Raw genomic sequence first — 71,675 nt, forward strand, 5'->3', positions numbered from 1 at the left:
CCATTGGAGTTGCTGCAAAGTCTCTGCTGTTTGACCCGTAGAAGTTATACATGGGTGTTCCATGGTCAGCCAACTGGAAACTTGGCAGAAACCTCCAGCCCCAGGTCTCAGAGTTCACAAAGGGCACAGAGCTGTGCCCAGGTCTGTACCAACAGCTGTTGAGATATTAGCTTTACAGTGACTTTCGGTGGCCCCAACCCATGAGTATGAATTTGAAGCAGAGGGGGCTCTTAGAAGTTGAGAGCTTCCCGCTTATCATACGTCCTTTTGAAAGCTTACAAATTGATGCCAGCACCATTGAACTGCAATTCTACTGGTGCGTTATTTAATCCTAGTGAGATTTCTGGTAACTGAGTTGTGTTGTCCTCATTCACAAATTGAAGGTGGAACAGCTATTGTATTGAAGATTCCCCTCTCCTCTCTAGACCGATTTACTCTACAGTCTTTTCCCAGTGAAGGAGGGAAAGAAAGAGTGGAGAGCTCTGCCTTAGTTAAAATCTCCTGATGGCTGACGGGGAGTGGAGACCCGGTTAAGGAACAGTGAGACCTCAACATAGGCAAACCTCACATCCTGGTTGAGAGGAGCTTGTGTCTCTGTGACATACTCTTAGCTTCCCACTGTCCACAGTGGGTCCTAAAATACTCAGCAGAGCATTGGCTAAGGCTCCTGTTTTCCTGAATACTTCTTACTCCACAATTAAAGTCACGCACCTAGAAAGGTGGCTGAGGAAGCCTTTTATAAGCTTTGAAGAAGGTGAGGGGATGGAGGAAGAGAGTGACTGAAAGGTCAATGGTGAATTGGAAAGGGAGACTTCTAGAAGAGATATATCTACATCTATATATACATATATATACCATATGAGAGAGAGAGAAAGAGGAGAACAGAGACACAAAGAGAAAGATATTTAGAATATGTGTATGTGGAAGTTCTTAAAAATAGAAGTTCTTGATCCCCACACATAATTAAGTTGGGATTTCTGAGATAGGAGTGGTGCTACCATATTTTATTTATTTTAAAGTTTATATTATTTTCCATGATACAGTTTTATAGTACAGGGATTCCTCCCTCCATCTCCCCTCCTCCTTTTCCTATTCTTCCCCCCCCCCATTGTTTTCCCTCACTACTAATAGTTTTAAATGTCCTCCAGGTTATTCTGATGTGTAGGAGAGTTGGAAGCATTGATCCAGAGAACTGAATCGTTTTGCTCGCTTATTCACCCAAATAAAAGAGACTTGCTGTTTATTTGAGACGGAGGGAAGGTAGAAGAGAGAGGGAGGCATTCAAAGGGGGAGAGAGAGAGAGAGAGAGAGAGAGAGAGAGAGAGAGAGAGAGAGAGAGAGAAAGAATCTTCATTTGCTGGTTCACTCCCCAGATGGCTGCAGGAGCTGAGACTGGGTCAGGCAGACCCAGAAGGTGGTGAATTCAACTGAGGGCTTTCATGTGGTGTCAGAGAGCCAACCATTTAGCTGTTACCTGCTGCCTGCCAGGGTGCACATTAATAGGAAGCTAGACTGCTTCATGTGCTCAAGTAGTCCTCCTATGCCACACTTATCAAATAACCCTTTTGTCCCAAATGGTCTAAAATCTTGATACAGTTACATTTCTTCTCATTTTAAGGTGCAAGATAAACTAGAGAACTTTTCTGGGAGGAATTCCCAACAAGGCAGGTGATTACAGAAGCCTCTGTCCACCATTTCCACTGTGACGGACACTGGGAGGAAACCATGATGGCTCCACATTGGCCGACCCCATCCTCTGCCCCAGTGTGTCCTTGCTTCTTGGCAGGTTCTTCAAGGAACAGGGGGAAATTCCACAGAGCTGCTCCTCCCCCTAGGTAATGCCAATTTTATAGCACTTTAACCCAAGCATGCAGAAGTCACCCCAAAGCAGGAATCATGGTTAAAACTTAGTAGAAGGAAGCAGCTTAATAAAAAGCATCACAACATTCCCAATGTTCCAATGTGTCTCCAAGCAGACTGTAGCCCAGAGAAATTATCACAAAACACCAAAATCATTCCTGATTCACTTTTGGTGCTTAGGCTATATTTGTCTTCATTGTCTTAGAAACTTTCTATGCATTTTTATGCCGCAACAAAGACTGAATTAAAGAAGGCACCACTCACTATTCCTTCCTGAAAGGTATAATTTGTTTCCCTAACTTGAGTCTCTTATGAGTTTAATCATTTTTGCATTGTCATCTGAAACTACAAGTTAGTAGCAATGAGCCTTGGTGGTTTCTTGATGGTTCTTTCAAACAAAAATTATAAGAAAGGATTATTTTTTCATTCTGAAACAAAGGCATATTCAGGATTTATAAAAGAATGCCTTTAAGTCTTGGGGAATGAAAAATTTCTCTCAGTATACTAAGGTAATATTACCAAAGGCTTATTGAGTGTTTCATGTTATTTGCTAGTTTGAATGGAAACGACAGCAATCAGTCTTACCTTCTGGAATCAGCAGGAGGAAAATCATGCTGGGGAGAACCGAAGTGCAGAGGGTCCAGGAGTTCCTCATTGTGGCTGGGTCCCCACATCAATCAGCAGGAAAACCTGTTTGTAGTTCTTGGTCGCCTCTGCCTATATATCAAGAAAGCAGAGGATGTGGTTGGATTTTCTTTCACATTTCAAAGTTGAAAACGAAACCCAAGCTAGAGAACACTGGTAAGTCTCTCATTGCCGGGGGTGTGGCATCCTACGCTGTCCCCGGCAAGGGGACCTTACTGCCGTCAGGTTGTAGCTCATGGGAGGGATTTGCCAAACCAAGTATGTTTCCTGGGTCCAGGGACTGTAGTTCTCCAAAGATTTACTTAGCGCTTTGAAGTGGTCCTAAAACTGGTGAAGACAGATACCTTTCTGGCTGTCTCGTTGGGATGTATACGGTCAATAAGCCTAGTGCAAGTGAACAGACCGGAGTTGTACATGCGCGGATGAACCCCTGTCTTAATTTGCCTTCCCTGCTTTGGGGAGTCTGTAGCAGATGTGTGGACACGGATAAGTAGAGTTGGGGGCTGGTGGTCCTCTCTAACCCTCTTTTCACAGTTTCACCAACTTAAAGCCCTCCTCCCTTTCTTTCTTCTGCATTTAGTTGAGCAGGAAAATGGGAATCAGGTGAAGTTAAATTATTCTCATCTTGAGGAATGTTTCAGGAAAGAATCAACCCCTGTTCTCAGAGCAGGATTATGCTGTATCCTTTCCACAGGTGACATCCTCAGCTCCTTTTCTGAATTGAGGAGTTGATCTATTAGAATATTTCTGGCCAAACGTTCTGTGCGGTTGTCTAATGTTACAAAAGCCATCCTCATGGTTAACACCCCGATGACTTCAGACCTGGTGGTAATTTTATGACCTTAGAACAGAGCCCTGCTAAGACTCTGATGTTTCCCTTTCCCAGATATTACCAGTGCACGAAAGAGTCATCATTTTCAGTAACAGTAGTAGGGTTCCCTGGCTTTGATGGCTAATTTTATCGAAAACATAAAAAAAACCCATCAAATTTTAGTTACCCACATCTACTGAAAATGTCTGAAAGGAAACATTAACAACGTTGCTTCTTTTTATGGACTCTGGTTGTGCTTCCTCTATTAATTCTAATTTTTGAAAATTTTATGAGATCTGATTGCCATATCATAAAGTTCACACATTTACACACAATATCGTAGACTTTCATGTATTTACACGGTCATGAAGTCATCATTGTAATAAAATTCTGGACAGTTTTCATCATCTCCAAAGAAGCCTTATTCCCATGATCAGTTTCTTCTTTTAGGCAACTAGAGTAGCTTTTTCTAGACATTTCTCAGCAAAGGATTTATACAATACGTGGTCTTTAGTGACTGACCTCCTTCTGTTTTTGAGGTTCATCCAAATTGCAACCTGTATCAATATTTCATTCCTTTTTATGGCCAAATAATATTCATCAGATGAACATGACACATTATATTTGCCCAGTCATCAGCTGTTGGACATTAGGATCATCTCTTTTTGAGCTACTGTGAATAAAGTTTGTACATTCCTGTATACATTTTTCCTTGGAAATATGTTCTCATTTCTCTTGAATCTCTGCCTAGGAATGGAATCACTGGGCCATACACCACCATGTTTTAACATTTTGAGAAATTTCAAGGCTTACGTAATTGCTTTGTGGCTAAATCCTCACCTTGCACGTGCCAGGGTTCCATATGGGCACCAGTTCATGTCCTGACTGCTGCACTTCTCATCCAGCTCCCTGCATGTGGCATGGGAAAAAGTAGACAACAGCCCAAAGCCTTGGGATCCCTCACGCACGTGGGAGACCTGGAAGAGGCTCCTGGCTCCTGGCTTCAGATTGGCTCAGCTTTGGCCATTGCAGTCACTTGGGGAGTGAAACAGTAGATGGAAGATCTTTCTGTAAATCTTCCTTTCCAATAAAAATAAAAGTTTTTTTTTAAATAAAATTTTCAGGAATTTCTAAGTTGTTTTCTAGTGTAGCTGCACTGTTTTATGTTCCCACTGACAACAGGAGGGTTTCTGATTTCTCTATTCCTTGTTGATTTTCTTTGTTTTTGGTGACTATCATACCAGTGAGGGTGAAATTGTAGCTCATTGTGTTGGGATCTGCATCTCTTTAATGGTCGTCCCTGCCGAGTGTCCCTGCATGCGTTTATTGGTCACTTACACTTGCTTGTCTTCTTCGGTGAGATTTTGTGCCAATTCTTAGGTTAGGCTATTTGTATTTTTTTTTTTTGAGTCAGGAGTGCTTTTCATGTATTCTGAATGAGTGCCTCACAAGACATGGGAATTGAAAATAGTTTTCTCTGGACTTGTCAATTGCTTTATCTTTTTCTTGATGTCTTTTGAAGCACAAAAATGTTACCTTTGATGAAATACTATCTGTCAATTTCTTATTGCTTTTGTGTCTTCAGTGTCACATCCTAGAGGTCATTGACTAACCCTGGATCATCAAAACGTCTACATTTTCTTTTAGAAGTATTATAGCACTAATTTTTCCTTACTTTCAGGACTATATTTTAGTTCATGTTATGTGTGGTTGGAGTTAATTTTTATTTATTATTGAGGTAAGATTACAACTTTATTCATCTGCATGTGGATATTCAATCGTTTGACCACTATTGTGAAAAGACCATTATTTCCTCCATGGATTTGTCTTGGACATTTCCTTGAAACTAATTGACCCCATAACCATTAGGGTTTACTTTAGACTGTCAGCTATAAAAGCATTGCTTTATGTATGTCTGTATTAAGGCATTACCCTACTGTCTTGGTTATTGTAATTTAATCTAAAGCTTTCAAATTCAAAAATTTAAATCTACTAGCTTTATTAGGTACTAGAAATCTTTTCAAGGTTTCTTCTCACTATGAAGAATGAATTCAAAAACATGTTTACATTATAACATGTTTTAGCTGGGCACAGCACATGGCGCATAGTGATGAATTAAATTGGACATATTACAATCATTAGAGAATGAGTTTATTGTAGTCAGCTCTTTAGGAGACACAAAGCACAACCAAAAGATGACACATATGTGACAGATGTTACAGTTTATTAAGAATAGCACAGAACTGAGATTGGTGCATGCATGGGTAAATTGGCTAGCTAAGGCAAAACGCTGCAGAACTGAGGCCTGAGGAGTATGCAACTTCAGTCTACTTGCAATTCTATGATGCAATTCTCCTGAACTATTCCTCGCCTATTTCTATTTCTGAAATATCTGCGACAGGCTCTGAACCTTTCTCACAGTGTTTGACTATTTTATAAAAAATTAAAAAATAGTCGGAAGTGAAAACCCCTTTTCTTCTCAGCCTCTCCTCTCACACTGAATAGAATGCTGGGCGCTCAATTAGAAGAGCAAAGAATTTCTGGCTTTTCCTACAACTGGTTATTTTTTGAAGATTTTAAAAAGACTTAATTATCTTTTTTCAGTGAGGGACAGGGAGAGATCTTCTGTCTTTCAACTTGCAGCTTAAATGGCTGCAACATCCAGGATCTTTGGCTGTCTCCCGCATGGGTGGCAGGGTTGCAAGTAACTGAGTTGCCAACTGTTGCCTGCCAGGAGTATTAGCAAGACACTGGGTCAGAGGCAGAGCACCTGGGACTTGAACCTTCACTCTAATAAGGAATGCCTGTGTCAAAAGCTACAGTTTAACATACTATGCCACAGTGAAGCACCTTGCCATGGACAGCAAACACGGAAGTGACAGTTCTCAAATTCCGAATAAAGCCAAAAGGCACTGAGCTGAGAAAGCTTTTCTTAAGGGCATTCTAGCTGTGGCTAGGGAGTAAGCATGCTGACAGAATCTAGGCTGATCTTGCATGAAAGCAGGAAGCCACCCTTTTTATTGGTGAATTAGTTCAGATTGGCTGTATTTTGCACACAAAGTTAGCATGGTTGTGGAGCTGCTTCTTGGGATAGGTCAAGTTAAAACGCCCTTTCTTGATCTCTCTAAGGTGCTGCCTTGGTTTTCTGCTTTGAAGAAGGACGATCAGATGGTTCCTGCAATAGTTTTCTTAATCCAGTTGAGGTATTTTTGGGTAAGGAGAGTGTAGACACCAGGCTTCTGGGAGCTACCACATTTCCCAAAGGAGGTAACACCCTTGAAAATTTTATTGCAGATCAGTGGGCTTCCAGAGTCCCCCTGTAACAGAAGGTCGTGTGTTTTCAGCGCGTGTTTTCCAAAGACATCTATTCATCATTCATTCACTTATTCGTTTACCCACATCTCATGCACATTCTCCCTTCTTCATTTCCTTATTTAAAGACTAATTTACAAATCTTTTAATCATCTTCCCTCAGCATCAGTTAACACAGAGCTACTAGAAGGCTTGGTATGGAGTCTTAACCATCAACTAAGCTATTTCAGACCTAAAATGTATTGCTTCAGACACATTTCGGGGTTTTCTGCCTCTGGATTCACTATCTCCTATGAAATTCTCTCTGGCTTTCTAAACCATTTAGGAATCCCGAGTTGTAAAGAGATTAAAACTCTGGCCAAGCCTTGGCATATAGATAGAATATGCAGGACAACAGTGAAGCTGGGAGACAGTGCTGTTGCAAATCTAATTGCACTCCATTGCTAGCAGCGTACTTAACTGGGGGAAGGAAAGCAGTTTCTTACACATCAATTTCCTCATCTGTAAAACGAAGGTGATACCAGTGTTTATCTCATCACATAATCTGAGTGTTAAGCAGTACAACAAGGTACAGTAGAATTTGGTACAGTCTTTGGCACCTGATAAACATCAGCTGTCATGTTCATTACTGAGAGTTGCCCAAATTGCCCATGCATCGAGATGCTGAAAATAATCATGAGGGAATACTCCCTGAGTGTTTCGTAGGGGCAACGGAGCACATCAGTGTCAGGCAGTGGTCCAACCTAGTACATAAATAATAGTACTAGTTGTTCTTCCTATCACTGTCTTTTAACCTTATTTTCTATAGCCCCCAACAAGTTAAAAAACTTCACTTACAGCGCATGAATCATCTTCTCCTTTTTTACCACCAGCACAGATCATGCTGTTTTCAACGATTGGCTTGAGATTATAGTGTTTTGCGTCATTGCATATTTTTCTGTCTATCACGGTGATGTTGACTTCTCTCAAGGTGTTGGAAATCTTGCACGAGTCTTTTTTGGTGCTGCCCCATCCTGCTACCTGACACTTGGTGTGAGGTTTCACGTCTTCCCCTGAGTTGGGCAGGTCAAGCACTCCCACAGCCTTGGTGATCGTTGCTTTCTTATTCAGCTAGAAAACAGGCAGCAAACAGAGTTTTAGGCAAAGTAGCATGAGCCAGAAAACAGTTTGTATTGGTTACATAGTTTAGCTTATTCACGTGGTCCTTTGCAAAGGACACGGCTCAAGACACATTCCAACCTGTCTTGAAAATTGGTAACTGATTTTTTAAAAAAAGTTATAATGTGTTTTGCTGGGTTAGCGCAGGTAAACTTCACTTCAGTTGACATGTTGATAGTGGTAGCTGACAGTTTTGCCCTGAAACTATACCGGGAACCCAGATCATTTTATTCAGATGGTGCTAGATTTGTGAACTGACTGATACTGAGACCAACAGAAGCAAACCAGGGCCTTCTGGCGCAGTGTGGGGAGGATGGGGAAGGAGTCAGCATCCTTTTTTTTCGCTTCACTGGGAAGGTGGCTTCCCTGCCTCTGAGCATGGGCAATCCAACTTGACGTCTCACCTGCCTTCAGGTGCTGACCCACGCTCCGCCCTTTTTATCTCTGCCCTCTTTTTGGCTCACCCTCCCTTGATCTGTCTGTTACCAAAAGGTCAAAGCAAGAAGAATGGACAGTGTGATCATAGGGTAGGGCGTGTTATTTCATTTCTTCTTGCCTCACCCAGGGAGCAGGGTGCTGGCACTGTGGAACTTGGTAAGCACAGGATCTCAATGTCAATGGCCACTGTCACATGCTTGTCACTGTACTGCGGTCAAGCTCCACTTCCTGGAACTAGATTCTCTCCCTTTCTGTATGTGTCCTTTGAGTTATTAGTGCTCCTATGCCCTCTGCTAACACTGATAAGATGAAGTCTCTGCATAGGACAGGTCTGCCAATGCCCGTGAATAGCTTATCTACTTCACTCCCTGGCATGCTTCCTTGTGGCCGGCACACTGTTATCTGGAGCCACAGAGTAGGAGGAAAAAAGGTCTAGAAGTTGTCATGAATGCATGAGAATTGGAGTCAGGGAAGCCTCTGGAAGGATCAGTCCATTCCAGCTCTCTTAAGGTCCACACACAGAGGATCACCATAATCACAACTCCAGTTGTAGCCCTGGAAAGCCAAAAGAATCCTCACTCCCTTTTCTTGGTTTTCCTGCAGCATCATATACTGTCCCAGTGCTAGAGGTGGAAGGGAGTTTCCTGATCCTACTGCAAGAGCAGAGACGGCTCACCTTCCTTATGCCCCCACCCTCTCTGTAAAAGTGAGTGTTTCAGGCCTTCAGGCACACCTGCCAACTGCTCTCCCGCTTGCTAGAAACCTGAGTCTGGACTGCTTCCCTTCTCTCCATTAACTTTGTCACTGTGTAGCTTAACTCCACCCCTTATTCAAATTTTACTAAAAAAATATCCTTGGAGAGCCACTTATATACCAGATACTATTCTGGGAATTGGAGGACATAGAAGTAAATAGACAAAAATGTTTACCCTGTGGAGCTCATGTTTTAAGGAAGGAGGAAGAGAATGAAACTCCATCAAAACTATTTATTTCAGTGTTAAATTCCAAAGGAAAAATGCAGTGGGGAGTGGGCTCTGGAGTGCCCTCAGAGAGTGGGGGAGAGGTTTGCTTTTTTTCCTGCCTAGGCTGCATGGTTAGAATAGAGTTGGGGGTGAGAGAGGGAGACCTGGCCCAGAAGCCTCAAGGCAGGGGTAATGTGGGAGGCAAAGCTCTAAGTACTGGAGTGCCAGGAATGTGGAGGTTTGGCTGGAGCAGCTAGTGCTCAGGGGGTCCTTTATTTCCACTAAGAGGCTGTGCTGGAGCTCTAGACTTCTGTTTAAGCTAGCAGCTCCTGTGGAATGAGTGGGAACTGCCAGTTCACCTCCTGCCTCCCTTCATTCCACTTTCTGCACAGAATGAGGACTCCCGCAGGCAGTCTGATTATGTTACCTCCCTGCTTAAAACCCTTTCCGTCTCCTTGTACATAGAGTTCAGCCATCCTGGTTTGCAAGGCTTGGTATTGAGGTTTACTGTCCCGCACACCTCTCTTTCTCAGGATCACGATTTTTCTCTACTTTTCCTCTGAATGCCTCCCTCTTTACCCCCGTGCTCTTCCTCTTGTCTGGAAGCCTACAGCCTGGGAGGATGCTGTCCCCATCACAGCTCTTCCCTGGATAGTGTGTCACTGGTGACCAGGGAGGAGGGATCATCTATGGTCATATAACGCTGTGTCCCAGCCATGCTGTCTCCCCCACGCCCCAAGCAGAAGACAATATTGTGAAGCTAACTGTATAGAAATGCTTAGTATTTAAGAAAAAAAAATTTTTTAAAAAATTACCTGAATGAGTTGAAGATCCCCTTCAAATGTCTCTGGGTCATAGCATGGATAGGAAATTGCTCTTTGAATGGAAAATACTTGCTCAAGCTTCTCTTTATCAGATGCAGAATGAGCCCCAAGAATAATCTGAGGTTTTCCTTTTCTGGGAAAAGAAATAATATAAAACCTAATATAAGACAATGGGGGCAGCTTTACTTAGTAAAGAATGATCCATGTTTCCACACGGGTTCCTGTCTATGAACAAGGAAGCAAGAATGGAGGGAACATACAGGGCAGTTTTCTTTTGGTGTTTTAGAAACTTCACCTAAAAATCTAGAGACCTGTGTGTTTATGGCATGTAGCCTTATCCTCACTGAGTCTTTTCAAGCAGGAAGCCACAGGAAGGGAATCCCAGATTTTTGGTGGAAAGCAAGAGCACTGGGGTTAAAGGCCTGGAGAGGTTGGCTGGGTGCATGCCTGGAGCTGGGGGGAATCCTCGGGGTAAGGGTGGAGGTGGGCTGCCAGGGTGGGCATCTCCTGGGACTGCCAGGGTGGAGGGAGCTGGGCATGACCTTGGGCTGCCAAAGGAGGAGCTGCCGCTCTGTGCAACTACTTTAGATTTGTAGAATAAATCATCTCTTCTAGTGGTCTTCCCTGACAATTGGATTAAGCGATTAAAACCAGGAACCAGAGCAGTTGTAGCAGGTTCATTTTTCCGAGTGTGTTTCTTTAAAGTTTTCAAGGGGAAGGGCAGTTGACAAGAGTCATGCTGTCACAAGTTGGAATGACTCTAGTTTTTGAGTGAAAATTTAAAGTTGAGTCTACATTAGTGCCAGTGCTTGTGTCAGTATGTACACACACACACACACACACACACACACACACACACACACACAAGCAGGCAAATGAGGATTAGTCCTCAGTCCAATTTGTGAACCAAATGATAGCTATTCCAGGCTTGATAGGCAAAAACATTTCCTGATTTGTTGGGCCAACTTTACATCAAGCAGTCATTGTATTGGTTAAATGGAGTGATTTATTTATGTTGAAGTTCTTACTTCACAAATTCTTACTTTATATAATAGCATGTATAGACCTATCTGAATCTTTTTTGGTGAGAATTCATTTTTGTTTGTGCAGTTTGTACTAAAGTGATCAAATAAATAATACATGCTGGTTACCAACAACGGGAATTGACTAAGAAAATAGTAAGAGTAATGATAGTCAATATTCTGTCTTTCAAAGCATGACTGTAAAAACCACGTCTGAATCTTAAGAAATGGCTATTTTGGACATATGTTGGGCATTTCTAGATAATGGAATGCTGGACTGTCTGACGTCGCCTGTACCAGCAATGTCAGGGCACACTTAAATAACAGACTGATGGACTTATGACAGCTTATGAAGGACTATACTGTTGTAATATCATGGGGAAAATCAGTCAAAAGGTGGATATTTGGGGGTGGGAAATCCCAGACCCTATGGGATTATACATAAAATAAAAAAAAGGATGCTTAAAAATAAAGAAATAAATCACCATATGAGAGAGAGGAAAAAAGGAAAGTAACCAGAAGTGGTGAAAATGTAACTGTTTGTTAATAGGTTCCTTTTTAGGCTAATAAAAATGGTCTTAAATGAAAAAAAAAAAGAAAAAAAAGAATGGGTATTTTAAGTTAAGCACTAAAATAGCAGTAATTTCTACTGAATCAAATTAATATGCATGGTCATGGGATGTCACTAATGATACAATAATAGGTAACCATCTGTAACCCTAGAGGACATTTAATTTGATCTACTTTGTAAATAACACTCATGAAAAAGTTCTCAATCAAAATATATCACAGGGCCTGGCATGGTAGCCTAGTGGCTAAAGTCCTCACACATGCCGGGATCCCATATGGGCACAGGTTCGAATCCCACCAGCCCCATTTCCATCCAGCTCCCTGCCTGTGGCCTGGGAAAGCAATCGAGGATAGTCCAAACCCTTAGGATCTGGCACCCACATGGGAGTCCCGGAAGAGGCTCTGGGCTCCTGGCTTCAGATCTGTGCAGCTCCAGTCGTTGCAGCCGCTTGCGGAGTGAATCAATGGATGGAAGATCTTCCTCTCTGTTTCTCCTCCTCTCTGTATATCTGACTTTGTAATAAAAACAAAAATAAATCTTTTAAAAAATAAAAAGTATGTATCAAAGTACTAACAGTTTCTATGTGAGTTTGATCAGATTGTTTTTGTTTTTTTAAACCTTTCCTCTTTGTGTTTAAAATGTTTAGCATGATTTATTTATACTTAAACATTAAACTAATGCAATGAAATAACCATACATTTTAATCTATGCTGCTGGACCTAGCTTTCGCTTGCTGAGGTGAATATTCTAATAGGACGTGATGTGCTTGTCTGCTTTCTTTGTCCACACTTAATTTTGGTTCTGGACTTGATAATCATTTTCCTCTCCCAGAATCCACGTTGAGAACAAGGAGATCTAGCATGTACTTACAGGTCACAGTGAGCAGCCGTCAACACCCAGTTGTCTTTGATCAAAGCCCCTGCGCAGGTCTCCAGCCCTTTTATCAGGACCATGTAGCGTCTTGCGTGAAGTGGCACTTCATTACCCCCTATAATTCCCTCACAGGAGTCTAGAAAAACTTAAAAGAGTAATTCAGAGTGGATTCCTGACCTGGGTAGATATACTTTGCTCCCAGGAAGTTTGACTACAGTGAATAGTATCAGCACAAGGGGGACAGGTGCTCTGGGAGAAGGAGAGAAGCCTCAGGGCTCTGGGGCTTTGGCTTGGGAGCTTTTTTGGGCAGCATCTGTGACTGCGGTGCTGTTCCCTGCAGTGCATGCTCGTGCAGAGTGTAGTTCCATGATGAGCTGAGTAAAGGCTTAGTGCCCTTAATCAAATACTGCTGTGGCACAGTGCATAAAGTCACTGCTTGCGGTGCTGACATTCCATGTAGGGCGCCAGCTAAATGTCTCCACTTCTCTGCTTCTGATACAGCTCCCTGCGAATGCACCTGGGAGGGCAGTGGAAGATGGCCCAATATTTGGGCCCCTTCTACCCATGTGAGAGCCTCCCTAACCTTGGCTGTTGTGGCCATTTGGGGGAGTGAGCTAGAGGATGGAAGATCTCCTTCTCTTTTTCCCTCCTTTTCTCTTGGTTGCTCTGCCTTTCAAGTAAAGAAATATATCTTTAAAATTCTGAAATCGCAAATGCTTCCAAATCTGAAACTCTTTGAGTGTACCACAAGTGGAAAATTCCATGCAACAAAAAGTGTGCTTCAGGCATGTAACAGTAAAAAGTATTGTAAAATTATCTTCAGGCAACTAATAAAAGGTGTATATGAAGCATAAATGAATTTCATATTTAGACTTGGGTTCTAACCCCAATGCATCTCAATAAATATATGTTAAATTCCAAAATCTTTGAAAACCTGAGATCTGAAACTTCCAATTCCAAGCATTTGGGTTAAATTTTATTATGAGTAAACAGTCCTGGTAAGACTTTTAAAAACTAAGTTTGGAAGATTTCTTTTTATTTGAAAGGCAGAGTTATCTCTGTAATGAGAGAGAGAGAGAGAGAGAGAGAGAGAGAGAGAGAGAAAGGAGAAGCAGAGAGAGAGAGAGCGAGAGAGAGCTTGAATTTGTTGGTTTATTTTCCATATGGCTGCAACAGTTGGAGCTGGGCTGGTCCAAAGTCAGGAGCCTCTTCCAGGTCTGTCACAATGGTACAGGGCCCAAGTACTTGGCCATCCTCTACTGCCTTCTCAGGTACTCCAGCAGGGAACTGGTTGGGAAGCGGAACGGCCAGAACTCAAACTGGCTCCTGTAGGAGATGCTAGTGCTGCAGGTAGAGATTTGACCTACTGTGACACAGAGCTAACCCCAACTTTCAAATTATTCTTTTGCCAGTGTCAAAATTGATGTCTCCTTTCTCTTCTTAAAAATTTTTAAAAATACAAAAATGCTTCTCTCTGGCAATCCGGATGCTCATGCTGTAATATCCTAATAAGTCAGCATGCTAGCTTAGAAAGCTGATTGTCTAGACCCACCTTTGGAGTGAGCCAGGGAATCTGCGTTTTGAAGAAGCACCCCAGAAAATTTTGTTACAACTGGCTCCTGGCTCAGTGGTGTGTTTTGTAGGCTGTGGCCCAGCCTAGAAAGCCATGGTTTATGCTGATTTTGTGCTTAGAGAGCTGGAGGAGACGGGGCAAGCACTGTCGTATTTGGAGCCAGACATATGTAGCTTGGCTCTGGTCCCCAAACTTGGCCTTGCTGTTCCTCAGTTGCATGGATGCTCACTGTCTACCTTCTGCTTCAGAGGCAGGTGGTTGGGAACCTTGCTGGACTGGCAGAGATGAAAAATTTCTGATTAATAAGACATGCATTCGTGCAAGGAAAGGCAGTGTTGTATTGTAACACCTGAAGAAAAAAGTCATCCTTGGAGGGCAGCCAGTGTCCATGGAAACTAAATGCATTGTTCTGGTTTTATGAGCCCCATGTTATTGTAGCTCCCTGAGATAACTGAATCAGAAAGGACTATAACCACCCACCTTGTAAATACCAAATTGTAGCTTTTAATGATTTTGGCTTATTTTTATTCATTTTTCCTCTTGTTTGTTGTTATTTGTGCAGAAAAATATGATGAAGCAGATGAGCTAAAAGGTGAGTGGATAGAGGTATAAAATATGTGTTTTGGCTAAAGAATAAATGTTGGTGAATGCCCCCACCAGGGAAAGACGAGAGCCAACTGCTCAACTACACTTCTAGTTAGACTTCCAATTCCAGGCTGAAATCATGACCAAAGCTCTTTCCTAAGGAATAAACACACTCATCCAATTTCTTTTTCACACAATTATTACAATTATGTTTGAATAACTATTGTTAAAATGGGTGCAAAGATGAAAGAAACACTGTTCTTGCCATCAAAGAAAGTTATAAAGGCAAAGACTGTAGATGACAGCATGAAGCAGTGCCAGGGTAGAGAGCATGCGAGATACCTCAGGGTATACACGAGGCACAGAGGATTCCAGAAATGAGAGAACGGAGTTGGCAGGGAGCCTGTGAAGCCTTTATGCAGAATGCATTTTTTTTCTCTGAAGAAAATTGAAAGGTGAGTAAGAGTTCAACAGTTGGTGCCAGAGGGGATTTCAAGCGTCTGGGTGCTGTAAGTAGAAGGCAGAATGGTTAGGGATGAAGGGAGAGAATAGATTGCCCACAGAGTGATAAAACTGATGTAAGGACTCCTCATGGTCAGACGCTTTGAAGTCCTGACAGGACGTGTATCTTAGAGCCTGTTCTTAACATTTTAACTGATAGCAAAGCGAATTTAAGACTCCATCTTGACCTGCTGTTATTTAGTTGTTCGGATTAAATTAATTCTATTGTCTATGACTTTCCATGATCTCCCTGAGTATAGTATCTTGAATATAAACAGTATTTTTTCTTCCCCAAGATTTTAAAGTAGCTTTAGAAGAGTATCCATGCCCTTCCTATATCCTTGAGGTAGCAAGTTTCAGGCAATTTCATGAAGTTTACCCATCAGTCCTTCTGCTTCCCTCCCCTTCCCAGACTGTTCACTTCCCCCTGTAGGTTGACTTGTTTCGGTGTCATTTCATCCTGGACACTCTTATGGCTTTTTTTTTTTAAAAAAAAATCTCACAATATTCCAGGGAAAGGGCAATTTTTGTTTTTTGTTTTTGTTTTTTTAATCTTTATTTTTTTTATTAATTACATTGCATTATGTGACACAGTTTTATAGGTACTGGGATTCCCCCATCCCCTCTCCAAACCGGAAAGGGTAATTTTTGAAATGAAGGCTTAGCAAGTTACATGGAAATCAAAGGGAAAAAAAATCAAAGGAAAAGATTCTAGTGACAATAATAAGGGAAACACCTGTGATTTAATATCCAATCATTAATGCCAGACACTCCCTCTGATGTTTAACACACTGAAAGGTGAGGATTAGTGTATCCATGTGGGATATGGAAAATAGATTCTGCAAAGGGCAATTCACTGATGCATTTCATACAGTAAAAATGGCAAAGCTATGTTCTAATCCTGTTCCATGTCATGCAAAACTCTCTTTTTCCCATCACGAAGAACTTTCTTCTAGAGTGGTGACTCTTTCCCTCTTTCTTTTGAAATACAGAGCCCTGGGAGAATGTGGTAAAGAAAGATGCACATATTCATGTAAATATTTGCATCCAGTTTTTGGAAACTTCTTCATATTCACTACCGACTCTGAAGGAGCTTGTGGGTTCCATGTTAAGTACTCAGTTCTGATGGTACCATTGAGCTGTGTCATAGTATGTTAAGAACATAAACTATGGATCTGGCATCATGGATCAATTGGCTAACCTTCCACAAGCTTCCTGCTTGTGACCTGGGAAAGCCATAGAGGATGGTCCAAAGCCTTGGGACCCTACACCTGCATGAGAGATCAGGAAGAAGCTCTTGGCTCCTGGCTTCGGTTCAGCTCAGCTCTGGCAATTGTGGTCATTTGGGGAGTAAACCCACAGATGGAAGATACTTCTGTCTCCCCTCTCTATAAAATCTGACTTTCCAATAAAAATAATAGATAAATCTTAAAAAGAATATAAACGATGGGTTCAAATCTCAATCTTAAAAAGAATATAAACTATGGGTTCAAATCTCAATCGTAGTTGATGTACCTTAGTCAATTTAGTTAATCTTTCTGTGTTTTTATTTCCTTATCTCTAACATGGGGCTTAAGAAGATTAAATGAATTAATATATGTAAAGCACTTAGAATATTGCTATTCTTCATTTCAAATTTCAAGAGTCAGTGAATACATACACGTATAAATAGGCATAGAAATCATTGGATTATTTTACATGTATGAATGTAAGAGAATACATTCTGAAATGAGAAGTTTTTGATTTATCTGAGATTCATGGCCATGCAGCTGTTCAGACTTGTAAGCCTGGGAGATCCAGTTAGTAAGTAATCCATACACCACATATTTCATGCTTTTCTTAGGCTTTCACTTAAGAGTTTGTCGTGGATCTGGATTGAACTTACAGCAGCCACCAGATCTAGTTAATGTTTTCAAGTTTTTTTGTTGTTGACACATGAGTACATTTTCTTCTTAAAAAGCTCACGTGCCTTTTAAATAGCAAAGAATGGAAATATTGAAAATATTGAAAATCTTTAGCCATTTACCTGTTCACGAACAAAACCGAAAAGCATTTGAAAAATATGGCTTACCTGCAGGAATGAAGAGAAAGATGGCAACAGGAAAAGGAAAAAGAAGTGAGTTTTTCATGGCTCCTGTTCTCCGCCGACGCAGCCTGTGTGCAGGGCTGACTAGTCTAGATAATGAAGCAATGAGGAAGAGAGTTCTTTTTTCCCTCTTTCTCTGCTGTGATGCTGAAGGTTTTGGTGTTTTGTTACTGGAAGGTAAAATCTTAATTTATCTGTGGTGTGGTTTCTTGTTTGTTTCACATGTGGGGTTATTTCCTTTGGGGTTAGATGACAAAGGTGAAGTCACAAGATGGTGTTGATTTCAGACTATCGAAGACATTGCTCTTTTTTTGGAAGATTTCTCACTTGGATGCGAGTGTCTGAGGGGTCTCAGACTAGTCTGTGCTGCAGGAATAGAATACCTGGACCTGGCTAATTCATAAAGAACAGAGATACATTGTCCAGAATTTTGGAGGCTAGAGCACCCAAGGTTAAGGGGTTCTGGTTGCTGGCGGGGGCCTGCCTACTGCACTGTACCATGGCAGAAGATATCACAGAAGAGAGAGAGAGACCGAGGCAGAGAGGGTGGCATTAGTGGGTAGGTGGGGAATGGGCAGATCAGATCCTTTTTTTTTTTTTTATCAAGAATCCACATCTAACATCAAACCTACTCTTGCAATAGCAGCATTAATCGATTCATGAGGGTGAGGTTTAAATGTCCACCCCTTGATATTTTTTCAAGGAGGATGGTTAGGTTTCCAACACAAAAACTTCATAGGGACACATTCAAACAATAGCAGACATCTGTATCAGAAATTTGTTTTGAAATATTTTAAAATCTATGCTACTAGGGAAAGTGACATGATACATTCATTAGTGGGACTAGTAATCAGGGAAAAACTGAAGTTAAATTCTTGACTCACACTATTCAACTATGAAAGTACCAAATGATTATGCAACAAGGTGGAGGAACCCACCATGGGGGGAGGGTGTGGGAAAGTGTGGGGTGTATCCCAGTTCCTATGAAATTACAACACAATGTAATTAATGAATAAATTTAATAAAAAAGAAAGTACCAAATGAGAGTACAGATGAATATTCCTATATAGGTGGAGTTGAAGAATGCCCTCTGCAATATGATACCCATATATGTAGAGAAGGCAAAACAGAGAGAAATATCTTCCATCCAATGATTCACTCCCCAAGCAGCCACAATGGCCGAAGCCAGGAGCCAGGAGCTTCCTCTGGGTCTCCTACACGGGTGCAGGGTCCCAAGGCTTTGGGCCGTCCTTCACTGCTTTCCTAGGCCACAGGAAAGGAGCTGGATGGGAAGCGGGGTTGCCAGGATTAGAACCAGTGCCCATATGGGATCCCGGCGTGTTCAAGGCGAGGAGTTTAACTGCTGCGCTATCACGCCGGGCCCTGCCTGCCATGTTAAATTAGTCCTTGTATGCAAGCATCAAGTAACAAGGAAAACGATCATTAACTGTTGTGGTGGCAGACAGCTCTTGTTGGTCACCATGAATCCCTTGGGCTTCACATAAGTTCATGGACCTTGGCCACTTGCATGCTTCTCCAGCTACCCTGGACAGCTGCTCTGGTAGCCCTGGACTGTCTTCACTGGGTACTCCGTGACAGCACCATGCCTCATATCTGCTTCACATACCTTCTGCCTCCCTGCCTCAGGTTCCAATGCTGCTGCCAAGGCCGTGGGACACAGCATGATGTATGAATGCTGGGGAGTTAATGCCTTTCTGGAACGTTCATTAATGAGCAGGAGCAGTTCTTACAGCTTTTGGAAGACAGTTTGAGCAGTCCTTTGTGCTTGATGTGAGAAGCTTCCTTCCGGGGCTCTTCTTCCACTCACCTTCTTTCCTATTCTGCAGCAATCCCTGAGAAAATAAGAGCACACTATCTCTGGTACTAGCAGTGACCTTTTAAATCAGAACCACAATATGAGACTTGGAGGGCTTGCTAGTCCGACTATATTGCGGACCCCTTTGCCTGTGCTAAGTGTAGTGTTGCTAGCTCTAGCATGAAGTAGCATCTACAGGCATCACAATAATAGAGGTGGGGTAAGGAGGGGAGCTTGCCTGTTGCTAATACAGAGTAAAGGTGAGAGGTGAAAGCAGGGCCGTGCAGCAGCTGTGGTAGGGACCGGTGTGGCAGTGTGATTATGGAGAGGGCTGGTTCCTGTTGATGGCATTAGATTCTTGAGAAAACACAGGCATAGGCAACTAACTGCAGCTTTGGGCACATGACTCAGGCCAAGAGGCCTTAATGAGACTATCATCTGTGGCTACAATTTATTTGCTATTTTTTAAAAAAAAGCTTTTAAAAATATTTAATTTATTTTTGAAATCAGAATCACAGATACACATAGAGGGAGAGAAAGACACACAGAAAGAATCTTCTATTTGCTGGTCTGCTCTCCAAACGGCTGCAACAGTCACTGTACTGGGATAAGTAAAGTCTACAGATATCACAGGACAGTGCGGTACCAGAGAAGGGTTTTTGTAATTTATTTATTTTGGCAGTAGGGGCATCTGTATCATTCAAAAGAGACCACTGTGGTACCAAGGCGAAAAACAGTGGTAGCTTCAATGTTTTTCAATTTGTTGGAAGCTGGGTGTTTAGAAATTATCTTGGAGCACCATTTTCATAGAAATACACAGTTTTAACTTACAAGTAATTCTGGTTGAGGATGGGAAGGCAGGAACTCGTGTGGGGAGGCAAGGCTGAAGGCTACCAGTGATGGAGGAGAAAATGAAACTGGAGGCGGGGTGATTCAGAGTGGACTTGGCGTGTGGGATGGGCCAGAGTCGTCTCCTGCTTTCTGTTAAAGAGCCAGTGTGAGAATTGCATTTCTCTAAAGTGAGCTGGGTGAGTGACCAGTAATTAGAATTGTTTGACTTTCTCAACTATGGACTCGCAACGAACTTCGTCATGAGAACAGACATTTGTGGGTTGCTCTGTCTGTCATTCTGGTTGCAGCTTGGTTACTTAGATGTGGTCCAGGGCCAGAGGTTTCTGCATGGTGGGTTTTCTAGGTAGTGAGACTACGGAACTGTTCTTGCCTCCCTTTGCTGCCCGCACACAGCTCTGTATCCTCCTTTGTCACCAGCTCGACCATTTACCATCTGCTACTGAGGCCACAACCACTGAAATCGTTTGGACAGTCTTTTCATCTCTCTCTTAAAAACCACTTTATTGAGATATACCATATAATTTACCAATTTAAATGTACAAATCAAAGATTTGGGGATTTATCATATCATTTAAAAATTATTGAAAATGTGGGCCCCATGTGGTAGCCTAGCGACCAAAGTCCCTGCCTTGCACATGCTGGGATTCCATATGGGTGCTGGTTTGTGTCCCGGCAGCCCTGCTTCCCATCCAGCTCCCTGCCTGTGGCCTGGGAAAGCAATCGAGGACAGCCTAAAGCCTTGGGACGCTGTACTCACATGGGAGACCTGGAAGAAGCTCCAGTTCCTGGCTTGGGGTCTGCTCAGCTCTGGCCATTGCAGCCAGTTGGGGAGTGAATCAAAGGAAGATCTCAACAGAGATCTTCCTCTCTGTTTCTTCTCCTCTCTGTATACCTGACTATCCAATAAAAATAAGTAAATCTTTAAAAAATTGTTGAAAATATGTGTAACACAAAACTTACCATTAAGACCATTTAAAATTTATGAGAGAGAGAGAGATACACTCACACCTTGTGAGTGTTGTGTGTCTATTCTACGGTGTCCGCAAGTTTTGGGGCTAGCCCAGAGCTAGAGACCGGAAATCGAAATGCAATGTAGGTCTCCCACAAGGGTGACATGAGCCCGATTATTTGAGACTTCATTGCTGTTTCTCAGGGTCCACAAAAATGGGAAGTGAGAGTCAGGGGTTGAGCTGGGTGTTAAACCCAGGTACTCCGATGTGGATTGTGGGCATTGTAAGGCTAAACATCGTTAGGCTAAACATCCATTCCACAACTTTTTTAATTGTACAATTCAGTGGCACTAATCATATTCACAATGTTGTATAGCCATCATTGCTATGCATTTCTAAAATTTTTACTTGTGTAAATCAGAACTGGGAAATTATGAAATCCTTTCTTTTGGGGGCTGGTGCGACGGTTCAACTAGTTAATCCTCTGCCTTCAAAGTGCTAGCATTCTGTATGGGCACCGATTCGTGTCCCAGATGCTCCAGTCGCCTTCCAGCTCCCTGTTTGTGGCCTGGGAAAGCAGTTGAGGATGGTCCAAAGCCTTGGGACCCTGAACCCATGTGGGAGACCTGGAAGAAGCTCCTGGCTCCTGACTTTGGATCGGCGCAGCTCTGGCCATTTTGGCCACTTGGGACCATCGGATGAAACGTTTTTTTTTCCTGTATCTCCTTCTCTCTGTACATCTGCTTTTCCAATGGGGGAAAAATGTAGAGTGGCTTTGAAGCTTGGAAGAGGCTAGAATCTGGAGTAACAGGTTAGAAAAAGCACAACTTGCTGTGAATTAAGGGAGATTCTGGGGGAGGACTCAGAAGATAAATGCTGGAGAAATTTTAAACTTAAGAGATCACTTACGTGCTTGCAATCAGAAGAATGATGGAATTATGAATAGGTAAGGCCTCAGCTGGAATTAGGGAGGCACTCGGACCTGGAAGAAAGACCACCCCTGTTAGGTGTGAAGAACTTGGAAAACTGTTTCCATATTCTAGGACATTGTGGAAGACAGAACTTTAAGAGTGAGGTCCATGCTGGAGGCACAGAAGGACTTGCAATAAAACTTCCACTCATTGCTTTCTCACTTTCTTGCAACTATAGGGCTCCTTGGATAAGATGGAAAGTTTGTGAATTGTGCCCAGGCTTCTTAGCTGGTGGTGCCTGAATTTCCACGTTTGAAATGATAGACATGGGAATCAGAGGGTGCAGAGAGGCTCCTGGGGCCGACGGCATGCTTGGTGTTTCATCTCCTTCAGGGGTAGACATAGAGATACGGCAAGGAGACCATGATCTCCATTGGAGCATGTTTCCTGCAGAGATTAAGGGTGGGGTTGGGGTGAGCAGGGCATGACCAGAGTAGGGATATTTGAATAATTAATGGTTGGTGGTATAGATTTTTTCCAGGCTGGCTGGGCTTTTCTTTCAGTATTTCATTAGTTTTTTCATTCAGGTAAGAGTTTTACTGAGTTCTTGGTGTAGGAAAGATGTTGGCTAACATTCGGTAAAGGGTGAGTTACTAAGGTAAAGTCTGGATCTGCCAAGACCTTATCTTACAGGAAGTTAGATAGGGTAGGGTTATTAATATTTTAAATACAAGGTAGAAAATGATAAATGCTAAAAGTGTGGATTGCTATGGGCCAATGTTATAGGCCAATTTTATGGGAAGTGGAGCAGCCAGGGCATGAATTGGTGCCCATATGGGATGCTGGCACTTGCAGATGGAGGATTATCTTATTGAGCCACCGTGCTGGCCCTGGAAAAGGGCATCTTGTTTTACTCTTGCTTCAGTTGATAGTAATGAGAAAGGAATCTGGGGACCAAAGCAATCTCTGTCCTGTAGCTGTGAGCTCCGCCAAGGGGACAAGTGTGCCAATAGGCCAACTTGAAAACTGTCGTCTTTGACAACTCGCTGAGCAGATTCTGACAACCATGCTGAAGGGGCAGGTAAATCTGCTCTCAGCACTGGTACTGCTGGCGCTTCTGTGCTGCCAGCTGTTTCTGTACATGAAAGGTTCTTGGTTCCTTAAGTTGGCTTCTCTTTACAAACACTGGAAAAACACAACTGTAAGTGAACTGAATCCTGCTCTAATATTGCCTTTATTCTGGAATGAGTAAGACCTTAAATGTGTAGGAAGTTAGAGCCAGAATGGGCAGAGCATCAAAGAACTCCAGAATGACCATTTCAGAAATATTTTTACAGGCTCTAGAAGCTATTTCCATAAACCAAGACTGCACAGTGTGGGAGATATCGCGGAAATTAATGCAAACCTTAAAAAAAATCAACTCTGTTATTTCAAGTCACAGTATTTAATTTTTTTAGTCATACATCTTTGCAGGACTTTTATTGTGGTAAAATATGCCTTGGCATGAAATTCACTACTTTCATCATTTTTCAGTGTATAGTTTCATGGCATTAAGTACATTCATATGGCTGTGTGACTATCATCACTGCCTAGCTCCAGAACTTTTTTCACTTTCCCAAACTGAAACTTTATATCCATTAGAGAATGAGTCCCCTGTTCCCATGGCAATCACCAGTTCTTTCTATGCATTTGATAACTGCAGGTACCTCATACAAGTGGTGTTACATAGTATTTATCCTTTTGTGATTGGTTCATTTAGCGTAATGCCTTCCAGGTTCATCAATATATAGTAGCATTATAAAAGACTCTCCTTTTTTAGGGGTGAATAATATTTCATTGCATTTATATACATACCACCTTTTTCTATCCACTTAGGTGTAAATGGACACCCAGGCTGCTTCTACCTTTTCATTTTTATCATGGTTGTGTGAATATCTGTTTGTGCCCCTGGGATTAATTATTTTGTGTGCAAAGCCAGAACTAGAGTGGCTGCATCACATGCTGAGCTCTGTTTTAAAGTTTTTTGCAGGTTTGCCACACTGTTTTCCACAGTAACTATCCCATTTTCTGTTCCCACCAGCAGTGTGAAAGGGTTCTAACTGTGCCACATTCTCCACGATACTTGCTATTTTATTTTTAAAAAAGATTTATTTATTCTTATTGGACAGACAGATTTGCAAAAGTGAAGGAGAGACAGAGAGAAAGATCTTTCATCCGCTGGTTCACTCCCCAAGCAGCTGCAACAGATGGAACTGAGTCAATCTGAATCCAGGAGCCAGGAGCTTTTCCGGGTCTCCCACGCAAGTGCAGGGTCCCAAGGCTATGGGCCATCCTCTATGACTTTCCCAGGCCACAAGCAGGGAGCTGGAAAGGAAGTGGAGTAGCCAGAATTAGAACTGGTGCCCATATGGAATCCTTTTGCTCAGGTATCTATTCTTAAATTTCACATGGGTGTTATACTAACTGGCCTTTTTCTGAAATCTGGGCAATGAGAGGAAGCCTGTTCTGAAAATAAGTAGGAAGACAGTAGTGTAGTCGTGTGATGAAGCAGTCTACAGCTGTGACTGATGCTCCTGTGCCCTGTCTGTACAGCCTCAGGACCTTCCGTTTCTATGCTCTTTAACTAGTAACTTCTGATTTCTGCGGTTGGAGATTTCTCTGGCTGCTGAAGCCATTTCAGCCCATGAAGAAGTGCTGGGGATTAACCTTGAAGTGCTGGGGATTAACACCCCCTGGAGCATTCTCCACAGTGGGCTGAGGAACAGCCCAGCTCTTCATCCCTGGTTGCACACTGCTTTCTGGTGGGGATTGAATACTGATGGTCCACTGTGATGGGTGCTCAGCACTGCACCCTTCTCGGCTGTCCTTGCCTGCTCTTTCTCTCACTGTCCCAGGTCCCTCCAAGTACTTTCAGAAATCACCTCCTAGAGAAACTGCTTATGCTCACCTCCACGCCTCAGGAAAACTATGTGAACTTTGTTGTGACATAGTAATGAGTTTATTTAAATAGTAGTGTCCTATAAAAAGACTACATCTCAATTAAAATTATGTGTATGTAACAATGAGCTTCAGGACCAACTACATTTTTGTAAACAGTGTTCTTTGTACAGTAGAGGCTTTCATGGATGTTTCGTTGTTTTCCTTTTTTTATTTGTGAGTTTTTTTTTAACATGAAAATGTATTTCCTTGAGCATTCCAAGGTTTTGGACACTCTGCCATACACCAGCACCATTTTAAAAAGTCCCATGTCTGTTACCCTTACAGTAGGATCTTCCATCCCAGAAGGCTTGAGTTACATAGGACGTTCTTGGTTCGCACAGTGCTCACCGTAAGAAGGTGATGGGAGGGTGGCCACATGCTTGCTTCTGAGTGTATCGTTGTTTCTAGCCAGGCTTAATGTTAAATGGTAAATGGGGCTTGAAGTTCTACTTTCTACAGATGTAGAGAAATATTCACATTTCTTGTGTTTTTCTTTTGCTATAATAGTTCCCATTTATGGAATTTCAGAAAATTTACTCAAATCTTTGGAATGACAATGTTTTTAGTGTTCTTATGATAGATCATTCCTTTGACTATCCTATTCCCAAATGTCGCTTTCATGAATATTTAGTAGGAACATGGTTTAAACATACCTATGTAAGTAACTTATGGTTATGTGAAAATATTGTCTCTTATGTAAGGATTTATGTGGAACATAGAAAGTATGTGGGTAAGGAGGTGTTTTTGAGTTTTGGTGCTCTTGGCAAACTAAATGTTTCACAAAAGATTCACTAAAAATTTTAATTCAGATGAAAAATCTAGCCAGGAGCTCAAGGAAGGAGAAAGCTGAGAAAGAAGAATTAGACCCTGAAGATATAACCTCTGGTGGGGAAAATAAGATTTCCCTTAAAGATTTGGGGATAGGTAGGCGCTAGCTTCAGTTGGTGGCCAATAGTTCTTTAGATTTACATGAAGGTTTCCTCAGAAAACAACACAATCATCATTGGTGGAGTCATTATTAATCTAAGAAGAAACTGATTTCAATGTGGTTGTTCATTTAGTTGTTACAAAATAAATGATAGTAAACTGACCTTCCTTAGTGATTTATGGATGGTTGGAAGTAAGACACACTATTGAAAAGCTCCTTATAAGTCTTCCAATATGGCTGGGAGTTCTGCCTTAGAACTTAGGACAGGTGGCAGTCTTTGCTGCTGCAGGGAGCTTGATTGTCTTGTGGGCTCGATTCTCTTTGTGTAGGAAGCTCTTCTTCAGATAGGTTTTGCTGCTGAGGGCGCTAGGTTTGCTTCTGAAGCTTGGGGGAACTCATGGCCAGTGAGAAAGTACCAGACACCTAATATACATGTGCTGAATACTTCACTGGGTACTGATGACCCGGGGATGAACAGAAACCTTCAAGATCAGTGATATTACAGAATTTCAGGCTTCAATGCTCAAGTGTATCTATTGATTTCCGTATGTTAATTTGCTCTTTCATTTTGAGAGCAGTGCTAACTCTCTTTTAAAAAAATATTTATTTATTTCTTTATTTATTTACTTAGAAAGACTTATGGAGAAAAGGAGAGCCGGAGAGAAAGATCTTTGATCTGTTGGTTCACTCCCCAAGTGGCTGCGAATGACTGGAGTTGAGCCAATCTGAAACAGCGAGGGCTTCAACTGACACCCCGAGGCAATGTCAGTGTGGTAGGCAGTAACTTTGTCTGCTACACCATAATGCCAATCTCAAGGTCTCCACTTTGAGGCTTCTAGAATTTTCTCCCCAGGTGGTACAATTAATGTCTCATTTCTAAGGTTTCTTCCCATACTGTTCAGAGTCTGACTAGATATGACTGATCTTATGTATGTCTTTTTTTTCCAGAATTCCCCCACAACCTTACTCCTAGTAGTAAACACAACATAGAACCTGAAGTCAGTGCAACTTTGTGCAAGTGCCCTCTGTATTACTTGCTAACTCTTACCACTGGCTTTTATTACTCTAATCGCCCTTGAGCCTAAGTTTACCTTTTATACACCGAGTGTGTGTGAAATAGCCATTAGGTCACTTTTAATTGAGTATGTAAAGGAGATTATCAGGTAAACTCAAGACCTGTTGCTGTGTGAATGCGCTTATTCAGTGAGAGCAGAGAACCTGCTCATGGTTCCTGGTTATTCTGGGGCATGTTCTGGTAGCATTGCCTCATCAATCCTCACTGCACCTGTGCCTTTGCAGTCACTTCTGTGTGGCATGCCTTTTACTGCTAAGCCACAAGCCACTGTGACCATAGTTCTAGGTGCCGCTCTTCTGTGCCACCCTCTGCCTGCAAGATACTTTTGTTTCTCTGGACCAGGTATGAAATATCCTTCCCTCCAACTCCCTGTTGTACTGCTTAGCTGGGCTAAGATTTCAGTGATGACTCAGGGGTAAGAAAAGGAAATTGTACCATGAAGAGTAACCACCATTTGGGTACTGGGTATGGCTGTCCTTGTGACTCATGGCCTGGAACCGTCTTCCTTGATCTGCCCTCAAACACCAGCCTACTGCCCTGGAGAAGAACCCAGTGTTTCCTTCCCCACAGTGGGCACTCTATTCAGCTTTTTGCTCCCATCCAACCTCTAGAGAGAGAAAGGAATTCTCAACTGTCCTATTCTCTTTCCTTTACTTTAAAATTAGTCACTAACAATATTGATGCTAATAATAAGAATAACCATACATTATACCTTATGATGTTTACTGTGTACCAGGTTCTGTTCCAGACATTGCAAATGTTAATCCTGATGTCAATCTTATAAGGTGAATACTGTTATCTTGATTTTTACTGAAGATGACACTGAGACACAGAAAAGGCAAGTGACTTGATCTAATGTCAAATATTAACTATGGGTATTCCCATTCACAGCTGGGCTCACAATCATGTGACACATGAATGAGTGTGTATGTGCTTCTGGGTGTATCTTTGTATGTGGGAGGGAGTGAATGGATGCATGTATGTGCATTTATGCAATTCCAGTTATTCATGTGTAAATATGTATGTGTGCATGTGTGTGTTTGTGAGAGTGTGTGTTAATATCATTCAATAGCCTGGGTTGGAGAATCTATGCTCAAGAGGAAGTAAGTGATTGAAGGACTTTAATCAGGTTTTCCCCGTACTCAGTGGTGGCTGCAGTAAGTGCTTCAAGTATTCTGACATAATGCCTCACCAAAGTAAGTGCTGGTTAGCATAAAGGATGATAGGGATAAGGGGTCATTGATTGAATAAGATGTGTTAACATATGCAACTGTTTAGAAAGATTGTGTAAACACTTCAACTTGTGATTGAATGAAGCCCAATATTGAATGAAGCCTAATACCAGGAAGCCTAATATTTCTGTGTAACCACAGGGTCTAAACTTCACAGTACTGTTGTACCACTTAGTGATGGGAACTTATTTCAATATTGCTGTAAAAAATTACTGTATTTACCTAAGAGGGAACCATTCAATATAATATACTTGTTTGCATTTTGAAAAAAAAAATCCAGGGTATCTGAAGCCTGCAGGCTTCATTGAGTGTTTTTTCATTATCACTTACTAAAACAGACTTATCCCAGAGGCACAATTGTGTCTGATAGGAGGTTAGAGGGAAGAAGACTTGAGCTCCACTTATCCCCAAACCAAGTGCCAGTAAGAGCCTGATTGTGGAATGAACATATGAACATACTGGCTTGAGTCAGTTTCCATCCTGGGTTTAAGCTCATCCTCCAACTTCTCATTTGTTTTTCTGGGATCTTTCATTCCTAGGATGATTGACTGTGTTCTTTTTTCAAGGAAAACACCACCCTCTACCCTTTGTGGGTGGTCTTGGTTTGGGCACCCTGAAAGCACTCCTGGAAGATAGTAAAAGTCCTTCATTGGTTCCTTTCCCCCAAGACAGACACTTTGCTCCTAAATAACACCACAAGTAAACAACAGAGAGGAGCTTCCTTCAGTCTGGGCCAATTACATTTCCAGCTATGATGAGGATCTACGTCTTGCCTCTTGGTTTCCTGTGAGCTGCTCATTTGGGAACATGTATCTCTCTTCACAACAAACATGAATCCCAAATATTACACCCTTGCTAGGGAAAATATTTTCTAGAAACTGAGAATGACAGCTGGCTACACAGAGACCACACTCTGTTTGTTGTGCTTAGTTTTGGTCTTCATGGTATGCATCAAAGCATTAAAATAATTGAAAATAGTTTTCAATCTCTTAAAGATCATTTTTGTTTTATTTGAAACACAGCCAGAGGTACAGCACACTGAATCCAGAGTCTAAACCTCAACTCACATCTCCCACATGAATGTCATGGACCCTTGAGATATCATTTGCTACCTCCAAGGATATATGTCAAGAGGAAGCTAGATTTGAGGTAGAGCATCTGGGACTTGAACAAGGCTCTCAGATATGGGATGGCGGCACTCGAAGCTGCATCTCAAGTATATCACTAGTGCCTTGCAAAATGTTTGCCTGTTTTCTTTTAAAAACATTTTGGAGAAGTTACATATAAAAATCTGTCTGTCTTCTCTCCTCAAAAGTAACACCTGGCAAGATTAGGTCTCTGGCCCATCCATTTGAATTGACCTTCTTTGGGAACCAAAGGAAGAATGAGGTTAAATGAAGAAATGACTTTCCAGGTTGGCATGAGATTTCCTGCTCACTGTTGTTTCTCAATAATAAAATCAAGCTCTGGTTACCATTTCTTATTGTGTCATTGTTTTTCTTATAGTAAAATTAAGAAGATTTTGAAATGTGTGTTATGCTTCTATTTCCATTACAAGCTGGAACCAAAAGAAATCTTGGGAAACCCAGCTATACCCAAAAAGCCCATTTTAAAACCTAAATCATTTATCATCCTAAGAGTTTGGAAGATCTCAGTCTTGATGAGAAAAGACAAAAATACCAACTCTGAGATGTAGAGATGCTAGAATTTTGTGAAAAAATCAAAGAAACGGCGATAAATTAATTAAAATGCAATTTACAAACATGTTTGAAGGAAGTTAATAGAAAGCCTCAGCAAAGAAAAGGAAGAGAGAGAGAACAAACTGGAAATTTTTGACTTGGAAAGTATAATAAACAAAATAAAAAGCCAATTTGATGAGTTGGCTCACAGCAAAGTGAAGGGGACAGAGGAGTGAATGATCTATGAATGGAATACAAAATGAGAGAAATTTCACCTTCTGAAAGACAGAGGGAAAATAGGCTGGAAAAAAAATAGAATATCAGAAACCTGTGGAACTATAACAAAAGATCTACTATTTTTGCACCATCACAGTCTTGGAAGAAGAGGAGAAAAGGGTGGTTCTGAAAAATGAAGCTTTCAAAGACATTATGGTAGAAAATGCCCAGAATTGGCAAAAGGTATGACCGTATGGATTCAAGAAGCTGAGAAATCTCCCAAACACAACAAACCCAGAGGGGTTCACATCAAGCACTTGACAGTCAAGCTGCCAGAACTAACGATAAAGAAATATCTTGAAAATAGCAAGAGAGAAATAAGTCCTTAATAGTTTAGAGGTAAGGCTGTTTCAGTTAAGATGATTTTCCATAAGAAATCAAGGATTTCAGAAGGAAGTGGTGCAGTACTCTCCAGGCACTGAAAGAAAAAAAAAAAGTGAACAGGCTGGAATCCTATGTCTTTTAGGAAGGAGGAAGAAATCAAGACATTTTCAGATAAAGGAAAGCTGAGAGTTTGTTGGCAGCAGACTTAGCTTAGGAGAATGGCCCAAGGAAGTTTTCTAAACAGAATGGAAATTAAAGAAGAAATTTTGTGACCTCAGGAAGTAAGAAAGAGCACAGTGAGTAAAAATATAGATAAATGCAATTGAGTTTCCTTTTCTTGCAACTTCTAAATTATGAGACAAATACATACACTTTGTGTATAAGCTTCTATATACATTTAACCAAGATTACCTGATCATTACAGGTTGAGACTAAAGCATGGGATAGCATTCTGTAGAATCTGCTGTTGCTTCTCGCCTCCTCTCTGCACTGGACAGTAGAGCAGATGTAATAGTAGTGGGCTTTGTGGTCTGCTGCAAGGGTCAAAAGATCACCATGCAGTCCAGAACAGGGGGAGAGCCAGCCTGGGAGTGTCAACATCAGCAACGTTGGCTGGCAGTGGAGGGCTGGTTCTTTTCTCAATGAGAGCTGCCACTTCTGCGGCCTGTCGGATGAACACACTGTTCTAGCCAAGGCTCATCAAGTTCAGGCCCACAGGCCTCCAAGCTTAAGATGAAGCTTGGAGCCTTAGTTTAAGGTCTTCTTTGCAGCTTTATATCTTCATTTTCTGACTTTCTCACATTTTTACGGTATCATTTTCATTTTCAGGGCAGCAGTTACACAAATAACCTTTATGACAAGCTGTTCCTGGGACTTTAAATGGCTGGCAGATTCGAACAGACCCCTAATTGTTTGAGAGAAGGGTAGGGATCCTTTGTTTTTTGGGATCTGATTGTGGTCGTGCCTGGACTCTGGAGTTGACAACCCTTGACTGAAGCAAGCTGTGGCTGGTTAAAGAAGGTAATTCTCTTTTTCTGAAAAAAAATTTGATTGTGGTAAAAGCACTTAGAATCAGTTCTACGCTCTTAGCAAATTAAATGTGTAATATTCTGGCATTGATTATGCGTACGGGTTGTTCAGCAAATCTTTAGAGTTTATTCATTTTACTTGAATGAACTCTATGCCTGCTGATTAGTATCTCTTTTTTTCCACAATACAGACTTGCATACATACTAGATCATACCTTTCCAACTCCTCCTCCCTCATTAACCCTCCTTCCTATTATTTGTCCCTAAGATATTACAATGGCATGGTCATTCATTTCACCAATACAGGCTTACTTTTCTGATATATAAATGTATCATGAGATGATAAGTGTAAGAGAAGGATGAAAGTAAGGTAGCATAACATAAAAGTATAAGTAAAAATCATAATGAAATTCCTACTATTATTTGAGAGTAAGGATACATGCTGTATAATCTGTTATTTCCCAGTACGCCAATTTCCTTTGTAAAATTATAGTTTTTTTGTATGTGTAAAAGTATAAAGAGACTCAATCCTGCTGTGCCCAAAGGGAAGTGTGCAGTATCTCTTTCTCCATGGAGCCTTCCCTAACCTCCTGCACCCTCACATCCACCCCATCCATGTGCATTTTTTTCCCCAGTCTCCCATATCTTTTTGTCCAGATCTTCATTCCAGGTGGTATCACTTTGTATTGTCTCCTCCAGTGGGGGTCCTGTTTATGCTTTTGCTTTCAGGGAATAATTTCACTGTTGGGCATGACATTCTCACTAAATCAACTGAAAGTGAGCAAGGACTGATGCATAGTGTCAGTGATAAAACCTTGACTAACACATCAGTGTTAACAAAGAGCAATTAAAGATGGCAATGCCAGGCTGGTACTTATTGGAAGACAGAGCCAATATATTCTCCTGTATTCATTCTTCAGTGAGTATACACTATCTTGTTCCTTCCCCAGGCACTGCATAGAAAACAGAGAAAAGATGGATCTTAAAACTGGAAGAAAGAAGGCAAACTGGGTAAGAATCTGGGTTCTAGGGCCTGGCGGCGTGGCCTAGGGGCTAAAGTCCTTGTCTTGAACGCCCCAGGATCCCATATGGGCACCAGTTCTAATCCCGGCAGCTCCACTTCTCGTCCAGCTCCCTGCTTGTGGCCTGGAAAAGCAGCCGAGGACGGCCCAAGGCCTTGGGACCCTGCATCTGCGTGGGAGACCCGGAAGAGGTTCCTGGTTCCCGGCATCGGATCGGCGCGCACTGGCCGTTGCTCACTTGGGGAGTGAATCATCGGACGGAAGATCTTCCTCTCTGTCTCTCCTCCTCTCTGTATATCTGACTTTGTAATAAAATAAATAAATCTTAAAAAAAAAAAAAGAATCTGGGTTCTATAGGCTATCTTTCTGTTTCTTATATACTTATTGCTGCAGAAGCCAAAGAGCCAGAAACAGGAGCAGGTACAGATCCCCAACCCTCTACCCTTAAAACCTAGTTCTCTTTAAACAAAAGGCCAGAGAAGGGGGCAACATAGGTCAGAAAACTTTCAGGAAATAATCACTCTACTTTAGACAAACACCAACACCGCCCTCCCTGCCCGCCCCCCCAACTGCATAGCCTCCTGCATCAAGCATGTAAGAAAAAAAAGTCAGTTGAGGATCCTTAACTTCTACCCCGCCTCTAACAAGTGTTACTAAGCTCCCTTGTTGGCCTGGGAGCTTCACCCTCACTGAGAGCAGTGAGTGGCCTGGCCCCAAGTGGTGTCAGTGGAGGGCTTGTGGCAAGATGGGCAGTGGTGAGGCACTCCCAACACTGCTCATCAGCAAGGTGTCAGTGGAGGCCTTGCAGGAACCACAGCTACCACATCTGCCCCGCAGCACAAAGACCTCTTTGCAGGCGTCCTTGGAAGCCAGAGCAGAAACTACGACTTAGACTTACCAGGTGGCTATGAGGGGCTGCTCCTCTTTTCCCTTGCTGGAACAGTGTCAGAGGAAATCAGTTAAAACAGAAAGGCTAAAGTCAGATTTCTTGCAAAGTGACTTTCTGATTTGCTTCTAAGGTGGCATTTCCTGTTAAAAATTCTAGTTTTACTTGAAAGTCAGAGGACATCTGGTACCAAGTGGAGGAAGGAGGGCAGAACAAACTGGTCAACTACCCCAGCCAAGTGTTGACAGCAAATATCTGGGTGAATGGAGACTCTAAGGTGGGCTATGTCAGTCAATGGACCTTGGAAGGACTTCTTCATCCTTGGATTGGCAAGATCGACAGCATTTCAAAACTATCAAAACCACTTGAGCAGAATCCTCGGAGCATTCCCCAACCATGGGTACTGAGGCAGTTGGGAAGCTGGGTGCAGCTTCTCCCATTATCTCTTCCCTTCCCCCAGGTACAGGAAGAAGGAAAAGAAAATTTGGGAAAATTGGTCTCACCCACTTTCCCTTAATCCCTGACACTTCCTACACTAATCAACTATATAAACATCACCAAACATAAAATTAAAAAATAAATATATTTATTAAAAAATGAAAGTGGGACAGCTGGCACACAATGCTGCACTGCAGCAGAAGGGTTGGTATACTAAACCACTGCACTGGCCCTGAGACATAGTTTTGAAAATCTATTCTGATGAACTACATTAAAAGTGGTACAGTTTCGGGCTCAGCAGCGTGGCCTAGTGGCTAAGGTCCTTGCCTTGATCCCATATGGCCGCTGGTTCTAGTCCCGGCGGCTCCACTTCCTCTCTATCTCTCCTCCTCTCAGTATATCTAACTTTGTAATAAAAATAAAATAAATCTTTAAAAAGAAAAAAAAAGTGGTACGGTTTCTTTGACAACTGAGATATAAGGAAAAAAAGATGGTAGATAAATCTATATACTTAATGAGTTTTAAGATATATATTAATCAATTTCAACATATAGGCTATATTTGGATACCAAACTAAAGGAGTTAGCTGTTTTTCAAAAAAACGAGATAACTGGAAAAGATGGAGTTCTCCTGGTTCTGGCATTCTATTGAGCTACTGCATTTACTGAATATTATCAGATATTAAAGAATAATGTTAATTTTTAAAAAATTTGCTAATTAAGATTTTTGAAAACCATCATAGTAATGATCATGGTTATGCTTTCGAAGAGAATCTTCTTCTTTTAGAGCTATCTATGAAGACATTTACAAGTGACATGATAGGTTGAAGATCTGCTTAAAAGAATCCCGGGTGAAAGAATTGAACAAGCTTTATCGTCAACCAGGTTGACCATAATCTTGAAACTGTTGAAGCTAGAGGAAAGCATCCTGTGAGCTGATTATAATAAAGTCTAATTTGGCATATATTGGAAGATTTTGATACTAAAAGGTCAGTTGCAAGAAGAGGTAGCCTATTGAACACAGGCTTTCTTCTGTGATTTTACTTAGGCTTGGTCTGACTATCTTTAGGACATGTCAACTGGCTCCTGTTTCCTTAGAGACTAACAAATATTATTATAAAAAGAAAAATGGCTTGCTGAGATACTTTTTCCAAATGCTCCCCTAATGTAAGAAAAATTGGGGGCTGCCAAACCTGTGAAACCGAGTCTGGGTGAGGAGCCTTGTGTGGTTACTTAAGGGTTCTGCTTCCACCATCCAGTTTTGGATACTGATACCCAACAGCCAGCTGGGGCTGTGGCTTGGAAAAGATGTAGACTCTTGAAAAGGAGGGAACTCCAACAGCGGGGCGCTGTCAACTGCTTAAAAATGAGGAGCAAAATAGTATTGCCTCCATCCATTTTAGGTTATAGGATCGTGGGATTTTAGGGCTGTTAGGAAAACTTAGATTTTATCCAGCCCAAGTTATTGATGTGGGAGATGAAGCAACGGAAGTCCAGATTAATGAAGTGACTTGGTCAAGGTTGCACAGCCTAAAGGATGAGTTGGAATTCAGAATCCATGTATCACTGGCTCCTGGAGCCCAGTACTCTTCTCTCCATATTGCATCTGGAGTTGTGATACCTTAATTAGTTTCTCTGGCTCTGTATGATGCATCATAATCAGCACTTTATACCCACTCTTTATAGCCAAATGCTACTATCATGAGAAATTTCCACTAATTTGCACATTAGGAGAGGTGTCTGTTGGTGTGTGGGATATGGTATCACTTTAAAATAGTTGTCACATCGGCTGAAGAATCTTCATAGGTGAACTTACAACTCACACTTCATGGTGAAGAAGGCTACATGAGTTTGTGTTTGTGAGACCCCAGGTAGGGGGATACAGGACAAACAGGTTCTAGAATCAGATTATCTGAGTTTGAGCCTGCTCTGTCACTTACTGGTTGTGTGGCCTTGCACAGTTATCACTCTTGCACTGTGTCCATAAGATATGGAAAATAGTGGGGAACCTACATCCTGATCTCTTTGTGGTTATTTGAAGTGAGAAGGGGAGAGAGAGTGAGTTGTCTTCTACTACTGATTTATTCTCCAAATAATTGCAACAACTAGGGTGGTACCAAATGAAGCCAGGGACTAGGAACTCATTCTGCATCTCCTATGACGGTGGCAGGAACTCATCTACTTGAGCCAGCACCTCCTTCCTGCTGGGATGAAAATTAGTAACAAGTGGAGTTGGGACTTGAACCCAGGGTCTCTGATATGAGGTATGGATGGATGTCTCTAGCAGGGCATTCATCACTATGCCAAATGCCTGCTCCCATTGTAAAGAGTTAATGAGTTAACATGAGTTAATTCTTTGACCGATGTCTGACACCATTCAACACATGTGGTGACTTCAGAGAGGACTGAATGTAAGTGGGTAGTCATTGGATGTGACTAGCAGGATTGACATATGTGACTATTAGACATCCTGAACATTTCAAATGAGATCTTCTGCTGAATCTACTTACAGGATAAGAGTTCAGCTTGTAAAAACTGTCCACCATGTTAGAGCAGATACACTGGAACTCTCAGCCTTGGATTAGGATATTCAAGATCCCGTGCTATAATCAAATGTGTCATCTAAAGGTAGAGCATGTAATTGCTCAAATCACTAGCATTTCATTGCCGATTCATTGATAACCTCAGAGATCCAGTCACTTAGCCACGCCTTTATGGCAGAAAATAGACAAGGGCAGCAGCATAACTGGAGGGTCTTGTATTTCCCTTGGTATTCACCTCGACACAACAAAAGCTGCTTCTTTAAAAACCCCTGTATTTCTAAGGTTCTTCTCCAGCGCTCCTCTTTCTGTCTCTGAGAGTCCATTCAGCCCATGAACTGGGTAAATTGAAAGAACTGGAGAGTTAATGGGCCTGGAGAGCCTTTCCAATAACGATGCAGGATGTTTGTGGCTAAATCTTCCAGATTCCTTGGTTGGAAAAACTCTGGGATGGGTTTTCATTCTCCCCCAGCATTTCCCAGTGGGACTGACATCCAGGTGCCTATATTGGTAAATGGTAGGAAAATGTGGCTGTATGGGCTTGTTCATCTCCCTTCTTACTTCCTTTTCTCCCCATCGTTTCCTGGTATGGCCTTGTACCTAGGTTACTTGCACCTCAATCCATTCCTCAGGATCTGCTTCAGGGGAGTTTGAACCAAGATCTCACCATGTAAATTTTTGGTTGAAGTCTCCTATATTTCTTGTTTTTTCTACCTCTCACTGCTCCCCACACCTCCAAACCTAAAATTTAAAGACTATGTATTTAAAAAATTATTTATTCCTTATATTTAGAGACGCATTTAGCTACTGTTGCTTTGTGGATCAGATACCTTCTTGGTCTCAAATATTTCTTTCACATCTTCTCTGGGTTGAGTAAAGAATTTAGATAGTTATCAGTGTCACATAAAACAACCCTTGGCATTGTGGCGTACCAGGCTCAGTTACCACCTACAGTGCTGGTACTACATGTCTGCTGGTTTGAATCCCAGCTACTCCACTTCAGATTTAACACCCTGCTAATACACTTGTGAAACTAGTAGAAGCTGGTTCGAGTGCTTGGCCTCCTGCAACCATGTTGGATATCTGAGAGAAGTTCCTGGCTTTGTCTTGGATCAGCCCTGACTGTTGTGGCCATTTGGGGCATTAACCAGTGATGAATATATCTTTTTGTGTGTTTCCCTCTTTTCTTTTTTTTAAGATTTACTTATTTTTATTGGAAAAGTAGAATTATAGAGAGGAGAGATAGAAAGAAAGATCTTCCATCTGCTGGTTCACTCCCCAATTGGCCAAACCAGCAAGAGCTGAGCCAATCCAAAGCCAGGAGCTTCTTCCAGGTCTCCCACTCAGGTGCAGGGTCCCAAGGCTTTGAGCCATTCTCTACTGCTTTCTCAGGTTACAATCAGGGAGCAGGAAGGAAAGTGGAGCAGCCACGATGTGAATCAGTGTTCATATGAGCTCCTAGTGCATGCAAGGCAAGGATTTAGCCACTAGGCTATCACACTGGGCCCCTCTTTTTCTATAACTCTGCTTTTCAAACAAATAAATCATCAGAAAAAAAAAGAATGGCACTTGGGTAAGAGGAAAATTGTCAAAACATAATTTCTGGGTCTGGTGTTGTGGCATAGCAGGTTAAGCCTGTGACACTGACACCCCTTATGGGGGTCAATTTGAGACCCAACTGCTTTACTTCTGATCCAACTCCCTGCTCAAGTGGCTGGGGAAGCAGGGGAATATGGCTCAAGTTCTTGAATTCCTGCGTCCAAGTGGGAGACCTGGAATAGATCAAGACTCCTGGATTCAGCTTGGCCCAGCCCTGTTCATGGTGGTCATTTGGGGAGTGACCTGTGGGTGGAAGACCTCTCTTCTGCTCTCTCCGTAATTGCCTTTCAAGTAAAAATTTTAAAAATCTTTAAAAAGAAAAAGCAAATGTAATTTCCCTGAAGAGTTCAAATCTTAATACCTCGCTGACTTAAGTTCCCAAACAAAATCAGAAAACTGGAAGTTTGTGTTAGAAGTAAGTTATCCGACAGATCTTCTACCTATTGCTTCTTATACCATTGTCTACAAAGTTTTATGGGTTGTACACATTCTCAACCAAAAATAACTTAATGACTACATCAAAAACCCTTTATAAAGCATTGCTTTACACAAAATTGGAAAATGTTAACATTTCTAAATTGTTTTAAATATACAGTGAACTTAAGAGAGCAAGCACTTCATGAAACTTAATGAGATCATCTGTAGCCTAAAATTCAGTATTGCTAAAAACTGACTAAACTACTGCAATATTGAGACAATGATGACAAACTCAAAACAAGAAATTTTGAATTATTTTCATAACCTTTTTTCTTCTCTAGAAAGTAATGGCAACACTTCACAAGTCTTAGCTAAAGGCTGGCTCATTGAAATCTTCAAACCAATAATAATTCTTGATGTGTGTATGGTGCTTTTTTCCCCACTATGAAGCTCTAAGAATTATCAAATAATCATGGGATTTTCTGGGTTACCTAACTTGTACTCACTACAATCTAGACACTTGCCTTTATGAAATGGTTTTATATGTTATTTCAAGCATATAATTATTATAGTTTTCAATCATGCCAGATGTAGAGATTTATTAATTCATACTCATATGGTAAATCATTCACCAGTATAATAAATTCTTCAATCCACACACCAATCTATACATCCATTACAAATATTTATTAAATAGCCACTGCATGCCAGGTTCAATGCTAAGTTCTGGCTGTAGAGCGGATATAATCTGTGGAGTCAAGAACCTAGTGAATTCTACTGCATAAATTCTAATAACGCTTTTCTGATCATACTATTTTTATCAAAAAATTTTTAGAAATATGCTTTACCTAATGAAGATTCAGTTAATTAGATCTGAAATGCTTTTGGAGCTGAAGGAAGTAGCATGTAGTGAATGAAAGCCCATGTGTCAAGGCGGCTGAGTCAGGCAAAACCCAGACCTGCAGGCAGTGCAGAGGCTTATGCTTAGACCGGTGGCGAGTCACGACTGTTTGTCAGGGCAGGATGGCAGCCCATGGAAATCACTTCTTTTTGAGCGTTGGTGTTGAGGTGTGTGTGCGCACGCATGTGTGTGTAAGGCAACATTTACGATAAGCACATCTAGAGCTTTTATGCAAGTTAAGGATTTTGTAAATTCTTCTGATGCCCCTGACCTTACAGCTAGCTGAATGGTCATTGTTCATTCATCAGAAAAGCTGAATCATCTCTTGTGGAGGGAAATGAAACTTTCTTCTGAGAGATTTCTGATGCTCGTGCTGCTTAGTCCTGCCTGTTTACATAGTAGGGGATAGATGGGAGACAGAGCTGAGTTCTTAAAAGGAGCGATTACACTCACCTGTACCGATAGAGTTTTACTATGGCAAGGCTGTAGCTTTTGTTTCTTTTATCTGGTCAGAGATGTGTAGTCCAAATGGTGATTCAAATCTTTCCCTTTGGAAATTGTTGAATTTGGTCCCATCTGCATACATCCAACCTGGCAGAGAAAAATATTTATCTTCCAGTGTTTTCCAATAAGTCATGCATGAATAAAATTTCTGTTCTATGTATGTGTCTCCATTATGAGTTTTTGTGCAGGTTTCCATTGTAATAAATGTTAGAAGAAAGTGTATTTGCTTATTTGTATGCCAAGGCTTATTTACATGTATCATGACTGTTTCTAGACTGTGAGTTTCTGCAGAGTGTAAATGATCTCTTTTCTTTTTGTTCCTTCCACCAACTCTCACAGTGCTTAGAAAAGTGTTGTTGCTCTGGCCGTCTTTTGGGAGAGTGAACCAGCAGACAGAAGGTGCTCTCTCTCTCTCTCTCTCCCTCTCTCTGTATAGTCTGCCTTTAAAGCAAATAAATAAATCTTTTTAAAAGATGAGTTTATTGTTATCAAGAAACAAAAATGCTTGTCCTACAGTACTATGTGAAAAGCTAAAAATTTCTTCTCAGGTTGGCCCAAGTTTTCTCTATGGTAAGCCATAAATAGAGGAGTGTGGAGAAAGTTATTTATTGATTATACTATTTAAATATTATTTAGACTCATCAAATCTTTAAAAATATTTATTTTTTATTGGAAAGACAGATTTACGAAGAGAAGGAGAGACAGAAAGAGCTTCCATCTGCTGGTTCACTCTCCAAGTGGCCACAACGGCCAGAGCTGAGCCAATCCAAAACCAGGAGCCAGGAGCTTCTTCTAGGTCTCCCACGCAGGTGCAGGGTCCCAAGGCCTTGGGCCGTCCTCGACTGCTTTCCCAGGCCACAAGCAGGGAGCTGGATGGAAATGGAGCAGCCGGGACACACACTGATGCCCATATGAGATCCTGGCGCGTACGAGTCAAGCATTTAGCCACTCGTCCATCTAGCTGGACCTTGCATCAATTCTTATTTAAATAAGGCAGGGTGGAAGCCTCATGTTACTGATCATTTGGTCATAATGTTCCATGCTTGTTATTATTTGGAACATCTGCCAGGGACAGAAATTCTAGGTTTCTAATTTTGCTATTAGGATTAGGCAAGGATAGCGAGGATATATTTAACAGAAAGCTCCAAAGAGTATCAGGCTAAATATTTTAATTTTTCTTTTACATATTGAATTCCTTAGGTAAAACATAGTAGGTGGAGGCTCCTTCATTCTGTGCATGTCATTAGCACTTGACTTCTACTCAAGTTTACCTCATGGTTTGACATTGTAGCTGGGGCTGTACAGCCATCAGATCTGTAGTCCAGACAGTAGGAAAGGTAATTAATATTATGTTACCAGGAGATGGATGTTAAATGTCAAAATTGTTGTGTCTGCTTCAGAGGGAACATAGCCTAAAAGCTCACAATACTTCTAGGAGCTGTTAAGTAAGCAGAGCAGTCATAAGAGCCCTTATGTGTAGAGTCCCAAGTCTAAGCATATTTCATGTCTGCAGTTAAAACAGAATGTGTTAGTACACGGCAGAGGATGTATAGCACTCTCTAGGGGAAAAGCAGCTTGTCATGTTCTTGAACTCTTCATGGATGTAGTTAATGTTCATACTGTCTGTCAACTTACCAAAGTTCAGGGTTTGACCTTCACAACCACAAGTATGGGATATGGTTATCTTCCAGCACATTAAAAGTAGATTCATCCCTCAAAGAGAAATTCTAATTACTCCAATTCAGAAGTGAAAGATTATACATGCAGGGCACCAAATATTTATTAATTTTTTTTAAAGATTTATTCATTTCATTACAGCCAGATATATACAGAGGAGGAGAGACAGAGAGGAAGATCTTCCGTCCGAAGATTCACTCCCCAAGTGAGCGCAAGGGCCGGGAACCTGGGTGGGAAGTGGAACTGCCGGGATCAGAACCGGCGCCCATATGGGATCCCGGGGCTTTCAAGGCGAGGACTTTAGCCGCTAGGCCACGCCGCCGGGCCCAGTATTTATTAATTTTTAAGGAGAGCTAACTCTCATGAGGAGAAATGTTCACGAAGTTTGGGGTGCAGAGAATTCGAAAAACATCAGAAAGTCAGCTGAGTGTATGATGGAGTCCAGCTCAGCAAAGATGAGCTTGCCATGAGACTAGAAGGCAGCCATGGCCTTGGCTTCTGTCGACTCCTTTTTTCCTATATCCGTGGCCACCCTCTTCCTCTCTAGTGAGATTCTCTGGTTTCGGATCTGATAACCGGCAAGACGATTACTGCTGGGCCTAGAGCCTCAGCAGCTCCCATATCCTTTCACAGTGATTTTGTGTCTCTGTGTTCTGATATACGGCATTTGTATTTTAACTCTCAGACAGCAATTTTAATCTACCTACCTCTAAGTTCTCATGAGAAACCACAGTGTCAATTCTATACGCAGACTCTAATGGGCAGTTGCACAAATATGTATGCTTAAAGCCAGAAAACAGATGCACTATTTTCCTGGCAAAGCAGAGGAGGTGATGAAGAAAGTTTGCCAATCTAGAGTTGACTGATATGACTCAGCAAAAAGACCAAAGAAATCAATCAGTTCTGTGTTATAAACAGGAAATGGATGTGTGAATGTTTCAAAGCAGGGCTGACTCACTGAAAACACAAGGAGCACAACTGTTGAGCCAGCGGGCACATGGTTCTCAAATAACTCATCCGAGAATGTACAGATAGCTTTCCAGGTGTGCTTCAGTCATCTTATGAAATTGTGGGCAGGCTGAGGCAGCTTGGCATTCTGTCCTGGGATAGTTTTGGCAGTGTTCTTTCTCTCTCATCATGTGCATCTGAGTTAGGTTGGGCCACTGTAACAGAATATTGCACTTTGTTAGGCTTCAAGAACAGGAATGTATTCCTGACCGCTCTGGTGGCTGCAAATTCCAGGAACAAGATGCCAATCAATTCATTTTTTGGGAGGGCCCCCTTTGTGGCTTAGAGATTTCCCTCTTCCTTACTGTGTCTTCACAGGAGACACATACACACTTACACATACAATGGGTGCGGGAGAGAGGGAGAGAACGGAGCTCTCTGATGATGTCTCCTCTGGTAGGGATATTGATTGATCTTATTGGATTAGGACCCCCCACCCCTTCTGACTTTTTTTTTAACCTTAATTACTTTTGTAAAGCTGCCCCCCCCATCAGCATAAAGCCACATTGAGAGTTAGGGCTTCCAGTAAATAATTTTTAAATAATGAGTGAGAGAAAGATCACGTGTCGTGTGCCTGAGAAAGAACGCCCTTCCATTTTGCTGGTTCACTTCCCGAATGTTGCAGTGGTAGGGGGGCTGAACTGGACCAGAGCTGGAAGTTGAGAAATCAAGCCAGGGCTCCATGTGGGTGGCAGACTCAATTTGCAGACACAATTCCCTCCATCACAATACTCTTTCTCCAAAGGAGAGCTTTGTCCAAAAGGAAGTGCTTTCTTGACTGACCAAGCTCTGTCTTTGTAAGATAGCTTTTTAAAACAATCAGGCTAGAAACACTACTCTGCTTTATAGCATTTTAGAGTGAGTCAGAAGGTAGGGCAAATTCTACTATCTTGTTATAGACTGGCTTAGTTCTTTATCTGTGTATATATTGATTTATTTTATGTGTTATATTTGGACCTAACTGTTCTTAGTGCTGTCACTTTCTATTAAAATCTATTGGACATAAAATAAAAGAACCTTTCTTTTATATCTGGGAAAAGACAAACACATTGCATCCATAGCCACAAAGGAGGGAGAAAGTGGAATGACTCAGAATGGCAATAACAAATCACTATCCCCTTAAGCCCTTGGGTAGTTTTAAGATCTATATATTTGCTTTAGTTTGACTCTTAGCTTGCTTGTGAGGCATAGATGAAACCAAAATAACCTTGCAAAAAGGCAGACCCTCCCAAGTGAAGGCTGTCTTTGGAAGCTTTTGGTATACTGAGCAAAATATTTCCTCCTTGGAAGGATGAAGGATGCATTTCAATTGCGGACTCCGTCGTCAGTTGCTTGTCAAAATAAGTTGTTTATCCTCTGAATTCAGAGCTGCCAGTCTGCCATAGTTGTTGAAAGAAGTTTCCTCTCTGGCAGACCGATCTGGTTTGACTATTAATGACTAACAGCATGGAGTCTAAAATCAAAACGTATGTCTCAGGTTAACGTGACAACTTTTTAGGAGATCCATGAACTGGGATCAGGGGCAATGTCAATAATCCTTAGGACTTAAAGACATATAATGATGTGTTTCATGGCTCTGAAATGGAGAACAAATAGAGATAAAATTATTTGTTCCACGGTGAGTGCAGATAATCTATAATTTTTCTTACAAAATATAGTGTGGTACTGCAGAATCAGCACATTTTAAATGAATTAAATCGACATGGTGGAAGTTGAAAAATTATTTTGCTTGAGGCAGTGGGGAAGAGAGAGAGAGAAAGCTCCCATTTGTTGGGTTACTTCCCAGATGTTGCATTGGTAGAGGCAGAACTGGACCGGAACTGGAAGTTGAGAAGTCAAGCCAGGACTCCATGTGGGTGTCAGGGACTCAGCACTTGAGTCGTGACTACTGCCTCCCAGGGTCTGCACCAGCAGAAAGTAGAAATCAGGAGCTGAAGCCAGAAAATAAGCCCAGGCACTCTAGACGTGGGACATGGGCATCACAATTACTGGGCTAAATGTTTGCTTCCTGACTTTCAAGCAATGCAGACTTTCAGGCTCACCTAAAGTTTTTAAATCTGAATTTATGGAAAAAGATTAAGGCAAGATGTATTGGAAATTATTTCAGGTGGTCCTGATGCAGTTGGTAGAGATAAAGAAAATATAGTGCTATAACCTTTTTCAGAGGACTGTGGAACAAATTCTCTTTAGACTCGTTTCCAGAACCCATGGTCCTATTTCTGGATTAAGCTCTTTCATTAGCTGTAATTCATATAAGTGACCATGTTGATCTTGCATTGGTTGAAGAACAGATTGTTCAAATGTATTTTAGACAATGTGTAATAAAAATTAGATGACACTATGAATATACTTCTTCCTTCATCTTCTTTCTTATTATCATTTCCCCTTTGTTCTACTCTCTTGACCAATTTACCTTTACTTCTGCATTTTATTGTTTAGCTGGCATTTTTGCACATTGACTTTTATGTTTCACCGGAATAGAAATGTATCATAAAAAATGATAAATACGATCTAAATATTTGTGTAAACATTGCTGATTATTTCTTGAGCTTCTATTTTAAAAATAAAGCTCACAACAGCCAATCACGTAGAAGCATACAGACAATGGCATTTTCCAGGAGATGGCAGGTGATAGTGGAGAAAATGAGGAATTAATTTTCAATTGGTATAAAGTCAATGATACAAGACAAATTTTAGAGCTCTCCTGCACATGTTTGTACCGATAGTTAGTCTTACGATACAATATGCATGAAAATATGATAAAAGGGTAGATCTCGAATTAGATGTTTTTGTAGTAGTTTAAAGAGCTCTCAACAACCTAGGGTGATTCAGCAGAAACCAAAAAATAATAAACGTGAATGTAGGTGGTACCATTGCTGTCTTGTTTCATCACTTTATTGCCCTTTGGGGAGTGTGGGTGGAATGAGGGAAGATATTACTTCATGTCCATAAAAAACCAACAGAGTCTTCTAAATTTTATTCAGAATGAAGTCAGCATGATAGAAATACACCAGTGATACATTTGACAAAGAAGTTAAGGAATAAAGTAAGTCTTAGGGGTACAGAAATGGATCCCAACTATGCTCTGCTACCCACATGCAGCTCTATCTGAAGATAAAGATGACTTGAGTATAGCATAGGAAAAAAAAGTAAGTAACTGGTACATCTCAGAAAATCATCTGTAATCTTAACTTTCATAAGATGGAGCAAGGTGACTCTTGATTCAAGTCTGGTATCTCTTGGTCAACAGGGTGTAGATTCCAGGTTTCTTGGCAATACCACACTTATGACCTCCGGAGACGATGGCTTGGAAGACACCTTTACAGATCAAGGGGCCACCTGAGTCACCCTGGAAAGAAGAAAATAGTCAGATACATGATGAGCAGCTACTGATATCTTTTCACCAACAAAGATTGATTCCAGAGGCTGACTACCTGAATCCCTGATATCTGGGATCTTGAAGAGAACCTGATGCAACTTCCATGTGGATATTCTGTACTTCTTTCTAGGGTTATGTTTCTTTTGTCTGTCTCAGTTCATGTCTCTGTCTATGATTATGACAATAACCTTGTTTCTGCCCGGGTCTAATGTTCTGTTTCTAGCTGTATCAATGTACATATATGTATATTCTTTTAGAAATCAATGACTATTGAACTCTCTTTAAAAATATTTATTTGAAAGGCTATATTATAGAGAGAATGAGAGAGAGAGAATCTTCCATGCTGTTCACTTCCTAATTGGTTGCAAAAGCCAGGGCTGGGTCAGACTGAAACCAGGAACCAAGAACTTCAATTGGGTCTCCTACAGCGGTGGCAAGGGTTCAAGTACTTGGAGCTGAATTAGAAGTGGAGCTGTTGGGACTTGAACTCGTGCTCATAAGGGATGCCCATATTGCAGGTGGTGTTTTAACCTGCTGTGTCACAATGCCAGACCAAGCTATTAAACTTCAGACATTAAGGAATAGATGGACATAAAATTTGAAATAACCCACAAAAACAAAAGACATTTAAAAATGGTGCATTTCATTTTGGCACTCAAGGCTTGAAATGGAATTGCAGGAATGGAAAATGTATTTTTAAAAAATGTAATTTCAGAACTGGCAAGGTGGTATAACTGGTATATCAACCTAATCCTCCGTTTGTAGTGCTAGCATTCCATATGGGTGCCAGTTTTAGTCCTCAAATGTTCTACTTCCAATCCTGCTTCCTGCTTACGACCTGGGAAAGCAGCAGGGGGATGGCCTGAGGCATTGGGGCCCTTGCCTCCACATGGGAGACCTGGAAGAAGCTCTTGACTTCCGGCTTCAGACTGGCCCAGTTCTGACCATTGTGGCCCTTTGGGAAGGGAACCAGTGGACAAAGGATCTCTCTTTCTCTCTCTCGATTTGTCTCCATCTTTCTCTTTGTAACTCTGACTTCCAAGTAAAATAAACAAATCTCTTTTTAAAAAAATTATGGTTTCCTGTTCTCCATGCCTTTCTTCCTCAGTGTTAGTGAGAACGTAGAGACTTGACTGCAGTAAAGGACTCTGAGATTCCTGCTTCATGAAGAACTCTCACCTGGCAGGAATCTTTGTGGCCTTTAGCATCTCCTGCACAAAGCATATCATTGGTTATAATAGGGTTGCGATTGTAGTAACTTTGGCTGTTGCAAAGTTTCCGACTGATGACAGTGACAGTCACTTCTCGCAGGATGTCAGAGGTGGTTAAAACATCTGGATCAGTGGCTCCCCAACCAATAACTTGGCATTTGGCTCCAGCTCTAAGATAGTTCTTGGATCTTGGGTGGAACAGCTGGACATATTTGTTGAGTTCTGCGGCCGTGTGAAGCTGACAGATTGAAAAAAAAAAAAGAAGACTCAGTTATCAATCTTTCCCGTTTGTAGTTGCTAGAAGCCTGTATGTTGCATGTGTGGTCCATCTGTTTCAGCAAGGCATCCCTCCTTCTCCAGTCTACCCTGGTGGTAATGTGCAGCTGCCTTTGTGGTTGCTGCTTTGCTTACCGTGTGCTCCATTCCCCGTGGAACTCACTGAGGCTCAGGGAGGAAGCATCTACAGAGCAGGAATCTTGCCCAGTCTTAAGCCAACTGACCTTTGCTCTGTATTGGAATGGTGCTCTGTGGAATAGTATCCATAGGTCATGACTTTGGAGGCTGAGTTGTTTCCTGCTCTTTGAGTACGGTCTAGACTGCCTTTGGACTCCACTAAGTATGGTCTAGACTAAGCTGTAACTCACTTCTGAATCCCTGAAGTCATTTGGTTGGCTCTGTTGCATTAATGACCGGCTAATGAGAAAAGCATTTGGGAAAGAATTTCTACGTGGCTGCTTGGGCTTATTGCAATGCTTCCCTCCTCTGTGTGCAAGCATCATGGTGGCTTTTTCTTGTATAAACATGGCCCTGATGCATTTGCAATGGATTTTTGTTCCTGTGAGGGCAGTATGTGAAGAAACGTGGGCCCTCAAAGAACATGTCTCAATCATTTCAAACACATGGAAAGTGCTCACAGCATGCTTTTGTATTCATGACCTAAGTCACCCAGCCAGGCTGTAGGAGGATGTTGGGGACGAAGATAGCACCACATACCTTAACCAGCATGATATCGTCTGATTTAGGATTGTGTAAAAATCTTGGGAATGGTATGAATTTTTTAACGGCAAATATTTGTTTGGAGGGCTCCTTCTTTGAGAGAGAGTGTGCTCCTAAAACCACCTTCGCAGATTGGTCTTTGTTAAGTCTAAAACAGCAAAGAAAATGCAATTAGCAGGATTTCCAAGGTCCCCAGTGAGGTTCAAAGAGAGTGGAAAGGGTCCTATACATCTAGAAAGAAAGAGGATCTCCAAGGCAGCCTGTCCAACAGGCTGGTGGAGAAACAGAATACTCAGTGGGCGCCAGTGTGACTGGACGATACCAAGGCCCATCCCACTTGCATAAAATCCCCTTCCAACCCAAATCCCTAGTACTAAAAAAACAAAAAACAAAAACAAAATCAGAACTTGTATTCAACTGTGAGAAGAAAGCAGTGATCCTAACTTAGATCAAATATACAACAAAATGTTGTTCAAACAAAAGAAATTATATTTTTGAAGCTTGTAATTGTAAAATGCACCTAACAAAATTGACCGTTTTAACTGATTAAAAATGCACATTTGTATTGTTGTACAGCCACCTCTTTTATTCATTTCAAGAACTTTTGCACTTTCCTAACATGGCATTTTAACAGCTGAGGTAAACCACCAACTCTAGAGTTGTTATCTGTATGTTTAGACCATCTTCGGCTGTACCATCCTGAATGTGCCCGATCGTGTCTGTATGTCTAGACCTCATTTTAGGGAAGCATGGGAAAGTAAGGACCATTTCCTGTGGCCAGAAGTGCTCCAATGTCTTAGCCCTTTAATTAGAAAGGTAATCTGGGCAAGAAAGGAAAATTTTGGTCAAAGTAAAAAAGCTGCTATTTTGAAAAGAAGACATTCTGAGATCACCAGTCCTTGATAATTCGGTTGTGGTGATTGACAAGGCACAAACAAGTTAATCAGGTAACAAAACAGAAGTCTTTTAAAATCCCTAGTTGCACATAATTTTAGTAGCAGTGTTTCAACAATATGATGCTCAATCTGATTTACTGCAAGTTGGATCACATTACATTTTTGATCAATGATGAAAAAAGAAATGCCTTTTTTTGAGATCTTGACAATACTTTGGATGCTAGATTTATTCTGTTGCAGCAAGTCTTATTATGGAAGCCACTTCAAATCTCTTTTCAGAATTAGGCAGGTTATACAAATAATTGCATTTGTTTACTTACATGTAATTGTTTGTTACTTGAAAATGGAATTAAGATAGATTACAGAAAAGCACACATCCTCAAGTATAGGGACTACTAAAGATAAATAAAAGTAAAAAACAGCACAGAAACATAAAGGAAAAGAAAGAAATGATCACTTGGAAAATGAGCCATGATGGTGTTGGGTGTAGCTTTGCATATGGCCGAGTTGTGACTGCCCAGAGTGACCACTTCTTGGTTTCCACTAAAAGAGTTTATTTTGGGTGTTCTAGCTCTGTTTGTTGAAAACTTTGCCTATTGCAAAATCAGGATAGGAATAAAATTTCTCCTGGGACATGGGTTGGATTTCCTAAGACTGATTCAAATTCAACCCCAACATAGCCACTAAGCCCAAACCTTGGAGGGAAGAATGGTGTCCTGGGATGAACGTGGTAGCTGGAAAATAGGTGGGTGCACAAACAGCTCACACGAGGAGATCAGTGTGGTTCAAAGGCAGAGTGTAGGAGGTGGTGGATGCTGATGAAGGGAGTGGAGATGAGAACATTTCTGGTTTTCTTTTATGTTTTACTCATTTCCTTAATCAGCTATTGTCTCTGAAATGTTTTGGTTATTGTCTTCTCCACTGGGACATGCTAACACCCCAAATCAATCCCAAAAATGCTTTCTAAACTTTCAATTTCCAGATATACTTCAGCTATAATCTTCTAAGAAGGTCGAGCTTTTTGTCTGTGGTGTATACCTGGAGTGAGCTGAGTTCTGGAATTTTGCTTTGTTAGTTGAACCTAGTTCCAGACTCCATGCAGAGGAGACATAACAATATCAGTGTCTTTATTTGCACGCATGGTATTTCTGCAAGTGGGTCTTCCTATCTGTTCTAGAACCGCCTGAAAATGTTGTTGAAAATGAAGCTTTCTGAGTTTTGCCTTGGACTAACCTGGACAGATTTAGGTTTCAAGCAGAATCCTAGTGTTGCTGACAGTGAGTTTCTGCTCTTCCCCTTCCCTGCCCCAAATGGATGCTGAAGATGGTCCTAAACATCATCTCAATAGCACAACAATAACTGGTCTGGCTAAAGTGGGTACTCCTCATCAGCCAAAGGCTTCTCTAACTTCTGACAGCTGTAAGGTTACATCAGAAGTGGAGAAATCAGGACCCAAATTCCATCTTTGTGACTCCACCGCCAGTGTTTTCCCTTCATTCCTCTGTAAGTCCTAGGCCAAGGTCCATTGCTTCTTCTGCCTGCCTGGATTCTGAACAGTGTTTCTGCTTAGACTCACTCAGTGAGGTCTGGCCACAGAAAGGTAGGATTCCCATTTCTCAGTGGTCTCTCTTGCCGGATCTACAGAGAAGTCAGTGGCTGTCAAAGAGAGAACTTTTCTCAGTCTTCTCTCACCAACACAAGGGGACCATTCGGTTAGTTCCTCAGGTGCTACCACTAAAGGTACAGATGATCAGACAACACTTGGCATGAGCATTTGGCCCAGTGATTAAGATTCTGGCATTGCTTGTCAGAGTGCTTGGGTTCAAGTTCAGGCTACCTTCTTGATTCCAGCTGCTTATTAATGGAGACCCCAGTAGGCAGCCAGTGATGGCTCAAGACGTTGTGTCTCTGCACCCATGTGGGAGACCTGGATTGAATTCCCAATTTCCAGGCATTTGGGAAGTGAACCAGCAGATGCAAGCTCTCTTTCTCTCTACATCAAAAGTAAATTTAAGAAAATGACAAAAACTTGCTGATATCTATTAAGTCTTGTGTTCCATGTGCTAAGCAATCTGGCTATTTTTCCTCACTTAAGCTGCTCCCCCACTCCACAACAAGCCTGTGAGGGAGATATTAGGATAGTCCTGATTTGTTAGACTAGGAGACTGAGGTTCATATCAGGTAACACCCGTGAGAACACCCTAGCTACATTAAAATGGTGGCTCCAGGATGCGAACCCCAGGCAGGATCAGAACTTAGTTGCCTGAATGGAGTGTGATTATTTATTCATCTTCAGGAGACTTCAGTGTTGCAGGTGGAGCAAGTTTACCTGGGAAGACTTCTAGAAGGCTCCATCTCTTCACTTGCTAGGCAGGTAGAAGAGGTGGCAGGTAAACTTAGGAGGCTGATGGACAACAACTGCTGAAAGTGTTGCTTCTGGTGAGTTAAAATGCTGAAAATGAGCTTCTGCTCATTCAGGAAGGCTTTACTGATCTCCTTTGGTATTTGACATGCCAGCTAATAAAAAGGTCAAACTACTATGGGACAAACAATGTATTGGGGAGTGTGAGAAGGGAGAACCCCAGGTTTGGCTCACTTCATCATTCTGCTGAGAGAGGGGCCTAGGGTTAGTAAACCATTCCCACAGGACACTTGGGAGGACATTTGTGGGAAGCCACCATTGAACTAGTTCCTAAATATTTTGAATTTCATAAAGCTTAATATTTTTCCAAGCATCAATCTGCCTACATTTTTACACCCAAATGTCCTGTGGAGGGAATTTGATCCACATATTTTGGAGTTCTTTATACTCCAGCCATTTAAAATGATATTTAGCAATAGTTTTTGTATTTGTTTTTAAACTCCGAAACCTCTCTTTTTAAAATCTCTTTCCCCAAATTTGGGAATTCGCTTCTTCTGAGTCAAATGTGCTTGACAAAAAATTAAAATGCAAACTAAACATTATTTATCTTCCCATAATACTTTATGATTTGTGAAGGACTTCTTAGCACATCATGTCCTGGGTGGAGCAAAAAAAAAAAAATAAAGTGCCAATTTCCTTATTTCCATGCTGCATTTGTTAAGCATTTGTAAGTCAAGTCCTGTGTTTGGGCAAAGTTTTAATCTGTTTGAATGCAGACCCCAAGAGTATCTGAAATGAGCGTTTGCATGGGGTGAACATTTATAGATAGTCATCTGCTGCTTTGCAGGTCCCAAGGGCCATGTTTCCTGGGGAGAAGAACAGATGTGATGGAGTTGTTAAGGTGCTTTAGAAGTTGTTAAGGTGTTAACTCAGAGGCCAGTGTGCTAAGAGGCTAATCCTCCACCTTGTGTTACCAGCATCCCATACGGGTATGGGTTCGAGTCCCAGTTGCCACTCTTCTATTCCAGCTCTCTGCTTATGGCCAGGGAAAGCAGCAGAGGATAGCCCCTGCACCCACATGGAGGACCTGAATGATGTCCTGGCTCCCAGGTTTAAATCAGCTCAGCTCTGGCCCTTGTGGCCATTTGAGGAATGAACCAATGGATAGAAAACTTTCTCTATTTATCTGTCTCTCTCTCTCTGTAAATCTGCCTTTCAAATGAAAATAAAAAATCTCAATTAAAAAAAAAGCCCACTTCTCAAATGAGACTGAAAACCAGCGGCTAGCTATTGACCAAAAAAACCCCAAATTCTCCCTGTTTTCGGGTTTACCAACTTCCAGTTTGTGTTCAAAGAGTTCCTTAAATTGGGAACAAAGTTAGACAAACCCCCAAAGCACACTGAAGTGAATCAATTGAATCATTCTGTCTGGAATCCAGCTGATGCCACGAGAACCAGATATAAGGGTGAAGATGGATTTTGAAATGGAAGGAAACTACATGACTGTTTCTCAGTTTACTTGGGCAAGACGCAATATAGCAAACACACCAGCACAGGAAACTGAAAAAGTCAAGATAGCCCCTAGAACAACTGACACCTGGTTAGCTTTCCTTTTGTGCTGGTTGCAACATCCAAAGAGGAGGGATTTTGGTCTTCATTAGCTGTAGGTAGAAAATTTTAGACTGAAATAGACTTTGGGAGATTAGACTTTCTTCAGCAAAGAGTTCACTGTAAGAATTTCAGGAAAATAATTCTCTTACTCTATCTCTTCATACAAATTTCCCTGTCGAGTATCTTCTCCTGCCTCAGATGTTGGAGGGAAGGGATCTAGAAACCGACCTACAGAGTCAGCCTCACATACAAATATATAAAACACAGAATATGCCCAGTGTGCTAAAATAGTTATATAGGTACCATTGAATAATCAAAATTCCCCGAAGCAGGTATACGTGATTCTCTTATGTGCAATTTTAGTTACCCTGGTCAACCATGGTCTAGAAATTTTAGAAGTAAATCGTTCCTTTTAAATTTCAATTCACTGCCCTTGTTTGTTCTATTTCATTATTTTGTTGTTAACCTCATACTGTTCCAACTTTTAAAAATACACCTTATCATAAGTTTGTATGCATAGGAAAAGACACAATATTCACAAGGTTTGAAATTATCCACAGTTTCACCCATCCTTGAAATGTAGGACCTGTGGATAAAGGGGGAACTACAGGACTGTTACTATTGTTTCCTATTTATAAATCGGAAAAGTGGAGGAGCCTAGAGCAAAGCCGTGCTGCCAATTTCCTCATGGGCAGGGTGGCGGGATGAGGGTGGGGAGTGTGCTGCCTCTGTTCTCAGTGCCACGGTGTCTGTTGGTACTGTTGTCTAATAGCTAAATGGGAAAGTACTCCTCATTCTCCCCCAAAAGGAAACCCCAGGGTAGAAAAGGGAGACCTGATGGAAGGGTCAGTGAACCTCAGCATCTGTGATCCCAAAAGCTCACTTGATAAAATTCTTTACCATGGGGACGTGAGGTTCTCTTGCAGCTAACCCGAAGGAGAGAAAGGTCCATGGAAACGTAGGACACTCACCCCAGATGGCAGTGGGCGGCTGTCAGCACCCACTGCGGCGCGATCAGGACTCCTCCACACACGTGAGTGCCAGCGTACTGGATGGACGCCATAAACGGCTTGGAGTGAGGAGACACTTCTCTTCCTCCGATAATCTCCACGCTGGAACCTGCAGAACGAAGCCCAAGAGTTCACACAAAATTGCTTCACATGACTCTTGCCTTGACACTCACCAAGTTCTTGTCAAAGATACAAAAAAAAAAAAAAAAAAAAGCCCTATCTCTAGTTATTATCACGTTACTCATAGGCAATTTTATAACAGCTTAAAAGGGATAGAAAGAAATGGTTGTGATAATCATTTTCATCTCTAATGCAACAAAATACCAGAAATTTATTGGACATTTACAAGTCATATATATATGTACACAATGGATACTTACACTCTGTAGTCATATAAGCCCCAGCTGCTAGGAAAAAGAGCGAAAAACAAGAAAACCTAACCATTCTAGTGACTTAGACTTAAGAAGCACAGATGAAATATTCTGATCAAGGAAGAGGATTCTGAAGACCAAATTCTGTTCTTGCAAGTTATAACTTCTTTCATCACAAGTTCTCAGGGGGAAACTTTTTTTTCACACCCAAGTTTAGAAGCACATTTATCAGTTTAGAGAGTTTCAGGGTTTGCCTTTTGGAGAGTGGTCTGAACTCATTTCTGGAGATAACCATCTCCATGATCTGAAAAAAGAGTGATCATGGAGGGTCAATGAATAGAAAAATATTCAAGTCCTAAAGAATTTAATGAAGTTGCAAAGTTCAAAGCTGTTCATTGCTCCAAAGCAGTACTTACTGCTATGTTTTCTGGCATAAATGGTGCCTACTGTACTTCAGCTCTCTCTGTTTTTTTCACATAGACATAGATTTATGATGGACAGAGCCATGGAACCTTGCACAGATCACGGTTACTTTACAACGTGGCTTAGCTGAAGTCTAAACACAGTCCAAAGAACCCCGTATGTTTGTAGCAAACTTGCTCCTAGTCATGCCATTTCCCCTAAAGATGACTAAATTTGGTTAAATTTTAGTTACATTTCTGAGAGATTTAATCATGTTAAAAGAGAACATTGGCAACATATTTTTTGATTCAGAGTCTTTCTTTTAATCATTTTTAATTGAAAATGACCATGTGTTTATCCAGGATCTTAATAATATCTTTTCAAAAGCAAGGACTGCATGTTGTCATTCTGCCCAGGAAGAGATGTCAATCCATTGCCAGGTCTCCTAAAGTGTTCTCCCGTTCACTATGGAAGGTGTTAGGTTCTGCAGGATTCCATTTGCACTGGATATTCATCAACAGTGCAAACATTACAGAATGAGTATACATAATCAGGTCCCAGAAGCCCAACTGCTGTCTAGCAACACTGAACCACATTTCAACTGAATTAGTAGTCTCACGTTCTTTTTTCTAAGAAATACACATTGTATTTTCAGTTCTTTTTTTTTTTTTAAATAGAGATTTAAAATCCAGAGCTATTTTACTTCCCAGTTTGCAAAAACACTACTACCTTATAATATCCCAGGGCAAAAAGTAAGAAACAACAACAATCAATATTATAATTATGTATTATATAGTCTACTAACATAGAAACAGAATGACTGAGGCTATTTCCATGGATCTCCTTAACATGGCTATTTATGTGTTTATGTGTTTGTGTGAGGAAGCCCAAACAGTTATTGTATTTCTGTTGTGTTGGAAGAAATCAGTTCAGAGAAGTTGAGTAAACTGCCCACAGCTACAGTATATGGCCTGGAGTGTACCATATGTCTGATCTGAAGTGTGCTAATAAGGTCAGTGCTAGAACACAGACTTTGTTAAGTGGCCTGCTGTTATTTTACAGGGATGCAGTGACACTAAAACGTGTTCTGAAACCTTGAACAGCAGAACCCAAACCCATGCAGAGCTGTGACTTCCTGCCAGCGAGAGAGCAAGCGAGAGAGAGCGAGTACAAGGTGAAATAAGGAGGGGCTGGTAAGAAAAACAAATGTGTGAGTTCCACCTATGTGCCCTTGTGAATTTCCAGATCATTTCTGTCCCTGGTGATGGGCCTGGGATGAAATCCCTCAGGTACAATTTTTCCCAGGTGTCAAGTGGCAGGCATGTGGCCAGTTTCCTACTCTGAGTGTATCCCACTAGTGGCAGGCATGTAAGGGAGATGATGAGTGTGACATGTGGAAATGATGCGAGCTTTGAAGAAATAAACTATGAAGGACAAGGGAACATCTCTCGGCTGCTTATGTCTGTGTAGCGAGGACTCATAGCCATTTTTTTTTTTTTTTTTTACAAAAGGCAAAGCATGCTCAGTTGTATTTCCAGGGAGGGGATGTCATTAGTTTTGTTTTCTAGATAAAGGAATTAAAGCTCAGGGGCTTAGCTGGGATTTCTGAACTACAGGTGGTTTCTAAACCCTTAGGGCTCCAGGCTCCATGTTCCTTTCAATCTGACCACATGCCTACCCTGCTTTCAGAAGCTCCCAGGACTTAGATGCTCCAAGAGGTAAACTGGCTCTACTAAAAAAGAAAAAGGGATTTAGCCACGCATACTACAATTAGACATGGGTGAGAGTTAACTCACTTGGGAAGGCAGTCTCATAACTCTTTCTTGTAGCTGACCTGGAAAATTCTGAGAATCGAGTTGGTTTATAGTAATGAGTTCCTTTGTTTTGGATGCGCTAGTGAATAGTATCATTTGTTATTGTATCTGGGATCCTGGATTTGAAGACAGTGGGCTGTGTGTAACATGATGAGCTTGGAGATCTAATTTATTTCTGGGTGTTGGTTTTTGTTCTGTTGAGTCTGCTGCAGGGAGAGCCCTGTTTGCTTTGGATGACTTTTGCAGCAGCTGGGCTGAGCAAGTGCAAGTCCTGGAGCTGGCTTCACATGGCTCTGGGGTCCTCCTTTGTGTAGTGTTGAGCTGTTCCCCTAAGCTGCTTGACTCTCCAGTGCTCCAGGAGATCCCTATGGAGCCATTGTCTTGGGGCTCCCAAGGCCACATGGGTGACTGCTGGACTTGGGTTGTCCTTCAGCAGATTGCACATCTCCTTCATCCTGTTCATTAGCCACGCCCACGAGAGCCATGTCTGTGTGGCTCACAGATCTGTGGTTATTACAGACACGAAGGGGAGGACAGTAATGTCAGGCAGAGTTACAGTTCAGAAACTGTTAACTGTCATTTGACCTGGTCCTATGACTATTTTCTTAACAACATATAGTTAGTCAAGTCTAATAAAAATTGATCATCTATTTTGCTGACCTTAGCTTTTTATGGAATGAATTTCCTATCATGTGTATGGTATTGCATGAGAGCATCAGTTCATGACAGACTGAAACTAAAAGCAAATGACAGACAAAACCCCTAATCTTACCTCATCTTCACCACTGGTAGTGTGACAAACACTGTTCAGTAGACACAGGTGCACAACAGATGTCTCTTGATTCGTTCCCACTCATTTCTTAACAGAAATGTCTCCTTTGAAAAAATTTCTCAGCACCAAGGATTCCAAAAATGTCTAATCCATCCCAACGCTTGGTACTTGGGATCAAAGTTAAGCACAACTTCCACATGTATCAGTCTCCCCCTTGCCACTGACCTGTAACTCACTATCCTCTTGCTTTGATTTCTTTTTCTTTTTAAGATTTTATTTATTTTTATTTTAAAGGAAGATTTACAGAGAGAAGAGATACAGAGAAAAAGGTCTTCCATCTACTGATTCGCTCCCCAGTGGCTGCAACGGCCAAAGTTGAACCAATCCGAAGCCAGGAGCCTGGAGCTTCTTCTGGCTTACCCACACAGGTGCAGGGACCTAAGGCTTTGGGCCATCCTCTACTGTTCTCCCAGACCACAAGCAGTGAGTTGACTAGGAAGCGGATCTGCTGGGATATGAACTGGTGCCCATATGGGATCCCAGCACATGTAAGGTGAATATCTAGCCACTAGGTTATCCAGTGGGCCCTCTTGCCTTGAGTTCTGTCCATTAATGGTTTAGATAACTTAGCAAATAATTCTGATAGCAATTGTGGTAAAACAATGACATCTTTGAAAATTGGAATATGGAAGGATATTGAAGTGCTATATGATGTTATTAGGTCCAAGAAAATGTAGATCTTCTGAGTACAGCTGTCTCTCCATGAGGCTCTTCACATGGATGCACATAACAGCAATTGCAAAGGAAAGGGGAGTTCCCCCTGACTTAGAGATGGGGCTTCGGCCTGAATCTCCGCGCAGAGCAATTGGATTAAACTGAATCTGGGCCTAGGAAACACTGCCTTTTCGTAAGCTCCTAAAGTTGAAATAATTTGGAGAACTGTTCTCTAACTATCCGCTTCCCTGCCCCAGACAACACGAAGATAGTGAACAAGGGGAGATGGAGGGAATTTTGTTTTATCTTCTTCCACTCTGCTTTTAATCAGAACCTATTTTTATTACAAAGTCAGATATACTGAGAAGAGGAGAGATAGAGAGGAAGTGGAGCTGCCGGGATTAGAACCAGAGGCCATATGGGATCAAGGCGAGGACCTTAGCCACTAGGCCACGCTGCCGAGCCCAATCAGAACCTATTTTGCATATTAGTTGTCTTCCTTTATCAAATAGGATATGTTTTCAAACCCAACACTCTTGAATTACACAACAGAATAGTCCTTCAACCTCTCCTGAGATAAATGTGATGCATGAGCATGGCCTTAAGGGTCTGGTCTTGGCACACGGGGTGACTGCAGGAAACCATCTCAAGGATTTGGCAAATACCAATGTCCTGGTATTCCCAGAGCTGGCTGTCTGCTCCTACGTTGTGTTAATCCCACTTGTCTCTGCAGGTCTCCAGCTGCTGTTTCATGACACCTCTTGCTTTTCTGTTCCTTTTTTTTTTTTTTAAAGATTTATTATTTTTATTGGAAAGGCGGATATACATAGACGAGGAGAGACAGAGAGGAAGATCTTCCATCCGATGATTCACTCCCCAAGTGAGCGCAATGACTGGTGCGCCGATCCGAAGCCAGGAACCTGGAACCTCCTCCAGGTCTCCCACAAGGGTGCAGGAACCCAAGATTTTTGGGCCGTCCTCAACTGCTTTCCCAGGCCACAAGCAGGGAGCTGGATGGGAAGTGGAGCTTCTGGGATTAGAACCGGCGCCCATATGGGATCCTGGGGAGTTCAGGGTGAGGACTTTAGCCGCTAGGCCACGCCGCCGGGCCCGCTTTTCTGTTCTTCAGGGTGGCCTTTGATGTTTACCCTCAGGCTTCAGATGATAGGAGAGGATGGGAAAAATCTTACAAGGAGTGGTCCCTGGGGTGTCACTAGTCCTGAGGCAGATAAATCACACTGTCTGTAGTATTTGTCCTGAAAAGTTTACATGTGTGGGAATCTTTTCAACAGGAATGACTGTCTTGGAAAGGTTTGTGTCTCTAACTCCTTGTCCACAATCCAGGCTTGCTGGGACACTGACCTGCCAGAGAAGATGAGGGCTGTATGAGCATAATAGTGCTTTGGGGAAACATTGAAGTCAATAAATAAGGGAAAAATATCAGAAAGATCATGTGATAAAGATTAGAAGAAAGGCCGAGAAAGGAAGGAAAGGATATAAAGAGTATTACTGAAAACAGACGGAAAACCATCAGTTGAGGCTAGGCAGCTATGGAACACATCTATTTATATTTGAATATTTCAGATATTGATAAATGTCCCATGCCAAATATATTATCATTATCTCACAACGAAAAGATTTCTAGTAAAAGGCATTACTTTGCTGAAAGTAGTGCAATTAAACTGAATCAGAATAATTTTATAAAAGTCACATTAAGAAAAATAGCATTTTGTTTTTTTATCATCATATATATATATATATATATATACTTTGAATTTTTAAATTATGTGGTACAATTTCATATAGACGGGGATTTCCCCTCAAACTCTCACCTCCCCCGACAGATTTTTCCCATTTTACTACAATGGTGTAGTCCTTCATAAGGAATCATAATTCTATTGGTCTCTTATTTAAGTGTGCCCCGACACTGTTGGTACAGACAATGTCAGACAGTCCAGCATCCCATTATCTACACATTTCCAGCAGCTCCATTGGTAATTTATCTTTCGTCTGGAAGCAGGGATGCATATTGCAATATATCCCCACATCTGGACATGGTAGACCCCAGTACTCCATCACTACACATTTATATAATTGAGAAGCCATGAAACAAGGTCATGAGTTAGAACAACAGCCTAATCATTAAGTTTTATTTTACTTTATTTATTTATTTTTAAAGATTTATTTATTTTTATCGGAAAGTCAGATGTACAGAGAAGAGGAGAGACAGAGAGGAAGATCTTCTGTCTGATGGTTCACTCCCCAAGTGGCCGCAACAGCTGGAGCTAAGCCAATCCGAAGCCAGGAGCCAGGAGCTCTTCTTGGTCTCCTACACAGGTGCAGAGTCCCAAGGATTTGGGTAGTCCTCAACTGCTGTCCCAGGCCACAAACAAGGAGCTGGATGGGAAGCAGAGCAGCTGGGATTAGAACCAGCGACCATGTGGGATCCTGGTGCATGCAAGGCAAGGACTTTTAACCACTACCCTATCGTGCCGGGCCCATAAGTTTTAATATAGATTTAAAGTGTTGTCCCAAGAAATAGAACTTTAGGTTGAAAAAAAAATTCAGGTTTATGGGGTACTATGTCATGTGTTCACAAACATATGCATTGTGTATTGTTCAAATTAGGGTAGACAAATCTAGCACCCCAAACATTTATCATTTATTTGAATTAAAAACCTTCAAAATAGTTTCTTCTAGTTATCTTGGAAAATTTATAGTTCATTATTGCTACTTGTAGTCACCTTTTTGTATAGTAGAACACTAGCACACATTTCTCCAAATATGTCTTAGCACATATTGATTAATCTTTCCCCATCCTCTTATCCCCACTAACCACTCACCTTTTAACTTTATCCTAGGAGATCCTCTTTTTAGATTTCATGGAGGAGTAAGATCATGTGATATTTGTCAATTTTTTGTGCCTGACTTATTTCACTTAATATAGTATCCTCAATTTCTATTCATGCTGCTGAAAATAATGTGGGTTGGGAAGAGAAAGAGAGAGAGGTCTTCCTTCTGTTGATTCACTCTCCAAATTGCCACAATGGCCAGGGTTAGTCCAGGCTGAAGCCAGGAGCCTGGAACTCTATCCTAGTATCCCACATGGAAAGCATAAACTTCAGCACTTGGGCCATCTTCTGGTGATTTATATTAGCAGGGAACTGGATCAGAAGTGGAGCCATTGAGATTCTATTTAGCATTTACAGGGTGCTGGAATTTTAAGGGTAGTCTTAAGCCACTGCACCACAGCACTGGCTTACTAAATTCCTATTGTTGGTTGGAAATTCAGATGATGGATTTTTGTCAACAACGTGATTATCATGCCATTTCTTTTACTCCTTGAACATTGTTAACATATTTCCTATTAAAACTATCTAATTAACCTCACTCCTAAGCTTATGCTTTCTAATGTTATCAGAAGTTCAGATCACTAGACCCTTTGCAATTGAGCCAAATTGGTAATTTCTTTTTTGGACATACCTGATCTCTTTCAATCTGTAAATCTGAAGCAGCCCACATTGCAGCTATAGGCTTCCTTTCCCTGTTAACCTTCTATGATGGAAATATCTAATCCTATATCACCCTTATAATTTTTTAAAAGTTCTATCTTGCAATGTTTCTGTAGAAAAATCACAGGACTCTATTGGACCAACTTATCTACTTGAGAGTGGGATGTTCACTGTATTCTCATAATTCTTTCCCTCTTGTTAATTATCTAAATCACTAAACACAATAACTCTTCCACACATACCTGCCCCCCATTCTCACCTTACTAGACTATCATTTTACCTTCTACTTCAGTAACAAGTTGATTTGAGACATTCATTGTCATATAATCATCAGAATTCTGTCTCTTTATCTGTTGATCTGTAGAGAGAAACCTGCTTTTCTTCTGGTCTTCCTTCAGTCCACAATCCATCCTTCCATCATTCTCCACCATTTCACTCTGTTGATCCTCGTTTCCTTCTATGTTCCTAACTCCTGTCATATTCTTTGGTTACTCCTTAGTTTTTAAACTATCATTTGTTCTTTACATCTTTAAACTTTTTTTCAGAAGCACCTTCTATTCTCTTTTACCTAACTTTTTCTAAATTTTATGCCATGAAGCATTTAGCCATAGGTGTGATAATAACAGCTTTCCTGAGCCAAAAGAGTTCTATGGTCCAAGAAAATTTGGAAAACACTCACATAATTAAACAAAGTTCAGATTAGTTCTTATTCATGACTTATCAGTGCAACAGTGTCGGCCCGTACAGTTAATTTGCAGGACATGGGTATGAGATGGGTATGGTTATAGTATGCTGGTCTCAGACTTGTTGGATCACAGACAATTTCTTTTCATAGAGTATGTGTGGGGATCACCTGGATTCTACTGAACTAATAGCGGAAAACATTGTATATGTCTCCTCAGACTCTCAGATCTTTAGCCATCAAACTCAGTGTGTGTTGTCCTCCATCTTAGCTTTCTTTATAATACTGCTCCTTCAAATTTCCCCTCTATCTTCCTTACTATAAAATAAGGATAGATTATTTTGTATTCACTATCTGTTATCTTATTACTGTGATCCTTCTCCACATAATGTTTCATGATCATTCCAGGTGAAAGTGTTTTATCTTTTTTTTTTTTTTTCCAAAACAGGGAGGAATCCTTAGAAGGGATAGTCAATATTTTGCTCATCACTTATGTGATATATATCACACTATCCCTATTTATTCAATCTTTTCCTCTCTGAAATTGTTAGCTATATACTTTGTACTTCAGTTGAATAGTTTTAACTGTAACAGAAAATCTAACAAAGAAGGACTTATACAATAAGGAAATTCACTGTTTTATTTAAGTTTCATTACAGGTTTCCATTATAAATTTTGTTACATAATAAGAAACTCGTAGGTGTTATATTATAAGAAACTCAGAGGGTTGAATAGTTCAGTGTTTAATATTGCCATTGAGAATCATATGTGCCTCTCAAACCTCATAGTAACTGCTTTAAGGGTCCCAGGTGACACAGCTGGCCATGCCAAGGTGAAAAGAAAGGATTAGCTCTTTCTGCAGGTGTTCCTTAGAGTCTCGCATCTCCTCTAGAAGCATGCTGATATCACTCTCATTGTCTCATAGGACAGAACAAGACCATATGACTTCCCCACATCAATCACTGGTATGGGAATAGGATTTCCCATTAAATTGGCTTAGACACATCCATTGAGTTGGGTGCAAATCATCTTCAAAGAGGAACAGAGACGTGAGCAAAGTAAAGGCTCTGTTAGTAAATGCAAATTGCATATACTACACCTCAATATAGTATTTATATCCACAACAGAGCACTCCACAATCCTGTAAACTTGCTAAGTGAGTAAAACGATGGCTAGAGTTATGCCAAATTTTGTGTTTAGTCAAGATTTTATGAATGCTCTCAATTCACTCCCTTTTCTGATTTTCTGTGAAGATTAAAAATGTGTATCATAGGTGAATACTTAAAGTTGTTGATTCTTTGCTTTAAATATTAAAGCTTTCCATCACCCCATACTCTCTATATCAGTAATATGCGGAACTTGGAATATAATAGAATTATTTGAGTAAATGTCTTCAAGGTGTTCTGAAATGATAAAATCAAAATAACATAAAATAGATTCTAAATTAAGATTTTCATTGTTTTCCTCAACAAAATTATAATGTTGGGAACCTTATTTTCTTTTCCCTCATATTCAAGATAGCAACCATATTTTATTGTAAGTGATTTGATGCCAATAGTTGAATCAGTCTGTATTTTAATTTAGTATTTCCTCCAGACATTCTTTCAACATTTGTCAACAGGAAAGAACATGTTTCAAAATCTACTTCTGCCCATTTTTTCTTGATAAACAAAATAAAGCTGGAATATATGTCTTTTAGTTCCCTCTATGCTTTCTGAAATTTGTCTAAAAAAACACAGAGATAAGAGAACTGATCAAGACGAAGTTCTGAAGCAGGTGAAACTGGTCATGGAAAAACTTTGATTTTCCCTCTCAGTGTCCCCATTTCTCTGGACAATCCTCTTGTGCAAGGATTTATTGTCAGCAAAAACCAACAGCTCGTTGCTCAAGAACATTGTAAGTTGTTGCCACTTTTCAGTGTCTACTCATTTTATTGATTGTGTTTTAAGTATTAAAAAAGCCTCCAAAGACACTGGGGGATTATCTGCAAGGATGAGGTGTCAGGTGAGGTGGCAGAGATGGAGTGAGTTTGGGTAAAGAATATTTTTTGTTCCCATGAAGTCTCATCATACTTAACTCACCTACTCTTGCGTATGGAACAGGTTGGCTTTAAGGATGAAGCTTTGCTTTTGTGCATTGTTGGGTCTTAGGTAAGCCAGAAGCTCCTGAGTTATTCTTTTTATGGGGGTGTGTCAAACTGTCACACTAGAAACACTAAGGCAAATGTATTTTTGCCCAATGTATATGCATATGCTGTGTGGAGAGGTAGCTGCGGAGTGATTTTCTTCTTTTTTTAATTAAGTAATCTATTTTTTATTATTTTTTGACAATCTTTACATAGTTAATTAAGGTAAAAAGTTTCAAGGGCTATAGGAAAGTGGGTAAGACTATTATTCCCATATTGTTTCCTTCCTGTTTAAAGGGGGGTATTAAGGGAGAAGGCCCACCCAATTTCCCACCCTTCCCAGGTCCCGGATGTAGGGCATGCTCTGAGGTTCTTGCTCAAGTGGTTTTGATAGTTCATCAGTTATGAATCGCGGAGTGATTTTCTTTCTTTCTTTTTTTTTTTTTTTTAAAGCTCTGGGCCGTCCTCGACTGCTTTCCCAGGCCACAAGCAGGGAGCTGGATGGGAAGTGGAGCTGCCGGGATTAGAACCGGAGCACATAGGGGATCCCGGGGCATCCAAGGCGAGGACTTTAGCCGCTAGGCCACGCCGCCGGGCCCGCGGAGTGATTTTCAAGTTTGAATTTCAATTAGAGTGTATTCCTTTCAATAAAATGTGGTTCAAGCCCTTTTCTGAAGACACAAAAAATGAGAGTGGGCCCTAGAACCAATTCAGGAACTTTGTTCTATAAATTGCATTTACATGTAGCGCTCTCTCTCTCTCTCTCTCTCTCTCTCTCACACACACACACACACACACACACACGTGATTTCCAGAATAATACATAATGAGAGCACAGAAAGCAGGAGTGGAATATCAAGATATTATTAGAGATGAAGGTTTATTCTTGGGTGACATCTTCCTGGTATCCATAATTTGCTTCTTTTTTTAATTCTTGGCTTCTTTTCATTTTGTTTGCTTGGCATATGGATAGATAGATAGATAGATAATACACTTGGATCCTTTGGGTCATTCCGCTAATGTTCACCTTAAGAAAACAAGTCTTATGGATTGGGAAAGCTTAGAAAAGTGTCCCTGTGACTCACTCAGTGGCACCCAAGTCTGCAGGTTAGGGTGTCAACTGACTTGCCAAACCAAAATCAACCCCAAACCAAACACAACGCCAAGGAGGTTTGTCGCAGGGTTCAAGTCAAAGTGTTCTGTAAGATGAGGAGGCTTTTAATAATTCATCATTTAGGGAAGATGGAAAACTGTCTTGGTGGAACAGTAAGCCTTCCATCTCGGATATCTAGCACATTCTGTGTTTGTTATCCAAAACATTTTATTTTCAGAATATTTCTTTGTGAATGTGATGTGCAGAGAGAATAGACTGGTAAAAAGAAGGATTATGTGAATCCAAATGACCAAAACTCACAGAGAAAAGGGTCAGAAACTTGAAAATCTCTGGATCGAAAACCAATGTACAGAAACCCACATTTTATGTTAAAAATTACTTTATAGGGGCAAATCTCTTCATTCTCAGATTTTCAAGTAGTAATCATAACTTTGTGACAATTGGCACCTTGAATTGTGTTTTCGGCTTACTAAATAAAGATTATTCTTCCCACAGGAAGGCAAGGAGTAAAAGAAGGAGGCAGCCAGCGCTTGTCCAAGTGAATCAGATCAAAGTCAAGATTCAATAGTCACTCAGCAAGGAAATCTCTACTGAATTCTCTTTCATAGAAAACTGAGTTCTGGGAATATAACAAATTCAACATGCAACATATGTAGAAGGAGCACGGGAATGCAGACAATGCAAATCCAAGACAAGAGACAATTCAGTCAGGTCTACAACATGGACACCTCTCTGTCCTCTAACTCACCAGGGACCATAGGATTTATATTTGAGCCTTCACCTTAATATTCTGGTATACAAATATATGAAAAATATATGTGTATGCATACATGCATGCAATAATTATATGCTACTAAGGTAGTAAATGCTTAATTTGTTACATGTCTAATTTGCTTGATGTAATTGGATTCAGTTATTAATGCATATTTGGATTGTATAAAGTACCCTAAGAAAAAGCTGTTGACAAAACAAAGTGAATTTGAGTATGAAGACCAAGAATCTACTCAGTATGTTGTTTCACTCAAGCATCTGTATGTCAGCTTGGATCACAAGTAATAAAATCAAAGAACTGTTGTTGAATGGAACCTCACCGAGTTAGTTCAAGTGAAGAGACCACATTAAAGGGACTACTCAAGGGGCAAGGCTGACGTTTTCTGAGGCAGCTATGGCTGTTCCTGAGAGCCCAGCAAATTGAGTGTGGAGCAGAGGCTGGCCAGCAGGAGCTGTAATCCTGGAGAGAAGCAAACCCTGCCAAAAATGAAGGTAAAGCCAGGAAAAGGCTATGGAAGATTCACCATGGCCTCTCTCTTCTTCATATCCTTTCTCTGCAGGTGCCCACAGTAGGCTAAAACCAACTGGGAGCTGGAGGACAAAGAATCTGGGTAATAGAGTGCATAAAAGGACAGCACAGAACAAGATATGGAAGAGATTGAATATGAGGTGGGGACAAATGAAGAAAACTTCATGATATTGAAGAAATCTGTCCTTTTTACTCAGCTGGGAAACTCCAAATTTCTTCCCAGTCTGGTCAGTGACAAGACTCAGGGGACTGGTGGTTGGTAAAGGTGAACAAGTTGGCTTCTCCATGGAAGCCTGGACGTCCCAATGTCCATGGCAATCACTCCTATTCAGACTGTCATACTGTGCTAGCTTGATTCCTAGCCTCTGTATTCCAGTTTGGATTGCTGGGCATTCCCTCATACCAGCTTTCTCCTACATAATACATAAAACTTCTTCCTACTCCTCCCCCATAAGAAGCAGATTTGAGATATTATCTTTGCTCACCAGTAATAACAACAAAGTCATTCTCTTCTCGAAAGGCTGGCTTCTTGAAGCATGACTGGGCAGTGGGCAGGGACTCTGGAGCACAAGAATGAAAGCTGAACTGCTGTTGGGATGTTGAAATTGAGATGCTGACATGCCATGCTACTCTTGTGTCCAATTCCTGATCATAGCAGGGAAAGAACCAGAAAGTTGTGCAACTGAAAAGTCTGGTCTTGTCTGCCTACTGGCCTTTGCTATGTCAGGTCTTGTTCGTACAGTCAGCTTTTGCCATCTGCCCTTGTGTATAAGATACCTGGACAGAGGCTTGGAACAGAGTCAGTGGCAGCAAGGCCCTCAGAACAGACAGGGACAGTTTTTGCATTTCTTGGACTTCCAATCAGCATCTCCTTTAAACAACTGCATGCCTACTCAGGAGGCCAAGATGAGTGGACATTACTCACCTACCTTGCTTTGAGAAGTGTGATGGTCAATGGGATGACTATTGAAATGGGATCCAGGATGTTTGATATTTGTGTGACACCTCTCTTGGATTAATGGACAGACATCATAATGTGATTAAGAAGTAAACAGGGAAAAGCAAACGAGATATTCCCGGAAAACACAGTTATGGAAGTGTTTTTGTACAAATTAGTGATAATTGTTTGTGGTGTGCTACAAGTTACTCAATGAGGTCCATATTTATTTCTGATGCCTTGCAAGTTACTCAATTAAGTCTTTCCTCCTTCCATCATAAATCAGACTTTGGATTTTCATTCATTTTGTTTGAGGGAAGGTATTGTGGAGAGACAAAAAAAAAAAAAAAAAAAAAAGAGTGGCATTTTATTATTGTACCAAAGCCCACTTTGTCGGGAATCCAAGAGGCTATAGCAACTAAGTCTCCTGTTGAATCTTCCTTCAGACTCAATCCCTAAAAATTAGTTGGGGCAGATTAGAGAGAGCTCTGTGAAATGTGCCTTCTGGTTTCAGAGGGGCAGTGAGCTGGAAGGCTCATCCGCCCTTTGATCCTCTCTGACTTCTCTGATCCTGTGAGTTTGTGTGACTCATCTAACACAGGTTCTTGTTGTCTCACTCCCTTGGAAACTGTTGGAGTGCTATAAATAAAGGACTCGTCTGGCAGTCTTGACCTTCAATCTCTTGGCTGGATTCTGCCGACCCTGAGCCCCCAAAACACAGAACCAATGTTAAGAACTCTTCCCACATGTGCAAGGCTGGGTCTGTGTAAATAAACTGCTTTATCAGTTCTAGGTTATACTGACATTTGATTGTTTGAATCGTTTATCACCTCTCGCCCCAGTAAACTGAATCAAACTGGGTTTAGACACAGCCTAGCCTTTTGTCATTTCCCAAGGACCTCCTTGTGTTCCCATTGTGTACATGCATTTGGGTGCTCCATGGTGACCATCAATCATGGGGTCAGAGAGACCTGGGGCAGCAGGGGCATCTCTTGGCAGCTCAACCAAAAGGCCATTATGTCATTAACATATTTTGACCATTCTCTGGTTGTCAGGCTCTGGGTTCAGTGCATTTGGCCAATACTATAAAGAAGGGGTAGTGGAGTAGGAGGACAATCCTCTAATAAACTTGTTCTCAGTAATATGCTAGTGACAGCATGTCACAGAGACCTCCAACACTTTCATTGTGAAAGACAGTGAGAAGGGAAGGCTCTTTCTTTTTAAACTTCACGTTTTAAAAATTGATACAAACAGAATAAAGTGGTTCATAGATACAATTCCAAGAATAAAATGACACCTCCCTTTCTCACCCTCATGCTTTTCCCTTCCCTCTTCCATTTATTTAATTAGTGTGATCTTGACTGTTACTGCTTGAGTTCTTCATCAGGGAGAGAAGGAAACTGAGGGTAGGGGAAGGGCCCTGGTGGACTGACTATTCAGTTCCCTGTTGCATGCAGGGCTAGGGTTTGTGAGGGTGAAGCTAGCGTGCTTCCTCTTAAAAACTGTCATTTTGTGAGTTTTTCAGATGCATGGGACCTGAACCAGGAGCGGTGAGAACCATAAGAGTCATAAAAATTATTCTTGCATCCTGGGGACCAGGCAGTCTCTGCCTGTGGAGAAACCGCGTCAAGAGTGCAGATATGCAATGCTGGGGGAGGGATGCCTTCTGGCCCCAAGGAAGTGGGTTCTGTTGCCTTCTCTCTGCCATGTGAGGACACAAGATGTCTCCAGTGTGCAAGTCAGGAAGAGGGCTCTCAGCAGAACCCAACCATACTGGCACTGTGACCTCAAACTTCCAACCTCCAGCACTGTGGGATGTTTTAAGCCAGCAGGGCACGGGACTTTGTTGCAGCAATGAAGAATCATCAACACCTGGACGCACGTGCCTAACAGTTGGTTCATTTTGGTTCCTAGAAGAAGAAATCTCTAGTAGGTAATGTGATTTGTTGTGATTTGTCTCCACGGAAACTCAGTTTGGAATTTGGTTGCCAATGTAGCTTTGTTGGGCTGTGGGGCCATTAAGAGGGATTCATGTCTTTCTTGAAAGACTGGTCGAGTTCTCACAGAACTGAATTAATTCTCCCAAGAAGGATTCATTAAAAAGCACGTGATCCTTTTCCCTTCCTCTGTCGTGATGTGTCTGTTCACCACGTGCACATGTGTACTACCAGATAGCTATCATTTGCTGATGAGCTTTCACCAGCTATGCCCATCTGATCTTAGAGTTCCTAGCCTTCAGAGCCATGAACTAAATTAACTGTATTTCTTTACAAGTTCATGAGTCTCAGGTGTGCTGGGATGCCACAGAAAAAGCAATAATACAGAAAGTTATTAAACTGTATATACTAATGTTGTAACTACTATCAAACAATATCAAGAAAAAGCATTTGAAAAGATATTTATTTAAAAATTCTAAAATTCCACATTGTTAAAATATTTCTAAATTTTTATTTCTCTGGATGTTGAATAAACAACTCTTCCTGAACCACTTCTTTTTTTTCAATGACAGATCTTATTCTTGAATTCTTACGTTACATCAAATAACAATCAGATGAATTCTTTGAATTATGAAATTCTAATATATACCAGGATTCTGTTGCCCTTGTGCATCACTTCTTGGGGCTGATAGCATACTTTTTTTTTTTTAAAGATTTATTCATTTTTTATTACAGCCAGATATACAGAGAGGAGGAGAGACAGAGAGGAAGATCTTCCGTCCGATGATTCACTCCCCAAGTGAGCCACAACGGCCGATGCGTGCCGATCTGAAGTCGGGAACCAGGAACCTCTTCTGGGTCTCCCACACGGGTGCAGGGTCCCAATGCATTGGGCTGTCCTCGACTGCTTTCCCAGGCCACAAGCAGGGAGCTGGATAGGAAGTGGAGCTGCCGGGATTAGAACTGGTGCCCATATGGGATCCCGGGGCGTTCAAGGCGAGGACTTTAGCCACTAGGCCACGCCGCCAGGCCCAGATAGCATACTTCTTAAAGTAGATTTTTTTCTTTTTTTCTAAATTTATTTATTTTTATTGAAAAGTAAGATCTACAGAGAGAAGAGACAGAGAAAATCTTCCACCCACGGTGCATTCCCCAAGTGACCACAGCGGTCTCAGCTAAACCCATTAGACCCAAAGCCAACAATTAGAGCCTTTTCTGGGTCTCACACATGGGTGCAGGGTCCCAAGGCTTTGGGCCATCCTCCACTGCTTTCCCAGGCCGCAAGCAGGGAGCTGGATGGGAAGTGGAGCATTCAGGTCAAGAACTGGTGCCTGTATGAGATCCCAGTGCTTGAAGAGGAAGAATTAGCTGATCAAGACTTTATGCTGGGTCCATTAAAGCAGATTTTTCTATTTATAAGCTCAGAGTTCTGGTGCATTTAGGACTTGAGAAGTTGTTTTAGCCTGTTTCTTTGTTCTTTATGGGTTTGGGATATATATGTTTTAAGCAAGTAAGTAGAGGTTATTGTGACTAGTTGTTCTCTTTAGAGGAAAATAAGATTTATTATTTATTGGAAAGACTGAGTGGCAGAGAGAGAATGAGAGATACTAGTTCACTTCTCAAATGGCTCTAACAGCCGGGTCTGGGTGAAGTTGAACGAGGAGCCAGGAACTCCATCCATCTGGGTCTCCAACATGGGTGATAGGGGCCATCATCTATTGTTTTTACAGGTGCATTAGCAGGCAACTGGGTTAGGAGACAAGTTACTGAGATGATACCAGTGCTTGGGTATGTGATTCCTGGCCTGTATACTACCCACTGTCAAACAGCAGTACACAGCAGTTTCCTACTAAGCCCCTTGAAAACATCCCTTAGTTATTCCCTGTCATAACTGAATGCCTTAGATCTTGTTGTTTTCAGTCTTAGGCTCTTGATTGGATAATGGAGTGAAGCAAGGTGATCATTCACAAACTTTTAAAACGTTTAGTTACTTTAAATCAGTGAAATGTATTGTCTTGAATCAGTGCTCACCAAATTTTCCTGGTGCTTTCTACAGATCAGCTTCTAGACTAAAAAACGATTGAATGGTTAAAATCTTGATCTGCCTTCTTGAGAAAGCTTGGCATGGAGAAAGCCAGAAGTACCTTGGATTCCTTTCATTCCTGAGAACATTGTTTGGTGTTTTATTCAGTGAGTACTTCCTAAATATATTTACAAAGGAAGACAGGCTCAGCAGGTCGTCTGAAGGCAGCAGTGAGGATCCAGGCT

General features: G+C 41.3%; 3 protein-coding genes across 3 annotated transcripts in view; all 3 read right to left on the reverse strand.

Annotated features, from left to right (window-relative positions):
- Positions 1 to 2,597, reverse strand: part of LOC105941748 (granzyme A-like) — a 7,924-nt gene extending 5,327 nt beyond the window's left edge. Inside the window, exon 1 of the mRNA XM_012926567.2 lies at positions 2,446 to 2,597. Within this exon, the coding sequence (XP_012782021.2) occupies positions 2,446 to 2,515 (70 nt within the window). The 5' untranslated portion in view covers positions 2,516 to 2,597. The remainder of the gene's footprint in view (positions 1 to 2,445) is intronic.
- Positions 2,598 to 9,989: 7,392 nt separating this feature from the next.
- Positions 9,990 to 17,366, reverse strand: LOC105941740 (granzyme A-like). Its single transcript, XM_058679995.1, has 3 exons — positions 17,207 to 17,366; positions 12,474 to 12,621; positions 9,990 to 10,143 (listed from the first exon to the last, which is right to left on the reverse strand). The coding sequence occupies exons 1-3, from the start codon at positions 17,262 to 17,264 to the stop codon at positions 9,990 to 9,992; spliced, it is 360 nt and encodes a 119-aa protein (XP_058535978.1). The 5' UTR covers positions 17,265 to 17,366.
- A 27,863-nt stretch (positions 17,367 to 45,229) lies between these two features.
- On the reverse strand, positions 45,230 to 54,239 carry GZMK (granzyme K). The gene is made up of 5 exons (XM_012926562.3): positions 54,108 to 54,239; positions 53,689 to 53,836; positions 47,846 to 47,996; positions 46,821 to 47,090; positions 45,230 to 45,611 (listed from the first exon to the last, which is right to left on the reverse strand). The coding sequence occupies exons 1-5, from the start codon at positions 54,169 to 54,171 to the stop codon at positions 45,486 to 45,488; spliced, it is 759 nt and encodes a 252-aa protein (XP_012782016.2). The 5' UTR covers positions 54,172 to 54,239; the 3' UTR covers positions 45,230 to 45,485.
- Between the last annotated feature and the right edge of the window lie 17,436 nt (positions 54,240 to 71,675).

The sequence above is a fragment of the Ochotona princeps genome, chromosome 23 (assembly GCF_030435755.1).
Source record: "Ochotona princeps isolate mOchPri1 chromosome 23, mOchPri1.hap1, whole genome shotgun sequence".
Lineage (NCBI taxonomy): Eukaryota > Metazoa > Chordata > Mammalia > Lagomorpha > Ochotonidae > Ochotona > Ochotona princeps.

Bases quoted from the DNA above. Each gene is read 5' to 3' on its own strand.
- GZMK (XM_012926562.3), bottom strand. From the start codon at position 54,171: ATGGTTAGGTTTTCTTGTTTTTCGCTCTTTTTCCTAGCAGCTGGGGCT. The intron at 53,837-54,107 runs GTAAGTATCCAT...TTCGTTCTGCAG, and splicing joins GGCTTATATGACTACAGAGT to GTTCCAGCGTGGAGATTATC. The intron at 45,612-46,820 runs GTGAGAGTTCTT...TCTTCTTTCCAG, and splicing joins GCCACAAAGATTCCTGCCAG to GGTGACTCAGGTGGCCCCTT.
- LOC105941740 (XM_058679995.1), bottom strand. From the start codon at position 17,264: ATGAAAAACTCACTTCTTTTTCCTTTTCCTGTTGCCATCTTTCTCTTC. The intron at 12,622-17,206 runs GTAAGCCATATT...TACTCTTTTAAG, and splicing joins CTTTCTCTTCATTCCTGCAG to TTTTTCTAGACTCCTGTGAG. The intron at 10,144-12,473 runs GTAAGTACATGC...TTCTTTTCCCAG, and splicing joins ACGGCTGCTCACTGTGACCT to AAAAGGAAAACCTCAGATTA.